The sequence below is a fragment of the Triticum aestivum genome, chromosome 5B (genome assembly GCF_018294505.1).
Source record: "Triticum aestivum cultivar Chinese Spring chromosome 5B, IWGSC CS RefSeq v2.1, whole genome shotgun sequence".
Lineage (NCBI taxonomy): Eukaryota > Viridiplantae > Streptophyta > Magnoliopsida > Poales > Poaceae > Triticum > Triticum aestivum.
Genome location: NC_057807.1, coordinates 419,946,548 through 420,018,636, shown reverse-complemented (window position 1 = coordinate 420,018,636; position 72,089 = coordinate 419,946,548).

The following is a 72,089-nucleotide window of genomic DNA, read 5'->3' as shown; positions in this document are numbered from 1 at the left end:
ATAAATTTAGAATGAGTTCATTACAGTACCTAAGTGGTGGTTTTATTTTCTTATACTAACGGAGCTTACGAGTTTTGTTTTGAGTTTTGTGTGGTTGAAGTTTTCAAGTTTTGGGTAAAGATTCGATGGACTATGAAATAAGGAGTGGAAAGAGCCTAAGCTTGGGGATGCCCAAGGCACCCCAAGGTAATATTCAAGGACAACCAAGCAACTAAGCTTGGGGATGCCCCGGAAGGCATCCCCTCTTTCGTCTTCGTTCATCGGTAACTTTACTTGGAGCTATATTTTTATTCACCACATGATATGTGTTTTGCTTGGAGCGTCAATTTATTTTGTTAGTTTTTGCTTGCTGTTAGTTAGAATAATGTTTTGCATCTTTAGTTTCAATAAAAAAAGTCAAGGATAGCCTTTGCCATGCTTATTTTGCGTGTATACATGTTGCTGTTTGAAAACAGAAAGTTTACCGCTGTTGCAAAAATTCCCTAGAAAAGTCATAGCATGGTCTAACGTTGAATCTTTTTGCATATTGAGCTCTGATAAATTTATTACAGTGGGAATTTTAGTTCATAATTTTTGGAGTCAGGGAAGTATTTATACTCTTGCATTCTTTACAGACTGTACTGTTTTGGCAGATTGCTGTTATGTTTGCGTTGTTTGCATATGTTTGCTTGTTTAATGATTCTATTTGAGGATATGAGTATTAAATATGCAGAGGCATTTAGTATGCAATGTTTAATAATAATGTTAGTGATTTGTTACAGTAGAATATGATAAGGTTTTGCATTGGTTTATACTAACCTATCTCACGAGTTCTTGTTGAGTATGTTGTGAATGAAGCTTTTGATAAAAAGAGAGACCATGATATGAGAGGAATTAAGGAGACACAAAAGTTCAAGCTTGGGGATGCCCAAGGCACCCCAAGATATTATTTCAAGAAGTCTCAAGCATCTAAGCTTGGGGATGCCCCGGTAGGCATCCCACCTTTCTTCTTCAACAACTATCGGTTAGTATCGGTTGAGCTTAAGTTTTTGCTTCTTCACATGAGTTGTGCTATCCTTGCAATGTAGTTTTCTTTAGCTTTGCTTGCTGCTTGAATACATTACCGAGATCTGAAATTCTTTATTGAGAGAGAGCCTTACATGATTTGGAATTTGTTAGAATACTCTATGTGCTTCACTTATATCTTTTGAGCTTGATAGTTTTGCTCTAGTACTTCACTTAGATCTTTTAGAGCACGGTGGTGGATTTGTTTTAAAGAAACTATTTGATCTCTCATGCTTCACTTAGATTATTTTGAGAGTCATTAATATCATGGTAGTTTGCTTAATGTTAATATACTTGGTATTCAAGATATGTGAAACTTTCTTTTGAGTGCGTTGAATACTAAGATAAGTTTGATGCTTGATAATTGTTTTGAGATATGGAGGTGATAATATCATAGTCGTGCTAGTTGGGTGATTATGAATTTGAGAAATACTTGTGTTGAAGTCTGCAAATCCCGTAGCATGCACGTATGGTTAAAGTTATGTAACAAATTTGAAACATGAAGTGTACCTGGCTTGTGCATCCTTATGAGTGGCGGTCGGGGACGAGCGATGGTCTTTTCCTACCAATCTATCCCCCTAGGAGCATGCGCGTAGTACTTGATTTTTGATGACTTCTAAATTTTTGCAATAACTATATGAGTTCTTTTGACTAATGTTGAGTCCATGGATTGTACGCACTTTTACCTTTCCGCCTTTGCTAGCCTCTTCGGTACCGTGCATTGCCCTTTCTCACCTTGAGAGTTGGCGCAAACTTCGCCGGTGCATCCAAACCTCGTGATACGATACGCTCTTTCACACATAAACCTCCTTATATCTTCCTCAAAACAGCCACCATACCTACCTATTATGGCATTTCCATAGCCATTCCGAGATATATTGCCATGCAACTTTCCACCATCATCATCATCATGACATACATTACTTTTGTCATATTGCCATTGCATTATCATGTAGTTGACATCGTATTTGTGGCAAAGCCACCATGCATTATTTTTCATACATGTCACTCTTGATTCACTGCACCATCCCAGTACACCGCCGGAGGCATTCATATAGAGCCATATCTTGTTCTAAGTTTCGAGTTGTAATCCTTGTGTTGTAATCAATAGAAGTGTGATGATCATCATTATTAGAGCATTGCCCCAAAAAAAGAGAAAGGCCAAAAAAAAGGAAAGGCCCCCCCCCCAAAAAGAAAATAATAAAAAAGAAATAAAAAGGGCAATGCTACTATCTCTTTTTCCACACTTGTGCTTCAAAGTAGCACCTTGTTCTTCATGTAGTGAGTCTCATATATTGTGCTTCAAAGTAGCACCATGCTTTTAATGTAGAGAGTCTCATGTGTTATCACTTTCATATACTAGTGGGAATTTTTCATTATAGAACTTGGCTAGTATATTCCTACGATGGGCTTCCTCAAATGCCCTAGGTCTTCATGAGCAAGCAAGTTGGATGCACACCCACTAGTTTTCTTTTGTTGAGCATCCATAGCTATAGTGCATCCGTTGCATGGCAATCCCTACTCCTCATGTTGACATCAATTGATGGGCATCTCCATAGCCCGTTGATTAGCCTCGTCAACATGAGACTTTCTCTTTTTTCTCTTCTCCAAACAATCCCCATCATCATATTCTATTCCACCCATAGTGCTATATCCATGGCTCACGCTCATGTATTGCGTGAAGGTTGAAAAAGTTTGAGATTATTTAAGTATGAAACAATTGCTTGGCTTGTCATCGGGGGTATAGAAGTTGGGAACATCTTTGTGTGACGAAAATGAAGCATAGCCTAACTATATGATTTTGTAGGGATGAACTTTCTTTTGCCATGTTATTTTGAGAAGACATGATTGCTTTCATTAGTATGCTTGAAGTATTATTATTTCTTTGTCAATATGAACTTTTGTCTTGAATCTTTCGGATCTGAATATTCATATCACAATTAAGAAGATTTACATTGAAATTATGCCAAAGTATCACTCCGCATCAAAAATTCTTTTTTATCATTTACCTACTCGAGGACGAGTAGGAATTAAGCTTGGGGATGCTTGATACGTCTCCAACGTATCTATAATTTTTGATTGCTCCATGCTACTTTATCTACTGTTTTGGACTATATTGGGCTTTATTTTCCACTTTTATATTATTTTTGGGACTAACCTATTAACCGGAGGCCCAGCCTAGAATTGATGTTTTTTGCCTTTTTCAGTGTTTCGGAGAAACATAATATCAAACGAAGTCCAAACGGAATGAAACCTTCGGGAATGTGATTTTCTCATCAGATAAGATCCAGGAGACTTGGACCCTCTGTCAAGAAAGCCACGAGGCGGTCCCGAGGGTGGAGGGCGCGCCCTCCCCCCTAGGCGCGCCCCTTGCCTCGTGGGGCCCCCGTAGCTCCACCGACGTTCCCCCTGCACCCATATATACCTACGTACCCTAAAACTTCCAGAACAGAAGATAGATCGAGAGTTCCGCCGCCGCAAGCCTCTGTAGCCACCAAAAACCAATCGGTACCCCGTTCCGGCACCCTGCCAGAGAGGGATCCCATCACCGAAGGCCATCTTCATCATCCCGGCGCTATCCATGACGAGGAGGGAGTAGTTCACCCTCGGGGCTGAGGGTATGTACCAGTAGCTATGTGTTTGATCTCTCTCTCTCTCGTGTTCTCTCTCGTGTTCTCTCTCGTGTTCTTCTATGGCACAATCTTGATGTATCCCGAGCTTTGCTATTGTAGTTGGATCTTATGATGTTTCTCCCCCTCTACTCTCTTGTGATGAATTGGGTTTCCCCTTTTGAAGTTATCTTATCGGTTTGAGTCTTTTATGAACACTTGATGTATGTCTTGCGTGGGATAACCGTGGTGACAATGGGTTATTCTATTGATCCACTTGATGTATGTTTTGGTGATCAACTTGCGGGTTTTGTGACACTTTGGAACCTATGCATAGGGGTTGGCACACGTTCTTGACTCTCCGGTAGTAGCTTTGGGGCACTCTTTGAAGTAATTTTATGTTGGTTGGATGAATCTGAGATTGTGTGATGCATATCGTATAATCATGCCCACGGATACTTGAGGTGACAATGGAGTATCTAGGTGACATTAGGGTTTTGGTTGATTTGTATCTTAAGGTGTTATTCTAGTACGAACTCTTTTATAGATTGATCCGAAAGAATAGCTTTGTGGTGGTTTCGTACCCGACCATAATCTCTATGTTTGTTCTCCGCTATTAGTGTCTTTGGAGTGACTCTTTGTCGCATGTTGAGGGCTTGTCATATGTTCTATCTATGTTATTATTATAGAGAGAACTTGCACTAGTGAAAGTATGAACCCTAGGCCTTGTTTCCTATCATTGCAAAACCGTTTACGCTCACTTTTACCGCTTGCTACCTTGCTGTTTTTATTATTTCAGATTACAAAAACCCATATCTACTATCTATTTTGCACCTGTATCTTCATCTCTTCGCCGAACTAGTGCACCTATACAATTTACCATTGTAGAGAGAACTGCCATGATGTTGTTTTATTTGTAGAAAAGAAAAGTTCTCAGAATGTCCTGGAAATCCACGGAGGCACTTTTCCGAATTAATAAGAGTTTTTGGCAAAAGAATCAAGGTCAGGGGCCCACGGGCTGTCCACGAGACAGGGGGGCGCACCCCCCTAGGGGCGCGCCCTCCTATCTCATGGGCCCCCCGGACCTCCTTCGACCTCAACTCCAACTCCATATATACCGTCTCAGGGAGAAAAAAATCAGGGAGAAAGTTTTATCACGTTTCACGACACGGAGCCGCCGCCTAGCCCTAATCTCTCTCGGGAGGGCTGATCTGGAGTCCGTTCGGGGCTCCGGAGAGGGGGATTCGTCACCGTCGTCATCATCAACCATCCTCCATCACCAATTTCATGATGCTCACCGCCGTGCGTGAGTAATTCCATCGTAGGCTTGCTGGACGGTGATGGGTTGGATGAGATTTACCATGTAATCAAGTTAGTTTTGTTAGGGTTTGATCCCTAGTATCCACTATGTTCTGAGATTGATGTTGCTATGACTTTGCTATGCTTAATGCTTGTCACTAGGGCCCGAGTGCCATGATTTCAGATCTGAACCTGTTATGTTTTCATGAATATATGTGTGTTCTTGATCCTATCTTGCAAGTCTATAGTCACCTATTATGTGTTATGATCCTATAACCCCGAAGTGACAATAATCGGGATACTTCCCGGTGATGACCGCAGTTTGAGGAGTTCATGTATTCACTATGTGTTAATGCTTTGGTCCGCTTCTCTATTAAAAGGAGGCCTTAATATCCCTTAGTTTCCACTAGGACCCCGCTGCCACGGGAGGGTAGGACAAAAGATGTCATGCAAGTTCTTTTCCATAAGCACGTATGACTATTTACGGAATACATGCCTACATTACATTGATGAATTGGAGCTAGTTCTATATCACCCTATGTTATAACTATTGCATGAGGAATCGCATCCGGCATAATTATCCATCACTGATCCATTGCCTACGAGCTTTTCACATATTTTTCTTCGCTTATTTACTTTTCCGTTGCTTCTGTTACAACTACTACAAAAACCCAAAACATTTACCTTTACTGTTGCTACTGTTAACATTACTATCATACCACTCTTGCTACTAAATACTTTGCTGCAGATACTAAGTTATCCAGGTGTGGTCGAATTGACAACTCAACTGCTAATACTCAAGAATATTCTTTGGCTCCCCTTGTGTCGAATCAATAAATTTGGGTTGTACTTCACCCTCGAAAGCTGTTGCGATCCCCTACACTTGTGGGTTATTAAGACTAATTTCTGGCGCCATTGCCGGGGAGCATAGCTCTATTCTCTGAGTCACTTGGGATTTATATCTGTTGATCACTATGAAGAACTTGAAAGACGATCGAACTACTATTTTGCCCTCAACTACGAGGGGAGGTAAGGAACTGCCATCTAGCTCTGCACTAGATTCTCCTTCCGTTATTAGTAGGCTTGCGACACCTAAACCCGCTACTGCTATGAATTCTGATATGTCGCATGTTATTGATGATGCCACTTCTGCTATGCATGAAGAAACTACTTCTGTGCGTGATACTACTTTGCCATTAGGTGAATTTTTAGATGAACAACTTGCTAGAGTTAAGGGGAATGAAAATATTGAAGATGCTATTGATGATAGTGATGATGAGCGTTCCCCCAATGATTAGGTTTTACCTGTTGTTCCTGAGGGTTATGTTATGAATGAAAAAGCTGCTATGGAAATTCTTGCTTGCAATGATAGATCTGACCTTAAGAAATTATTAGCTAAATGGAAGCAGCAGTCTCTTAATGCTAGAATGAAACCCGATCCTACTTTTGCTACTTCACCTATCTGTGTTACTGATAAGGATTATGAATTCTCTGTTGATTCTGAGATTATTACTTTGGTTGAATCTGATCCTTTTTATGGCCTTGAATCTGAAACTGTTGTGGCACATCTTACCAAGTTGAATGATATAGCCACCCTATTTACTCATGATGAGAAATCTCGCTATTTATATATCCTTAAGATATTTCCGTTCTCATTAAAGGGTGATGCTAAGACTTGGTATAATTCTCTTGCTCCTGGTTGTGTGCGTAGTCCCCAGGATATGATTTATTACTTCTCTGCTAAATATTTCCCTGCTCATAAGAAACAAGCTGCCTTGCGGGAAATATATAATTTTGTGCAAATCAAAGAAGAGAGTCTCCCAAAAGCTAGGGGAGGCTTCTCCGCTTGCTTTATGCTTTTCCTGATCATTCTCTTAAGAAAAATGAAATACTTGATAGTATCTTTTATAATGGACTAACCGATGCTTCCAAGGACCACTTGGATAGTTGTGGTGGTTGTGTTTTTAGGGAAAGAACAGTCGACGAAGCTGAAATACTATTGAATAATATGTTGGCTAATGAAAATAATTGGACTCTTCCCGAGCCAGTTCCTGAAGTAATTCCTGAACCAATTGAGCCAACTCCTGGGCCTATTCCTAAACCCACTCCGAAGAAGAGAGGTGTTTTATTTCTCAGTCCTGAAGATATGCAAGAGGCAAAGAAATCAATGAAAGAAAAGGTATTAAAGCTGAAGATGTTATGAATTTACCTCCTATTGAAGAAATACATGGTCTTAATTTACCACCTGAAGAACCACATTGTCTTGATAATCCGACACAGGTAGTAAAGGTAAATTCTCTCTATAGATATGATAAAGTTGAAATACCCTCTACTAAATTTCATAGCCCATGCTTAGATGAATTTGATGACTTTATGGCTAGACAAGAAAGTTTTAATGCTTATGTTGGTAGAGAGTTAAAGAATAATGTTTTCGAGATAGGACGCGTAGGTGATAATCTGGCTAGAGTTAAAGATGAACTTCACCGCGTTAGCAAATATGCTTCTATGGTTGCTACTCAAGCCGAGCAAGTACTCAAAGCTCAAAATGATTTGCTTGATGAATTGAATAATAAAAATGACTTTGTTGTTAGAGTGGCTACTAGAACTGGTAGAACGACTCAGGAACCTTTGTATCCTGAAGGCCACCCTAAGAGAATCGAGCAAGATTCTCAGAGAAATAATTTAGAGGCACCTAGTTCTTCTAAGAAGAAGAAAAAGAAAGACGATAGAACTTCACATGCTTCTAGTGAACCTACTGTAAACACACCTGAGAATCCCAATGATATTTCTATTTCTGATGCTGAAACACAATCAGGTGATGAACATGAACCTAGTGATAATGTTAATGATAATGTTCATGTTGATGCTCAACCTAGCAAAGACAATGATGTAGAGATTGAACCTGCTATTGATCTTGATAACCCATAATCAAAGAATCAACGTTATGATAAGAGAGATTTTGTTGCTAGGAAGCACGGTAAAGAAAGAGAACCATGGGTTCAGAAACCCATGCCCTTTCCTCCTAAACCATCCAAGTCGAAGGATGATGAGGATTTTGAGCGCTTTGCTGAAATGATTAGACCTATTTTCTTACGTATGCGCTTAACTGATATGCTGAAAGCAAATCCTTATGCTAAATATATGAAGGATATCATCACAAATAAAAGAAAGATACCGGAAGCTGAAATTTCCACCATGCTTGCTAATTACACTTTTAAGGGTGGAATACCAAATAAACTTGGAGATCCGGGTGTTCCAACTATACCATGCTCCATTAAAAGAAATTATGTTAGAACTGCTTTATGTGATCTTGGAGCCGGTGTTAGTGTTATGCCTCTCTCTTTATATCGTAGACTTGAATTGAATAAGTTGACACCTACTGAAATATCTTTGCAAATGGCTGATAAATCAACTGCTATACATGTCGGTATTTGTGAGGATGTGCCTGTTGTGGTTGCAAATGTTACTATCTGAACGGACTTTGTTATTCTTGATATTCCCGAGGACGATAGTATGTCTATTATCCTTGGTAGACCTTTTCTTAATACTGCAGGGGCTGTTATTGATTGCAACAAAGGAAATGTCACTTTTCATGTTAATGGTAGTGAGCATACGGTACACTTTTCGAGGAAACAATCTCAAGTTCATAGCATCAATTCTATTGAAAAAGTTCCAACTATCATTTTTGGAGGTTTTGAATTTCCTCTTCCTACTGTCAAGAAAAAGTATGATATTCTTATTGTTGGGGATTTTCATATCTCCATTGAGGTAACTTATTATTATTTGAAATTTCTCCGGTTCCGTGTTATTCGGAATGAGTTTGTTAACAAGACTTGATCAACCTTGTTAGTGGATTCATTTTGATGATCACGAGATGGATGAAACTAGAAGGCACAACCTTCTGTACCCTCTTTTTACTTTCTGTTATTTAGAACAAATAAGGCAAAAATAGTATTATCTGTCTGTTTTCTGATTTATCCGTGCAATAAAAAAATAGTCCGAAAATAAAAGTGCTCCAAATGCCCTGCAAATTTAGTATGATTTTTTCTGGAATATTTGAGGATTTTAGGCACTGAAAACACTACAGGAGGGCCAAGCACGAGGCCACGAGAGAGGATCCCCCCCTATAGGGCGCGCCCCCTGTCTCGTGGGCCCCTGGTAGCTCCCCTCCACTTATGCCAGCACCCACACACTCCATCTTCTACCCAAAAAAATCCCCATCCAGTTCATGCCCGAGTTCTAGCTTGTTTTGCTGCGATTTTTGATCTCTTAGCTCAAAGCTCCATTCTCAAAACTGCTTTGGGAGATTATTGCTTGGTATGTGACTCCTCCGTTGGTCCAATTAGTTTTTGTTCTAGTGCTTTATTCATTGCAAATCCTTGCTGCTTAGGTGACCATGTTCTTGAGCTTGCATGTTAAATTTTTGAGGTCCCAAGCAATTCCAATGCATGATATAGGCTCTAGGCACTTGTAGGAGTAGTTGCTATCAATCTTGTTTACTTTTATCCATTTTTATTTTCAAGTTACTAAAATTTCAGAAATTTTCAGAAAAAGAAATATTCTTAGAAGAATGTACCAAGGTGGTTCCTTGGCAAAGAAAGGGCCAAGAATTGCTATACGTGAACAAGATGTCAATTTGCCAAGGGACGCAAATGTACGGGCTTGCGAGTGGCCATCCGATGATTTTATGGTTGAAGCAGGCTTCAAGGAGGAATTTGGCGCGTATGTGCGTAATGCCGAGCTGGAGGACTTCTTACAAGATAAGTGTCCTCAATATTATCAATTGACTGATTCCTTTGTGCGGAGGTTCAAATATATTTCTTCACGTATTTGATATTTATGATACATCTTAGACCATGGATTTAGAGGATTTTACAACTGCTTGCAAACTCCCGCAGTGGGGTAATATTAATGATCCTCCCAAATCTGAAGTTAGAAATTTTCTTGCTAGTATTACTGTGGGAGAATCTAGGGACATAACACAAGCTACCATAGGGAGCATTCATTTTCCTGCTATACATTACTTTGCTCTCTTTATTGGTAAATGCATTAACGGTAAGGACGAAGTAAGTCACTTGTGTGCCCCTGATCTTTGTATCCTCAAGAGTGCTGTGTCTGGTTATAGAGGTTATAACTTGGGGCCAATAGTTGCACGTAGGTTGCATAATAATAGTAAAAAGGGAAATTTCTTTAGAGGAATTTATGCAACCCGTGTGGCAAATTTTCTTAATATAGCTCCACGAGAGGGGGATATGATTGTACTGTTGGAAATATGCCCTAGAGGCAATAATAAAATGATTATTATTATATTTCCTTGTTCATGATAATTGTCTATTATTCATGCTATAATTGTGTTATCCGGAAATCATAATATATGTGTGAATACATAGACCATAACATGTCCCTAGTAAGCCTCTAGTTGACTAGCTCGTTGATCAACAGATAGTCATGGTTTCCTGACTATGGACATTGGATGTCATTGATAACGGGATCACATCATTAGGAGAATGATGTGAGAATGATGTGATGGACAAGACCCAATCCTAAGCATAGCACAAGATCGTGTAGTTCGTTTACTAGAGCTTTTCCAATGTCAAGTATCATTTCCTTAGACCATGAGATCGTGTAACTCCCGGATGCCGTAGGAGTGCTTTGGGTGTACCAAACGTCACAACGTAACTGGGTGGCTATAAAGGTATACTACAGGTATCCCCGAAAGTATCTGTTGGGTTGACACGGATCGAGACTGGGATTTGTCACTCCGTATGACGGAGAGGTATCTCTGGGCCCACTCGGTAATGCAACATCATAATGAGCTCAATGTGACAAACTATTTGTTCACGGGATCATGCATTATGGTACGAGTAAAGTGACTTGCCGGTAACGAGATTGAACGAGGTATTGGGATACCGACGATCGAATCTCGGGCAAGTAACGTACCGATTGACAAAGGGAATTGTATACAGGATTACTTGAATCCTCGACATCGTGGTTCATCCGATGAGATCATCGAGGAGCATGTGGGAGCCAACATGGGTATCCAGATCCCGCTGTTGGTTATTGACCGGAGAGTCGTCTCGGTCATGTCTGCGTGTCTCCCGAACCCGTAGGTCTACACACTTAAGGTTCGGTGATGCTAGGGTTGTAGAGATATTAGTATGCGGTACTTTGAAAGTTGTTCGGAGTCCCGGATGAGATCCCGGACGTCACGAGGAGTTCCGGAATGGTCCGGAGGTGAAGAATTGCATATAGGAAGTCCAGTTTTGGCCACCGGGAAAGTTTCGGGGGTCACCGGTATTGTACCGGGACCACCGGAAGGGTCCCGGGGGTCCACCGGGTGGGGCCACCTATCCCGGAGGGCCCCATGGGCTGAAGTGGGAGGGGAACCAGCCCCTGGTGGGCTGGTGCGCCCTCCTTGGGCCTCCCCCGCGCCTAGGGTTGGAAACCCTAGGGGTGGGGGGGGGGCGCCCCGCTTGGCTTGGGGGGCAAGTTCCCCCCCTTGCCCCCCTTGATATGGGATCTATAGGGGGCCGGCGTCCCCCAGGGCCCCTATATAAATAGGGGGGAGGGCTGCGCACCCCTGCTCCTGGCGCCTCCCTCTCCCTCCGTACCACCTCTCCCTCTCGTTGAGCTTGGCGAAGCCCTGCCCAGATCGCCGCTGCTTCCACCACCACACCATTGTGCTGCTGGATCTCCATCAACCTCTCCCTTCCCCTTGCTGGATCAAGAAGGAGGAGACATCTTCCCCAACCGTACGTGTGTTGAACGCGGAGGTGTCGTCCGTTCGGCGCTAGGATCTTCGGTGATTTGGATCACGACGAGTACGACTCCCTCAACCCCGTTCTCTTGAACGCTTCCGCGTGTGATCTACAAGGGTATGTAGATGCACTCCTCTCTCTCGTTGCTAGATGACTCCATAGATTGATCTTGGTGAAGCGTAGAAATTTTTTATTTTCTGCAATGTTCCCCAACAGTGGTATCAGAGCCAGGTTTATGCGTAGTTTCTATCCATGAGTAGAACATTGTCTTGTTGTGGGCGTAGATGTTGTCAATTTTCTTGCCACTACTAGTCTTATATTGTTTCGGTGACATCGTGGGATGAAGCGGCCCAGACCGACCTTACACGTACGCTTACGTGAGACAGGTTCCATCGATTGACATGCACTAGTTGCATAAGGTGGCTAGCGGGTGTCTGTCTCTCCCACTTTAGTCGGATCGGATTCGATGAAAAGGGTCCTTATGAAGGGTAAATAGAAATTGGCATATCATGTTGTGGTTTTATGTAGGTAAGAAATGTTCTTGCTAGAACCCTATTGCAGCCACGTAAAAAACTTGCAACAACAATTAGAGGATGTTTAACTTGTTTTTGCAGCATATGCCTTGTGATGTGATATGGCCAAAAGGATGTGATGAATGAAATATATGTGATGTATGAGATTGATCATGTTCTTGTAATAGGAATCACGACTTGCATGTTGATGAGTATGACAACCGGCAGGAGCCATAGGAGTTGTCTTTATTTTTTGTATGACCTGCGTGTCATTGAATAACACCATGTAAATTACTTTACTTTATTGCTAAACCATTAGCCATAGAAGTAGAAGTAATCGTTGGCGTGACAACTTAATGAAGACACGTTGATGGAGATCATGATGATGGAGATCATGGTGTCATGCCGGTGACGATGATGATCATGGCGCCCCGAAGATGGAGATCAAAAGGAGCAAAATGATATTGGCCATATCATGTCACTATTTGATTGCATGTGATGTTTATCACGTTTTTGCATCTTATTTGCTTAGAACGACGGTAGTAAATAAGATGATCCCTCATAATAATTTCAAGAAAGTGTTTCCCCTAACTGTGCGCCATTGTGAAAGTTCGTTGTTTCGAAGCACCACGTGATGATCGGGTGTGATAGATTCTAACGTTCACATACAATGGGTGTAAGACAGATTTACACATGCAAAACACTTAGGTTGACTTGACGAGCCTAGCATGTATAGACATGGCCTCGAAACACAAGAGACCGAAAGGTCGAACATGAGTCGTATGGAAGATACGATCAACATGGAGATGTTCACCGATGATGACTAGTCCGTCTCACATGATGATCGGACACGGTCTAGTTGAGTCGGATCATGTATCACTTAGATGACTAGAGGGATGTCTAATCTGAGTGGGAGTTCATTAAATAATTTGATTAGATGAACTTAATTATCATGAACTTCGTCTAAAAATCTTTGCAGAATGTCTTGTAGATCAAATGGCCAACGGTCATGTCAACCTCAACTTCAACGCGTTCCTAGAGAAAACCAAGCTGAAAGATGATGGCAGCAACTATACGGACTGGGTCCGGAACCTGAGGATCATCCTCATAGCTGCCACGAAAGCATATGTCCTAGAAGGACCGCTAGGTGAAGCACCCATCCCAGAGAACCAAGACGTTATGAACGCTTGGCAATCGCGTGCTGATGATTACTCCCTCGTTCAGTGCGGCATGCTTTACAACTTAGAACCGGGGCTCCAAAAGCATTTTGAGCAACACGGAGCATATGAGATGTTCGAAGAGCTGAAAATGGTTTTCCAAGCTCATGCCCGGGTCGAGAGATATGAAGTCTCCGACAAGTTCTACAGTTGTAAGATGGAGGAAAATAGTTCTGTCAGTGAGCACATACTCAAGATGTCTGGGTTGCACAACTGCTTGTCCCAGCTGGACATTAACCTCCCGGACGAGGCGGTCATTGACAGAATCCTTCAGTCGCTCCCACCTAGCTACAAGCGCTTTGTGATGAACTACAATATGCAGGGGATGGTGAAAACTATTCCTGAAGTATTTTCAATGCTGAAATCAGCGGAGGTGGAAATCAAAAAGGAACATCAAGCGTTGATGGTCAACAAAACCACTAGTTTCAAGAAAGGCAAGGACAAGAAGAACTTCAAGAAGGACGCCAAAGGAGTTGCCGCGCCCGGTAAGCCAGTTGCCGAGAAGAAGCCAAAGAATGGACCCAAACCTGAGACTGAGTGCTTTTATTGCAAGGGAAAGGGACACTGGAAGCGGAACTGCCCCAAATACTTAGCGGACAAGAAGTCCGGCAACACTAAAGGTATATGTGATATGCATGTAATTGATGTGTACCTTACCAGTACTCATAGTAACTCCTGGGTATTTGATACCGATGCGGTTGCTCATATTTGTAACTCAAAACAGGAGCTGCGGAATAAGAGGAGACTGGCGAAGGACGAGGTGACGATGCGCGTCGGGAATGGTTCAAAGGTCGATGTGATCGCCGTCGGCACGTTACCTCTACATTTACCTACGGGATTAGTTTTAAACCTCAATAATTGTTATTTAGTGCCAGCTTTGAGCATGAACATTGTATCTGGATCTCGTTTAATACGAGATGGCTACTCATTTAAATCTGAGAATAATGGTTGTTCTATTTATATGAGAGATATGTTTTATGGTCATGCCCCACTGGTCAATGGTTTATTCTTAATGAATCTCGAACGTGATGTTACACATATTCATAGTGTGAATACCAAAAGATGTAAGGTTGATAATGATAGTCCCACATACTTGTGGCACTGCCGCCTTGGTCACATTGGTGTCAAGCGCATGAAGAAGCTCCATGCTGATGGACCTTTAGAGTCTCTAGATTATGAATCATTCGACACATGAGAACCATGCCTCATGGGCAAAATGACCAAGACTCCGTTCTCCGGAACAATGGAGCGAGCAACCAACTTATTGGAAATCATACATACTGATGTGTGCGGTCCACTGAGCGTTGAGGTTTGCGGAGGCTATTGTTATGTTCTCACTCTCACTGATGACTTGAGTAGATATGGGTATGTCTACTTGATGAAACACAAGTCTGAGACCTTTGAAAAGTTCAAGGAATTTCAGAATGAGGTAGAGAATCAACGTGACCGAAAGATAAAGTTCTTACGATCAGATCGTGGGGGAGAATATTTAAGTCACGAATTTTGGTACGCACTTAAGGAAATGTGGAATCGTTTCACAACTCACGCCGCCTGGAACACCTCAGCGTAATGGTGTGTCCGAACATCGTAATCGCACTCTATTGGATATGGTGTGATCTATGATGTCACTCACTGATTTACCGCTATCATTTTGGGGATACGCTCTAGATACAGCTACATTCACTTTAAATAGGGCACCGTCTAAATCCGTTGAGACGACACCGTATGAATTATGGTTTGGGAAGAAACCTAAGCTGTCATTTCTAAAAGTTTGGGGATTCGATGCTTATGTCAAGAAACTTCAACCTGAAAAGCTCGAACCCAAGTCGGAAAAATGCGTCTTCATAGGATACCCTAAGGAAACCATTGGGTATACCTTCTACCTCAGATCCGAAGGCAAGATCTTTGTTGCCAAGAAGGGTCCTTTCTGGAGAAAGAGTTTCTCTCGAAAGAAGTAAGTGGGAGGAAAGTGGAACTTGATGAAGTACTACCTCTTGAACCGGAAAGTAGCGCAGCTCAGGAAGATGTTCCTGTGGTGCCTGCACCGACTAGAGAGGAAATTAATGATGATGATCAAGGTACTTCGGATCAAGTTGCTACTGAACTTTGTAGGCCCACGAGGACACGTTCAACACCAGAGTGGTATGGCAACCCTGTCCTGGAAATCATGTTGTTAGACAACGGTGAACCTTCAAACTATGAAGAAGCAATGGCGGGCCCAAATTCCAACAAATGGCTTGAAGCCATGCAATCCGATATAGGATCCATGTATGAAAACAAAGTGTGGACTTTGACATACTTGCCCGATGATCGGCGAGCGATAGAAAACAAATGGATCTTTAAGAAGAAGACAGACGCGGATGGAAATGTTACCATCTATAAAGCTTGACTTGTCACTAAGGGTTATCAACAAGTTCAAGGGGTTGACTACGATGAGACTTTCTCTCCCGTAGCGAAGCTGAAGTCCATCCGAATCATGTTAGCAATTGCCGCATACTATGATTATGAGATATGGCAAATGGACGTCAAAACAGCATTCCTTAACGGCTATCTTAAGGAAGAACTGTATATGATGCAGCCGGAAGGTTTTGTCGATCCTAAGAATGCTAACAAGGTATGCAAGCTCCAACGCTCCATCTATGGGCTGGTGCAAGCATCTCGGAGTTGGAACATTCGCTTTAATGAAATGATCAAAGCGTTTGGGTTTATGCAGACTTATGGAGAAGCCTGCGTTTACAAAAAGGTGAGTGGGAGCTCTATAGCATTTCTCATATTATATGTGGATGACATACTTTTGATGGGAAATGATATAGAACTTTTGGAAAACATTAAGGCCTACTTGAATAAGTGTTTTTCAATGAAGGACCTTGGAGAAGCTGCTTACATATTAGGCATCAAGATCTATAGAGATAGATCGAGACGGCTCATAGGTCTTTCACAAAGCACATACCTTGATAAGATATTGAAGAAGTTCAATATGGATCAGTCCAAGAAGGGGTTCTTGCCTGTGTTGCAAGGTGTGAAATTGAGCTCGGCTCAATGTCCGACCACGGCAGAAGATAGAGAAAAGATGAGTGTCATCCCCTATGCCTCGGCCATAGGGTCTATCATGTATGCCATGCTATGTACCAGACCTGATGTAAACCTTCCCGTAAGTTTGGTAGGAAGGTACCAAAGTAATCCCGACATGGAACACTGGACATCGGTTAAGAATATCCTGAAGTACCTGAAAAGGACTAAGGATATGTTTCTCATATATGGAGGTGACGAAGAGCTCATCGTAAAGGGTTACGTCGACGCTAGCTTCGACACAGATCTAGATGACTCTAAGTCACAAACCGGATACATGTATATTTTGAATGGTGGGGCAGTAAGCTGGTGCAGCTGCAAGCAAAGCATCATGGCGGGATCTACATATGAAGCGGAGTACATGGCAGCCTCGGAGGCAGCGCATGAAGCAATCTGGATGAAGGAGTTCATCACCGACCTAGGAGTCATACCCAATGCGTCGGGGCCAATCACTCTCTTCTGTGACAACACTGGAGCTATTGCCCTTGCCAAGGAGCCCAGGTTTCACAAGAAGACCAGGCACATCAAGCGTCGCTTCAACTCCATTCGTGAAAATGTTCAAGATGGAGACATAGATATTTGCAAAGTGCATACGGATCTGAATGTCGCAGATCCGTTGACTAAACCTCTTCCGCGAGCAAAACATGATCAACACCAGAACTCTATGGGTGTTCGATTCATCACAATGTAACTAGATTATTGACTCTAGTGCAAGTGGGAGACTGTTGGAAATATGCCCTAGAGGCAATAATAAAATGATTATTATTATATTTCCTTGTTCATGATAATTGTCTATTATTCATACTATAATTGTGTTATCTAGAAATCATAATACATGTGTGAATACATAGACCATAACATGTCCCCAGTAAGCCTCTAGTTGACTAGCTCATTGATCAATAGATAGTCATGGTTTCCTGACTATGGACATTGGATTTCATTGATAACGGGATCACATCATTAGGAGAATGATGTGATGGACAAGACCCAATCCTAAGCATAGCACAAGATCGTGTAGTTCGTTTACTAGAGCTTTTCCAATGTCAAGTATCATTTCCTTAGACCATGAGATCGTGTAACTCCCGGATGCCGTAGGAGTGCTTTGGGTGTACCAAACGTCACAACGTAACTGGGTGGCTATAAAGGTATACTACAGGTATCCCCGAAAGTATCTGTTGGGTTGACACGGATCGAGACTGGGATTTGTCACTCCGTATGACGGAGAGGTATCTCTGGGCCCACTCGGTAATGCATCATCATAATGAGCTCAATGTGACAAAGTGTTTGTTCACGGGATCATGCATTACGGTACGAGTAAAGTGACTTGCCGGTAACGAGATTGAACGAGGTATTGGGATACCGACGATCGAATCTCGGGCAAGTAACGTACCGATTGACAAAGGGAATTGTATACGGGATTACTTGAATCCTCGACATCGTGGTTCATCCGATGAGATCATCGAGGAGCATGTGGGAGCCAACATGGTTATCCAGATCCCGCTGTTGGTTATTGACCGGAGAGTCGTCTCGGTCATGTCTGCGTGTCTCCCGAACCCGTAGGTCTACACACTTAAGGTTCGGTGACGCTAGGGTTGTAGAGATATTAGTATGCAGTAACCCAAAAGTTGTTCAGAGTCCCGGATGAGATCCTGGACGTCACGAGGAGTTCCGAAATGGTCCGGAGGTGAAGAATTGTATATAGGAAGTCCAGTTTCGGCCACCGGGAAAGTTTCGGGGGTCACCGGTATTGTACCGGGACCACCGGAAGGGTCCCGGGGGTCCACCGGGTGGGGCCACCTATCCCGGAGGGCCCCATGGGCTGAAGTGGGAGGGGAACCAGCCCCTGGTGGGCCGGTGCACCCCCCTTGGGACTCCCCTGCGCCTAGGGTTGGAAACCCTAGGGGTGGGGGGACCCCACTTGGCTTGGGGGCAAGTTCCCCCCCCCCCTTGGCTGCCCCCCCCTTGAGATGGGATCTCTAGGGGGCCAGCACCCCCCAGGGCCCCTATATAAAGAGGGGGAGGGAGGGCTGCGCACCCCTGCTCCTGGCGCCTCCTTCTCCCTCCGTACCACCTCTCCCTCTCGTTGAGCTTGGCGAAGCCCTGCCGAGATCGTCGCTGCTTCCACCACCACACCGTTGTGCTGCTGGATCTCCATCAACCTCTCCCTTCCCCTTGCTGGATCAAGAAGGATGAGACGTCTTCCCCAACCGTACGTGTGTTGAACGTGGAGGTGCCGTCCGTTCGGTGCTAGGATCTTCGGTGATTTGGATCACGACGAGTACGACTCCCTCAACCCCATTCTCTTGAACGCTTCCGCGCGTGATCTACAAGGGTATGTAGATGCACTCCTCTCTCTCGTTGCTAGATGACTCCATAGATTGATCTTGGTGAAGCGTAGAAATTTTTTATTTTCTGCAATGTTCCCCAACATGTACCTCCTGCTTATTTAGATAAAGAAGCTATGTTTGATCATCATTTTCTTGAGAGGAATGAACAATTCCTCCATTATTCACTAATCTATGATAGACGCAACATCGTCCCTTTTACTCTTCCTGCTCCCCACCTTTTTGATTATCAGGCAAGAGGAAGATATGTTGTCACCAGGGAAGAAGCAGCTGAATACGAGAGGGGAATGGAGGCAGCTCGCCAACACACTGCTGCTCAGGAGACGGTCGGCTCTGCATCTCAGTACTACCCCAGTTTCACTTATGGATATCAGCCAGGCGGTCCTTGGTATTATACCAACTTAGGCCAAAATCCTAAGCTTAGGGGAGTACGTATTTCTCACTGACTTTACATTCATGTTCACACATTAGTCGTCGGTACTCATACTCTTTCATTGTATTATCCTTGTTAGTTTAAATTTCTTTTTCTAGCTTTCTTCTTGTGTGTTTGTTAAACCTTAAGAAAAACCAAAAAAATTAGTTAGTTTAATTTCCTTGCTTGTAGTAGAAATTAAAATGATAACCCAAAAATATTTCTCGTTCTTCTTTTTCTTGTTGGGAGCTTTCCCGTGTAAATAGTTTTATTTTCTTTTCTTTCTTTTGGGGGTCGAGAAGACCATATTGAAAATTCTTAGTGGCTCTTATATGCATGATTGATTATTTATATTTAGAGCCCATTTTACTTGTCTTCTCTCTTGAGTTGAATGCTTGCAGATTCGAGCTTAGTCCAATGCACGTGCACTCTTATTATTATACACTTCACTCGGTCGTGCGAGTGAAAGGCAATAATGATGATATATGATGGACTTATTGGGATGAGAAAAGCTGGTATGAACTCGACCTCTTTTGTTTTTGTAAATATGATGAGTTCATCATTCCTAAGTCAGCTATTATGAGTAAACATATTTGCAATGACATTTAGAGATTATAGTTGCTCGTGCCATGCTTGATTAGCTATGAGTTATAATGGATTACCTTGCATACCAACATGCTATTTAGAATGATTATGATGTGATATGATGGGATGGTATCCTCCTTTGAATGAATTGAGTGACTCGACTTGGCACATGTTCACGCATCTAGTTGAAACAAATCAACATAGCCTTCACGATATTTATGTTCATGGTGGACTATATCCTACTCATGCTTGTATCCGGTGTGAATTAATTTTAGTGCATGCTTACGACTGTTGTCGCTCTCTCAGTTGGTCGCTTCCCAGTCTTTTGCTAGCCTTCACCTGTACTAAGCAGGAATACTGCTTGTGCATCCAAAATCCCTAAACCCCAAAGTTGTTCCATATGAGTCCACTATACCTTCCTATATGCGGTATCTACTTGTCGTTCCAAGTAAATTTGTATGTGCCAAACTCCAAACTTTCAAATAAAATTCTATTTTGTATGCTCGAGCAGCTCATGTTACAACTAGGGCTGCCTATATCTTCCATGCTAGGTGGGTTATTCTCACGAGGAGTGGACTCCGCTCCTCATGCACGAGAAAGGGCCGGTAACCGGGATGCCCAGTCCCATGATCCAAAAAGATCAAAGCAAATCAAATTAATTAAACAAAACTCCCCCAGGGTTGTTGTATGTTGGAGGCACTCGTTGTTTCGAGCAAGCCATGGATTGATGCTTGTTGGTGGTTGGGGGAGTATAAACTTTTACCATTCTGTTTGGGAACTGCCTATAATGCATGTAGTATGGAAGATACAGCCATCTCATAGTTGTTGCGTTGACAGTGAAAGTATGACGCTCAAAATGTTATTCAATCTCTATTTTAAAATCGAGCTCTGGCACCTCTACAGATCCCTGCTTCCCTCTGCGAAGGGCCTATCTATTTACTTTTTATGTTGAGTCATCACCCTTCTTATTAAAAGCACCTGCTGGAGAGCACACTGTCATTTGCATTCATTATTATTGGTTTATATTGGGTATGACTTGACTGGATCTCTTTTACCATGAATTACAATGTTTAGTCAGTCCTTGATCTTTAAAGGTGCTCTGCATTTATGTTTTGCGTTCTCAGAAAGGGCTAGCGAGATACCATTTTGTTATATCATGTTATGATTATTTTGAGAAAGTGTTGTCGTCCGAGTTTTATTATTATGACTCGCTAGTTGATTATGCTATTGATATGAGTAATTGTGAGACCTATGTGTTATTGTGAGTATGGTTAGTTCATAATATTTGCTGAAACTTGAATGCTGGCTTTTCATGTTTACAACAACAGAGTTTGTAAAAGTTTTTCTTTATCACTTTCAGTTTATCAACTGAATTGCTTGAGGACAAGCAAAGGTTTAAGCTTTGGGGAGTTGATACGTCTCCAACGTATCTACTTTTCCAAACACTTTTGCCCTTGTTTTGCACTCTAACTTGCATGATTTGAATGAAACTAACCCGGACTGACGCTGTTTTCAGCAGAACTGCCATGATGTTGTTTTATGTGTAGAAAAGAAAAGTTCTCGGAATGTCCTGGAAATCCACAGAGGCACTTTTTAGAAGTAATAAGAATTTTTGGCGAAAGAATCAAGGTCAGGGGGCCCACGGGCTGTCCACGAGACAAGGGGGCGCGCCCTCCTATCTCATGGGCCCCCCGGACCTCCTCCGACCTCAACTCCAACTCCATATATACCGTCTCGGGGAGAAAAAAACCAGGGAGAAAGTTTCATCGCATTTCACGACACGGATCCGCCGCCAAGCCCTAATCTCTCTCGGGAGGGCTGATCTGGAGTCCGTTCGGCGCTCCGGAGAGGGGGATTCATCGCCGTCGTCATCATCAACCATCCTCCATCACCAATTTCATGATGCTCACCGCCGTGCGTGAGTAATTCCATCGTAGGCTTGCTGGACGGTGATGGGTTGGATGAGATTTACCATGTAATCAAGTTAGTTTTGTTAGGGTTTGATCCCTAGTATCCACTATGTTCTGAGATTGATGTTGCTATGACTTTTCTATGCTTAATGCTTGTCACTAGGGACCAAGTGCCATGATTTCAGATCTGAACCTATTATGTTTTCATGAATCTATGTGTGTTCTTGATCCTATCTTGCAAGTCTATAGTCACCTATTATGTGTTATGATCCGACAACCCCGAAGTGACAATAATCGGGATACTTCTCAGTGATGACCGTAGTTTGAGGAGTTCATGTATTCACTATGTGGTAATACTTTGGTCCGGTTCTCGATTAAAAGGAGGCCTTAATATCCCTTAGTTTCCACTAGGACCCCGCTGCCACAGGAGGGTAGGATAAAAGATGTCATGCAAGTTCTTTTCCATAAGCACGTATGACTATTTACGAAATACATGCCTACATTACATTGATGAATTGGAGCTAGTTCTATATCACCCTATGTTATAACTATTGCATGAGGAATCACATCCGGCATAATTATCCATCACTGATCCATTGCCTATGAGCTTTTCACATATTGTTCTTTGCTTATTTACTTTTCCGTTGCTTCTGTTACAACTACTACGAAAACCCAAAAACATTTACCTTATTGTTGCTACTATTACCATTACTATCATACCACTCTCGCTACTAAATACTTTGCTGCAGATACTAAGTTATCTAGGTGTGCTTGAATTGACAACTCAACTGCTAATACTCAAGAATATTCTTTGGCTCCCCTTGTGTTGAATCAATAAATTTGGGTTGTACTTCACCCTCGAAAGCTGTTGCGATCCCCTACACTTGTGGGTTATCAGCGGACACATCCAAACGTGTTCGGCGCACACCTATGTGTAAAAGCTCAGATAAACCTAAGCTTGTTTAGCAGCCCTACCCCCACAGATCGCCCCATAAGAAGATTGTACATGTTTTCCCGTATACATAAATATACACTCAAAATTCCTTGGGTAGCATTGGCGGCACCCTGCACGTAAGAAGTCTATAGTTCGTCTTAACCCTATTTGGACTCAAGAAGCTACAGCTCATGGTTCATCAAAACCAACAAACTATACCCACGGCCGTACCAGATTCTCTCACCTGGTTCTTTCTTTTTTACAGATAGGCCATCATGATATACCCTTCAAGGACACTGCACAACAAAGACAAAGGCATAGACGTGCAGCAGGGCCCCGTTTCAAGGTTTCTATTTAGATTAAGACCTTGTGTAAACCTTTTTTCTTATTATTATCTCTTGTTGTTTCATACCCTCTTGGCACATAAAACGCCCAGGAAAGATATCGGCAGTATTCGCGAACTTACGATTCACCGTACTAAAATGGATGTTATAGAAGCAGCCAGTAGTGTGCTTTGAGAACTATGTTCTCACCACAGGCGGTCTCTCCTCACGCCGGGTTGTAGCACGTGCCTTGAATTCAGGGTTCATTACCGGGGGCTGTACCCAGCCCGGTATATATTGAAAAGTCTGAATACCTTCGGGAGTGTTCAGCGTCGCGAGTTTTGGCCTTATATGCATCAACTCCGAATCATGTCTTTGGTCAACATTTGGGTTTGCCCGGATCCTGTGCTTGCTACCTTATGTTTTGTTCTATCGGCTATGGTGGCAAAGGGAGAACTACTATGATTGTGCCCTGGTTCATCCGAACAAGCACCTCGGTAGAGAAAGCCGAAAACTCACTGTCATGATAAGGCGAGAGCTGGTCAACCACTCGATGAGTTAGCGGAATCATTGCGATTCCTCCACATTAACAAAGGACCGGTTTCCCGGTCACGTATGTAAACACACCATATTCAGATAAATGCGGACATATCAGGGGCTATATAGTATCCCCACCGTCAAACTCCTATGGCTAAGTGAAAGTGTTAAAGCTCTATAGTCCGATTGCCTAGTTCGCTGCACTAAACACCTCCTTAACGGACCAAGACGTTGGGTCAAGTGCGATCAAGTGCTTTTCTGAACACCCCCGCGTTATATGCGAGGGGGCTGAAGTCGACGACTGCAAACTTTCAGGTTCTATACATATATACATAAACGGCCGCATAGGAGGCACTAAAATACTTTGCGGGCAAAAGTATAAACACAACCTTCATTATCATAAGCATTGTTTTTACAATTCGGATACATGTTACTCGAACATAATATTCTTCGAGCATTGACCCTCTATCAAGCGGGCACCCTCTAAGACTTCTTCAAAATATTGATCTGGTGTGTCCTGACCCCCGGGTGGACCCCATGTTGCAATATCGGTGGCCTTCATCTTCGCCCAATACGTCTTCACACGGGCAAGGGCCATCCGTGCACCTTCTATGCACGTTGACCGCTTGACAACATCGATATGTGACACCACACAAACAAGTTGCTGCACTAAAACAAAATAACTATTTGCAGTTGGTCCCCCAGGCCACAGCCGGTCCACGACAGCCTTCATGGCAAGTCCGGATATCCTATGGAGCTCGGACCATTCGGCCATCTGCTCATTCAACAGCAGCAGACGCCTTGGCATGCTAAACTGCAACCAGAAAAGCCGTTCCGCTTCATGGCCTTCTTGGTCCTGGAAAAACTGTGTCGCATCAGAAGCACTCTTAGACAAATCCAAATATGCATCTGGAGAACTCCACATTTGATCAAGCAGGGCATACTTCGGATCGCCGAACTTAGTTCGTAATAAAAAGGGTATGACGCCCTCGATTCAATCGTACACTAATCATACACGCAAATGTGTACGATCAAGATCAAGGACTCACGGGAAGATATCACAACAGAACTCTAGACACAAATTAAAATAATACAAGCTTTATATTACAAGACAGGGGCCTCGAGGGCTCGAATACATAAGCTCGATTACACAAGAGTCAGCGGAAGCAACAATATCTGAGTACATACATAGGTTGGACAAGTTGCCTTAAGAAGACTAGCACAAAAGCAACAACGATCGAAAAGGCAAGGCCTCCTGCCTGGGAGCCTCCTAACTACTCCTGGTCATCGGCGGTCTCCATGTAGTAGTAGGCATCAACGGTAGCATCTGGCTCCTGGTCTCCAACATCTGGTTGCATCAACCGGAAAGAAGAAGAAAGGGGGAAAAAGGGGAGCAAAGCCAAAGTACTCGCAAGCAAGGATCTACACTACGTATGCATCGGTATCAATGAAATGGGTTGTATATGTGGACTGGGCTGCAGAAATGCCAGAATAGAGAGAAGGCCTAGTCCTATCGAAGACTAACATCTTCTGGAAAACCACCATCTTGCAGCAATCAGGAGGGAGTAGAGTAGCATAGAGTAAAGTAGTAGTAGTGTTATCAACCTCGGCCGGAGATCCTTTCTCGACACCCTGCAAGAAAGCAATCCCAGAGCCATACTATCCAGTTATCATCACAATCCAATTCTCATCACCATCCAGTTCTCATCATAAGTATCCAGTTCTAGTTGTATCGATCGGGATACAACTCCGAGTGTCCGTTACCGTAGGATAGGCTATTGATAGATGTTTTCTTCCCTGCAGGGGTGCACCAACTTACCCACCACGCTCGATTAACTCCGGCCGGACACACTTTCCTGGGTCATGCCCGGCCTCGGCCAAACAATACGCCACAACCCGACCTAGGCTTAATAGAGAGGCCAGCACGCCGGACTAAACCTATGCCCCCAGGGATCATGGGCCATCACCCCGGGAACTCCTGCACGTTGCGAACGCGGCCGGTGAGCAGACCTAGCTACCTCCTTAAAAAGGTAGGTGCTTACCAGTCCAACCCGGCGCGCGCCGCTCAGTCGCTGACGTCTATTAAGCTTCGGCTGATGCACACGACGCAGAACGCCCATACTATGCCCACGTGATTGTTAGTGCTATCAGGCCAGAGGCCCCTCGGATCAAATATCCAAATCGTAGTGGATTAGGAACGCGCGGTAAGAAACAGAGACTCACGAAATATGTGACCCCGTTGCCCCGTCTCGAGGACTTGCGGCAAGGGCTAAGAATGCCCGGCCGCGCGTCGTAATTATCTCGCGGGCACCCTCGAGGTCAACCCATCTCCACATCACTCGCGGGTACCCCTCAGGGTCGACCCGCCCTTCCAAGTAACAGTTGTAAAGTCATAGTAATCATATTATCTGTGTGTCTAAACATCAAGGGGAAAACCCGAGGAATCACCCCCGGTGAACTCCACTCGATGTAATCATCAAGGTGAATGTAAGAGGGACCACCCTCGAGGTTCACACTTGAGGGGTTGCACGACAGAGTCGGATCGGAAGTGGTTAAGGCAGAATCACCCTCGATGACCACGACCGAATAGCTACACTACAGGGTTAACATCAGAAGTGCTATAGAGGTCTCACCCTCGACACTCAATAGTAACTCTGCAGAGTCGAGCAACGAAGGGGCGTGATGTGACGTGAGGTGTCGGGTCCTGGTCTTCGATCCCGTTGATCGGGTCATCAATGATGAAGCAGGGGCAACAAGGACAAGGTGGGGGTCACTGATGGATCACTAACCAACCTATACTAAGCAGTTTAGGATAAGCAGGTAAGGTACAATAGCAGATACAAAAGCAGGCTATGCATCAGAATAGGAGCAATCAATAACAGTAGCAAAATCTAATGCAAGCATGAAAGAATGAAATGGGCGATATCGGGATGATCAAATGGGGGGCTTGCCTGGTTGCTCTGGCAAGGAGGGATCATCGGTGACATAGTCGATCACAGGGGCAGCATCGGTCTCGGGGTCTACTAGAGAGAAGAGGGAGAAGAAACAGTAAATATAAAGCAAACATAGCATCACAAAGCATAACATGGCAATATGCTGTGCCGGGTGTGACCTGACGTATGGCTACACGATATAGGAGAATGGAGAATTCAACCGGGAATGTTTTCCCGGTTCCGGACCTATGTCAGACAGATGACCGGAGGGGGAATGTTCCATGTTCAAATAGTTAGAGGCATCTGACAGGTAAACGGACCGTGTATTCGGATTCGTCTCGTTTTTCTGAGCAACTTTCATGTAGAAAACATTTTCATCCGAGTTACAGTTTAATTTCTATTAAATTTCTAAGTTTTATTAATATTCTGGAATTAAAACTAATTCGAAAATAAAGATTAAATTGCTACGTGCACACACAAAGTGTACACAGCAAAGAAGCATAGAGGCTGATAGGTGGGGTCATGTTGACTGCCCAGACTGCAGTCAACTGAGACTATTGACTAGTCAAAGGGACAAGGGGACCCACATGTCATTAACTGGGATAACCCAATCAGCAGTTTGACTGGTTAATGAGTTGACTGGGGGCCACTTATCAGTGAATAGACTCAAATAGACTTTAGTTAAGTTACATTAATTAGCAGTGGGGGCCACTAGTCATAGGGCCATCTAACTAATGAAACTAATAATAAAACAAAGTTAATCCCCAATTAGTCTGGTCGCCCCCAATCTTACAGTGGCCAGAGGCCACGGCTGGGAGCACGCACAGCCGCACGAACTGGTGCACCGGCGGCCGGTGCCCAGCACACGGGGCGGAAGGGGAGCAGGGCACAGCCCTGGCCAGCAGGCGTGGTCGGCCGCCGGCGATGTGGGCGCTGGCCTGCGCGAGGGCAACTGGGTCGCGACCAGTAGCGGCGCGCAACCACGGCGCGCGGTGTCAGCCGCAGGCGGTGGAAGGCGGAGGCGGGCGTGGCGCGCGCTGGGCAGCCAAGGCCGTGGCCCGACGCGGCCAGAGGCCCGCAAGCACGGCTAGGGGCACGTCAATGGAGCAGCGAACAGGGGCGTGCGGGTGCGCGAAGCCGAGCTCCCGGTCATGGCGGCCAATGCGTGGGCGGCCAAACGACGATGAATTTGAGGGGAAAGAAAAGGGGAACGGAGAGAGGAGCTCACATCGAGCCTGTAGGTGAGCAAAGTGGGCTCGGGGAGGTTCCGATGAGGTCGAATCGAAGACGGCAAGCAGCGGGGCGAAGGTTGAAGATGACCTTGATCCGGTCGATGTGGGGGCTCCCGGCTTGACCTCGTGGCCGCAGACGGCATAGTGGACGGCGGTGGTCCTCCTGGACTCGCCTGTGTGGAGAGGGGCGTGCAATGGCCGCGACAACGACGGGGAGGAACTCGGTCACGCGGAGCTTACACGTCTGAGGTCGAGCAGAAGGGGATGAGGAAGACAGGGGATTGAGGGGGGGACGGATGTGGGCGGTCTAGGGTTTGCTGCAGGGGGCTTGGGATTGGCCTTATCTCCTCCGGAGCTCGGGTGGATGCCCGACGTGTGTGCATCGCCGGCCATGGTGCCGGTGGATGGGCGACACGCCCTCCCTGTGTACAGGAGAAAGGAGATGTGGAGTAGGTGGGCTGGGCCATATGTCAGAGGCCGAGTAGGCCCTTACTCTTTCCTGGTTTTTTGTTTTTTTAACAGAGACAACTAGGGAAAGGTTTGGGCTACCATAATACTTTGACAAATTTTGGGACTAGGCCACTTAAATTCTTTGTAGTGTTTGGCATTGCCACAAAAAGTTTGAGGGGCAATCGAACCCATTTGGATTTTGCACAAATAAAATAGCATTTTGAAATGCCGAAATGGCACTATTTTAATTGCTACAGTCCATCTTGGCTTGGAGGTGATGTTGTTTTCCTTAACAATCATTTGTTATGGAATTTTTGACGAATGATGAACATTTTAGTTTTCATGTCTGACAAATATGATTTCTTTTACTTTAGATTGGATTTGAATTTGACTTTGATTTTTCATCAAGAGATAATTAGCTCAGTAAGCATGTCGACCTGGCACCATTAATAGGTGATTACTGTAGCATGACACTGGGGGTGTTACAAATCTCCTCCACTACAAGAAATCTCGTCCCGAGATTTAAGTGGTGAAGTAAAGAGTAACTTCGGGAGAACTGACCCATATAGGGTTAATTGTCTGGTGAACAATGCAGGGAATGTGACAGAAGTATCTCTCGAGTTGAAATTTAAGAAAGACGTCGAGAGCAAAGTATGAAGGTACAATAGGAAGTTTCAACTGAATGAACAACAATTGATACTTGAACAGAGTGTGAGAAAGGGGGTTCAGAGCATCGTGAATAGATCGTCTCTCGGAAGGTGGCTCGTGACATGATATGAAGCCAAGTGTAAAGAATATTTCGGCATCAAGGTTGTACAGGAGGGTCAGGTTTCGATCCTGTGGAACCGTGGGTTATGGGCCCACCATGTGGGTTAAAAGAAGGGAAGGCGCTATTCATTTTGCACGGTCATGATAGCAAGGCATGTCAGAGGGTAGCCTGCCAGTTATGTCAGCAACAATATCGGTACCAAGGGCGAGGGACGAAGAGAACCGTTTTCCTGCTCGTTGAACGAGGCGGCCCAATTGGCAAGGTTCACGTCCATCGGTGGTTACCGGAATGTCATCAACAATAGTAACAGGGTCTGACTGACAAGGTTGTACATCGAGGCGTTTTATAAGCAGGGAATTATTTCTGCTTATAATATATAGATCACAAGAAGGTTAAACAAACCAATGGAAAGGAAAATGAAATTATCGGATTAATCAGACCAATGGAAAAGAAAATGTGTTTACACACCAGAATTGGGAGTATATCATTCCCAAGGGGAAGAGGAGCAGGATATACATGATATGACAGCAAGTCCAAAAGCATTTAGATAAAGGGGGCGAAGGAAGAAACATGATATTACCCATACAATGGTGTTTGGATAATAGATCAAGAAACATTCCACAGCGTGCTTCCAATGTTCTTGCTGATATTCAGAATACCTCAGTCATGCTTCGAGGTAGCATTAACATGGTGTTCCAAGTAGGGGTTGGAGTTCAAGATCACAAGAAATACACAATGAACAATTGCAGGAATAGCAAGGAGTCCAAGGCATAGCCAAGACATGATCAAACATGTGTTGGAAAGAAGACAAGGGGGTTGTCAATGATAACTCAAATCATTGAAGGTCAAGGATGGTATTTCTCACCACGAATTCAATTGTCATCTCAACGGAAGTCAAAATTTTGATGCTAATCATGACACATTTGTAGAGAGGCTCTATGAAGATGCCATCGAGCAGAAAATGAAGGATGAAGTGAAAGGCTATGAGATCCACGGATTCGATACAAGCTCAAAGTCAAGCTTGTTGTTCGAGGTGAAATGATAAGATGAGGAAGATCGACGTAAGCTTAGCTTGTCGTCGAAAGTTGCTCCGGGCATAAGGACTAGGTAGCACAGTTAAAAGTTGACACGATAAAAATATAGCCGATCAGGCTAGGAACGATGTGATGGGGTATAGAACTTCGCAATATCAGGTACTAGGTGTAATACCGGAAGGTAAATCGGAGTAGAGGTTGGATGGGGGGGATGATTTGCAGAGGATAAGTATTTTAACTTATCCGGTAAATGGAATCAAGGAGGAAATATGGTCGGAACCACGATTGCAAGGGATCAGTTCATAGATACAAGATGAGCTTGTATGAAAGAAATAATTATTTTTATGAGCAGCTTCCATGATGAGTTCTACATCGGGTCCATGGGCATGAACACAAGGGTTCAAGGTCGACTCCACTTCTTCAATGCCTAACCTTTCATTCACTCCTCGTTTTTCAAAGAAATTGTAGTGCAGAGGATTTATCTGGCGAAGTACTAGAAGAGTAAGACTCACATCTCTTTTGAGTTCACACGGATTAGGGAAGGCATAGGTTCAACCCGTAGGGGTATCTTAGGAACATATACCACTAACTTCAGGATTAAAATATACCAGCTCGAAAGCAGAGCATGGTTGACAAAAGCAGATGATAGACTTTACCAAAGGCATTATGTGTCAGCGCAAAACTCACAAGTTTAATGAATATGAAGGACATTGTCGGATAATAATCCAACCAAGGATATGGCGGTCCATAAAAGATCTGATGTGAGTATCGATACTCACTCGAAAGAAGAAAGAATGCCAAGGCATCGGGTTATAAATGTAACTGGATAACTTCAAAGCTTGAATACAAAGGAATTACAATTTTAAGTCGAAGGATCAGAAGCAGAGGCTCTGATCAAAAGATGATTAAGTTGAATAGACTTAGAGGTGCACCCAACCAAAACTTGATTGGGCAAGAACCAGCTCATAACCGGAGCGATGTCGGAGACGGAAAGAAAATTTCCAAGGATTAATTGGTGATTGCGAGTATTTTCTCACACGTTGAATCCCTAGGCACAGAAGGACAACCACAAGGAATTTTAAAGAATATTGCTAGACATATGGAACTAATCATAGTGCAAGCAGGCAAGGAGAATCAAGAGCAATAGGCTGCAGAGGATTTTCGGAAGATCACATAGTATTTCGAAGAATTTTGTGAATCACACAAACAACTGAGGATGGACGGATACTCGGTGAGTGCAAGGAATTATTCGAAGCGGGGTGTATTCATGGGGCAAAGAACTGCAAGGCAGTAAGCTCAAAGGATTCTCGAAACAATAGAGAATTTTGGGGCATCTTGTAATAAAAAGAGCATCGAGGAATGATTGTATGGACATCAAGTGTATGTAGTTATCCATGGGGATTTATCGTTGGTAGGGAAATGCAACAGCGAAGGGCACAAGGGTCTCGGGACTCGTCGAGGAGTATCTTCAGAGTCTTCTGATGAAACAGTCGATCATCTGTGGTGAAGGGGCTATCTGGGATGAAGTGGTTACGAGAACCTAATGCCAGAGTTAGTAAAATCTTTAACTCGAATAGAAGAGAGATCAGAATCCGAGAGTATAGACGAGGAATAAAAGATACTAATACCACCCAATGGCGACATGGGCCCGTAAGCCACATAGCCAAGTTAGTAAAACAATTTTGGACGACTAGACTCAACTTCGGCCACGGAGTTGGAAAGGGGGCTACCTACAGGCAGTCGGCTCTGATACCAACTTGTGATGCCCTCGATTCAATCATACACTAATCATACACGCAAATGTCTATGATCAAGATCAAGGACTCACGGGAAGATATCACAACACAACTCTAGACACAAATTAAAATAATACAAGCTTTATATTACAAGACAGGGGCCTCGAGGGCTCGAATACATAAGCTCGATTACACAAGAGTCAGCGGAAGCAACAATATCTGAGTACAGACATAGGTTAGACAAGTTGCCTTAAGAAGACTAGCACAAAAGCAACAACGATCGAAAAGGCAAGGCCTCCTGCATGGGAGCCTCCTAACTACTCCTGGTCATCGGCGGTCTCCGTGTAGTAGTAGGCATCGACGATAGCATCTGGCTCCTGGGCTCCGACATATGATTGCATCAACCGGAAAGAAGAAGAAAGGGGGAAAAGGGGGAGCAAAGCAACCGTGAGTACTCATCCAAAGTACTCGCAAGCAAGGATCTACACTACATATGCATCGGTATCAATTAAATGGGTTGTATATGTGGACTGGGCTGCAGAAATGCCAGAATAGAGAGAAGGCCTAGTCCTATCGAAGACTAGCATCTTCTGGAAAACCACCATCTTGCAGCAATCAGGAGGGAGTAGAGTAGCATAGAGTAAAGTAGTAGTAGTGTTATCAACCTCGGCCGGAGATCCTTTCTCGACACCCTGCAAGAAAGCAATCCCAGAGCCATACTATCCAGTTATCATCACAATCCAATTCTCATCACCATCCAGTTCTCATCATAAGTATCCAGTTCTAGTTGTATCAATCGGGATACAACTCCGAGTGTCCGTTACCGTAGGACAGGCTATCGATAGATGTTTTCTTCCCTGCAGGGGTGCACCAACTTACCCACCACGCTCGATTAACTCCGGCCGGACACACTTTCCTGGGTCATGCCCGGCCTCGGCCAAACAATACGCCGCAACCCGACCTAGGCTTAATAGAGAGGCCAGCACGCCGGACTAAACCTATGCCCCCAGGGGTCATGGGCCATCTCCCCGGGAACTCATGCATGTTGCGAACGCGGCCGGTGAGCAGACCTAGCTACCTCCTTAAAAAGGTAGGTGCTTACCAGTCCAACCCGGCGTGCGCCGCTCAGTCGCTGACGTATATTAAGCTTCGGCTGATGCACACGACGCAGAACGCCCATACTATGCCCACGTGATGGTTAGTGCTATCAGGCCAGAGGCCCCTCGGATCAAATATCCAAATCGTAGTGGATTAGGAACGCGCGGTAACAAACAGAGACTCACGAAAGATGTGACCCCGTTGCCCTGTCTCGAGGACTTGCGGCAAGGGCTAAGAATGCCCGGCCACGCCTTGTAATTATCTCACGGGCACCCTCCAGGTCAACCCATCTCCACATCACTCGCGGGTACCCCTCAGGGTCGACCCGCCATTCCAAGTAACAGTTGTAAAGTCATAGTAATCATAGTATCTATGTGTCTAAGCATCAAGGGGAAAACCCGAGGAATCACCCCCGGTGAACTCCACTCGATGTAATCATCAAGGTGAACGTAAGAGGGACCACCCTCGAGGTTCACACTTGAGGGGTTGCACGACAGAGTCGTATCGGAAGTGGTTAAGGCGGAATCACCCTCGATGACCACGACCGAATAGCTACACTACAGGGTTAACATCAGAAGTGCTGTAGAGGTCTCACCCTCGGCACTCAATAGTAACTCTGCAGAGTCGAGCAACGAAGGGGCGTGATGTGACGTGAGGTGTCGGGTCCTGGTCTTCGATCCCGTTGATCGGGTCTTCCATGATGAAGTAGGGGCAACAAGGACAAGGTGGGGGTCACTGATGGATCACTAACCAACCTATACTAAGCAGTTTAGGATAAGCAGGCAAGGTACAATAGCAGATACAAAAGCAGGCTATGCATCAGAATAGGAGCAATCAATAACAGTAGCAAAATCTAATGCAAGCATGAAAGAATGGAATGGGAGATATCGGGATGATCAAAGGGGGGGCTTGCCTGGTTGCTCTGGCAAGGAGGGGTCGTCGGTGACGTAGTCGATCACACGGGCAGCATCGGTCTCGGGGTCTACCGGAGAGAAGAGGGGGAAGAAACAGTGAATATAAAGCAAACATAGCATCACAAAGCATAACATGGCAATATGCTGTGCCGGGTGTGACCTAACGTATGGCTACACGATATAGGAGAAGGGAGAATTCAACCGGGAATGTTTTCCCGGTTCCGGACCTATGTCAGACAGATGACCGGAGGGGGAATGTTCCATGTTCAGATAGTTAGAGGCATCTGACAGGTAAACGGACCGTGCATACGGATTCGTCTCGTTTTTCTGAGCAACTTTCATGTAGAAAACATTTTCATCCGAGTTACGGTTTAATTTCTATTAAATTTCTAAGTTTTATTAATATTCTGGAATTAAAACTAATTCGAAAATAAAGATTAAATTGCTACGTGCACACACAAAGTATACACAGCAAAGAAGCATAGAGGCTGACAGGTGGGGTCCTGTTGACTGCCCAGACTGCAGTCAACTGAGACTGTTGACTAGTCAAAGGGACAAGGGGACCCGCATGTCATTAACTGGGATAACCCAATCAGCAGTTTGACTGGTCAATGGGTTGACTGGGGCCACTTGTCAGTGACTAGACTCAGATAGACTTTAGTTAAGTTACATTAATTAGCAGTGGGGGCCACTAGTCATAGGGCCATCTAACTAATGAAACTAATAATAAAACAAAGTTAATCCCCAATTAGTCTGGTCGCCCCCAATCTTACAGTGGCCAGAGGCCACGGCTGGGAGCACGCACAGCCGCACGCACTGGTGCGCCGGCGGCCGGTGCCCAGCACACGGGGCGGAAAGGGAGCAGGGCACGGCCCAGGCGTGGTCGACCGCCAGCGATGTGGGCGCTGGCCCGCGCGAGGGCGGCTGGGTCGCGACCAGCAGCGGCGCGTGACCACGGCGCGCGGCGTCAGCCGCAGGCGGTGGAAGGCGGAGGCGGGCGTGGCGCGCGCTGGGCGGCCAAAGCCGTGGCCCGACGCGGCCAGAGGCCCGCAAGCGCGGCTAGGGGCGCGTCAATGGAGCAGCGAACAGGGGCGTGCGGGTGCGGGTGCGCGAAGACGAGCTCCCGGTCATGGCGGCCAATGCCTGGGGCGGCCAAACGACGATGAATTTGAGGGGAAAGAAAAGGGGAACGGAGAGAGGAGCTCACATCGAGCCTGTAGGTGAGCAAAGTGGGCTCGGGGAGGTTCCGATGAGGCCGAATCGAAGACGGCAAGCAGCGGGGCGGAGGTTGAAGATGACCTCGATCCGGTCGATGTGGGGGCTCCCGGCTTGACCTCGTGGCCGCAGACGGCATAGTGGACGGCGGCGGTCCTCCTGGACTCGCCTGTGTGGAGAGGGGCGTGCAATGGCCGCGGCAACAACGGGGAGGAACTCGGTCACGCAGAGCTTACACGTCTGAGATCGAGCAGAAGGGGATGAGGAAGACAGGGGATCGAGGGGGGGACGGATGTGGGCGGTCTAGGGTTTCGCTGCAGGGGGCTTGGGATCGGCCTTATCTCCTCCGGAGCTCGGGTGGATGCCCGACGTGTGTGCATCGCCGGCCATGGTGCCGGTGGATGGGCGACACGCCCTCCCTGTGTACAGGAGAAAGGAGATGTGGAGTAGGTGGGCTGGGCCATATGTCAGAGGCCGAGTAGGCCCTTACTCTTTTCTGGTTTTCTGTTTTTTTAGACAGAGACAACTAGGGAAAGGTTTGGGCTACCATAATACTTTGACAAATTTTGGGACTAGGCCACTTAAATTCTTTGTAGTGTTTGGCATTGCCACAAAAAGTTTGAGGGGCAACCGAACCCATTTGGATTTTGCACAAATAAAATAGCATTTTGAAATGCCGAAATGGCACTATTTTAATTGCTACATTCCATCTTGGCTTGGAGGTGATGTTGTTTTCCTTAACAATCATTTGTTATGGAATTTTTGATGAATGATGAACATTTTAGTTTTCATGTCTGACAAATATGATTTATTTTACTTTAGATTGGATTTGAATTTGACTTTGATTTTTCATCAAGAGATAATTAGCTCAGTAAGCATGGTGACCTGGCACCATTAATAGGTGATTACTGTAGCATGACACTGGGGGTGTTACAAAGGGCTTCCCAGCCGCGATCTCCCCGGCCTGCCGGATCTCCTCCCGTGCTGCTCTGGCCTTTGACCGGGTTTCCTTTGCCGCTTGTAAGGCCTTCTCAAGGTCAGCCGTTTTTTCGTTGGTCTCTTTCTCGAGAAGTGTATATTGGCTAGCGGCATCCCTTAGCTCAAGCGCCATGTTGGATATTCTCTCCTCACTCAGGCGATGAGCTGCCTGTTCGGCTTTTAATTCACTAACTGCCTTCTCGACAGCCGCGTTGCTTATCCTAGATTGCTCCTTGGCATCAGGCAAGCTCAGCCCGAAGGGTCTCCACGGCGGCAGCACCATCTGCAGTCAAGCATACTATGAATTCTAGCATCATGCTCCTATTTATACTCACTGACCGCCCAAAAGACATACTTGCGCCTCGTCAAGCCGCTTGTTCACGAGCGTGATGTCATCATCCGCTACATCAAGTTGCCGCTTCAGTTCGGCAAATTGGGCAGCCCGGGCAGTGCTCGGGGCTGCAGCCGCATGTGTAGAAATTAGCAAAATTATTACCTGAGCATATTTATCTTTTGATCCTCTGATCGCCCCATTCTGAGGGCAACCAGAGTCTCAGGGGCTACTATCTATACATAGCGCACATTGCGTTTACGGTACAAAAAAAGAGGCTACATTACGTACCTCAAAGCCTCTTAGCAGGCTCGTAAAGGCTTCATTCAATCCGCTTTTTGCGGACGAAATTCTCTCAATCACCGTACCCATTAAGGTACGATGTTCCTCTGAGATAGGCGCTTGCCGCAGAATACCCGTCCATATGTCCGGCTATATATCGAATTGTCCGAGACTTTTGTTGTTGGTCTCTCTAGGAGCTGAACACCCCGGACCTCGGGCGGCCGAAGAGGTCATCTTCTAGCCTTGTGCTCCTTTGCGGACCGGGAGAGATCCTCCGGGATGACACCTCAGGGTTGTCCGCCTTATGGGGTGGGGAAGTATGAGGCGGCGTTTCGCTCTCCATCATCTCCGGAAGAAGATCCCCCGAGGACGAAGATTGTTGAGGGAGGCTATAGGTCGAACTGCAAAACTTATGTTTCAGATATTACCCTCGCAGAGAAGAAAAGAATGGGGTATGCTTATCAAAGCACCTTTGTTCACTTACGGTTCGGCTAAAGGCTGGCCCCCTTGTAGGCATTGTGCGGCAATATCGCCTCCCGAATCCGAGCCCTCGGATAGGGATTTCTTCCCTCGCTTGGAGGCCTCTGCCTTCAGGTCTTTGGGAGCGGCTCTTTTCTTCCCGTGGGGGGAGGGAATGTTAGATTCTCCTCCCCGTTCATCCTCCGACATGAGAGTTCTGATTTCCCCGGATACAGTGCTGATGCACCTCTGATATGAAGGCCACTTTGGGCCTCTTCACTCCTCTCCTTTTCTTCCCTCAACGACACTTGATAAGGTGACGGAGCCAGCATCCTGGTTAACACTGGGTCCGCTGAGTTTTCGGGAAGAGGGGCCGAACACCTTATCCTCTCTGTCTTCTTTACCCAGCCCTGGCCGAGTTTGGTTTTCTCAGTTTTGTTATGGGAAACTTAAACTAAAAACGTGTTCGGAAATTGAGTACTTACCAGGGAATCCAAATGGTTATAGTCGAGGCTTGCGTCCTCGGTGGTGTCCGGACACCTTTTTCGCGACCCGAAGAATAATTCATACATCCCTTCAAGCATTGTGCCGACGGAGCGCTGAATGGTTCATGGTCCTTCCGGATTGAACACCCACATACAGAGAGGTTGGCGCTGGCATGGCAAGACCCGACGGACTAACATAACTTGGATTACCTTGATGGGTTCGATGTCCTTCTTAATAAGGTCTCGAATGTGGCTTTGTAGTATTTGAACTTCATCTAGCAATCCCCAATCCAGCCCCTTATTGATCCACGATGCAAGATGTGGCGAAGGGCCGGATCGGAAGGTGGGTGAAGCCACCCACTTGGTACCACAGGGCTCCGTGATATAAAACCACTCCCATTGCCATAGGCCGGAAGTTGCGGTGAAGGAACCCTTTGGCCAGACAATGTCGGCCAATTTGCTTATCAAAGCACCTCCGCACTCTGCGTGTCTCCTGTCTATTATCTTCGGCCTTACATCAAAGGTCTTGAGCCATAAGCCGAAGTGTGGGGAGATACGGAGGAAAGCCTCACATATGATAATGAATGATGAGATGTGAAGGAGTGAGTCTAGAGCTAGATCATGGAAATCTAGTCCGTAGTAAAACATGAGCCCTCGAACGAAGGGATGAAGGGAGAAACCTAGCCCCCGGAGGAAGTGAGGGATAAATGCGACCCTCTCATTAGGTCTAGGAGTAGGGATAACCTTCCCTTGTGCAGGAAGCCTATGAAGGATCTCCGCGGTCAAATACCTTGCCTCCCTGAGGTTCGTGATATCCTCATCGGTGATAGAGGAATCCGTCCACCAGCCTTGAAGGCTGGATCCGGACATGGCCTGATGTTCGAAGTGATTGGTTAGACCTTGGGTGTTGGAACTCGAGGTGGGAGGAGGAGGGAGTATCCTAGAGGGGAAAGGCGGGTCTTGGTCTCCTTATAAAGATGGCGAATATCAAACGTCCCCTACGTGGCCTTTAAACATGCCTATTCCCAAGGAATCATACCAACGGGACGATTGGGTTACCCACGCCCGTGTTGATGAGAATCTCGCAATAAGGGGACATGATCTCTGCTTTGACAAGACGTGCCAATAAAACCGCCTCGTGAAGCATGGAGCAGCGGGTTGGAAAAACGATTCAAAATAATGGCCGGACGATGACGTAATGTCATGTTGCAAAAGTTGTCAGCGGATTGGACTCGTGAAAACATTATGCTCTCCATGGTGGTATATGGAATTTGTTTTGCAGAGCCGGACACGATTCTTATGTTCAAGATCTACTTTGGAGTATTCGGAGAAGGAACCCACCTTGCAATGCCGAAGTCAATCTGCGTGCCAGACTCATCGTCATTGAAGCCTGGTTCAGGGGCTACTAAGGGAGTCCCGAATTAAGGGGTCCTCGGACAGCCGGACTATATGCATATGCCGGACTGTTGGGATATGAAGATACAAGATAGAAGACTTCATCCCGTGTCCGTAGGGGACTCTCCTTTGCGTGGAAGGCAAGCTTGGCGGTTAGGATATGAAGATTCCTTTCTCTGTAACCAACTCTGTGTAACCCTAGCCCCCCTCCGGTGTCTATATAAACTGGAGGGTTTAGTCCGTAGGATAGGGAACAATCATAATCATAGGCTAGCTTCTAGGGTTTAGCCTCTACGATCTCATGGTAGATCAACTCTTGTAATACTCATATCATCAAGATCAATCAAGCAGGAAGTAGGGTATTACCTCCATCGAGAGGGCCCGAACTTGGGTAAACATTATGTCCCCCGTCTCCTGTTACCATTAGCCTTAGACGCATAGTTCGGGACCCCCTACCCAAGATCCGCTGGCTTTGACACCGACAACAGGCTCTATAAGTCAATGAGGCGTTTGATATTTACGATGAAAGTCGGCCCCTAAAAATGTATGTCTTCAGCTGAAGACTTTGGTACTCGTGAAGATTTTGAAAGTGAAGAAAATGGTGTGACCTTGAAGACTTGGATATTCATGTGAGGAATATGAAGCGTGAAGACTTTTATTTTCGTAGTTTCATTTTCTCTTTCTTGAGTCATAGGAAACATCGTACTGTTAAAGGAGGTCAAGGTAATACTAAGGAAACTGATTTCCAAGTGATGCTCATCTCAAAATCCTACACCTACCCAATCCTTTCAAGTGAAGCCATTGGAAATCTCATATCAGTTCGGTCAATTTCTTCAGTGACAGAGATGAAGTTCTTCTGGTCGCTGAGGAATTTGTTCTGACTGAGGAGTTAGGAATTTACTAGTGTGGATTGCCTACACAGTGAGGAACATGATAGCCCTGAGGATTTCGAACCTCAAATATCCAACCATTGTTGTGCTACGTGCTAGCTGTCCCAAAATATCTATCCACCTAATGGTCATATCATTGGAGGGCATTTATGTCTTATCATGTCGGGCTGCTCCCTAGGCTATAAATAGCCGCCACCTACAACCACTAGCTGGTTGGCTGCTACGAGAGAAACTGACACTTGTCATTGAGAGCATCCCATCCTCCGAGGACTTTGAGCGAAAATCATCAAGTGAGGAAAAAATCCAAATCCCAAACCCAAACACCTACGAACCCAAAGTGATTGAGCATCACTGAAGAGATTGTTCCTGTGTGGAACCGATGCTTGTTACCTTTGAGGACTGTGTATCCTCCAGATGGTTATGCGTCATGGTCTAAGCATCCAATAGGAATTGTGGATCACCGAGTGACCAAGTCTGTGAAGGTTTGGAATTCACGTGTGAAGACTTACCACGAGTGTTGAGCGAGGTCTATGTGACTTTAGCTCAAGGAGAATATGGTGAGGACTGTGTGTCCAGGACTATGTGTCCTTGAGTTTAAATACTCAGTCGCTCCAACCAGACGTACAACTATCATGGCAGTTGGAACTGGTCTACCAAATCATTGTCTTCACCAAGCCAACTGGTTCTATTTCCTCAACCCTTTCATTTCCTCATTCATGTGTTGATGAACTTGATCATTACTGTTTGAAGACTTTGACTGAAGAAGTTCTCTATTTCCTCAATCTAATTTCTTCAGTCACATTGTCTTCAGCCTATTTATCCTGTTTTCACACTATCTGTACTTTGTGCTTGTTTTCATTTCATCATGATGACTATGTTGTTGCTCTGTTATGCTTATACCTGAGTACTTATTCCACTGCTAGTGTGTCGTTGCTTAGGAATTTCTTCACCTAGAAATTCCTAAGTAACGAATTTGTAAAAATCACCTATTCACCCCCCCCTCTAGTTGATATAACACACTTTCAATTGGTATCAGAGCAAGGTGCTCCCTTGTTCTGTGTGATTTTGGTTTAACAACCTGGAGTTCTAGTTATGTCGACTGCAGGAATGATCAAGGTCTCAGCTGGGTGTCCTACCTTCGATGGGATGGACTACCCCTACTGGAAGAACAAGATGCGCATGCATCTTGAGGCAATTGATAACGATCTCTGGTATGTTGTGGAAAATGGTGTTCCCTTAGTCACTCCGTCTGTGAATGTTGCTGATGTGAAGAGATTCAAGCAACTCGATTCTCAAGCGAAGAATATCATATGTGGACATCTGAGCAAAGGACAGTATGGCAGAGTGAGTGCTTTGGAAACTGCTAAGCTAACTCGACAACGAAAATGTTCAGCAAACCTATTGGGAAATGCAGTAATTTCAAATTTTTCCTATGATCACGCAAGATCTATCTAGGTGGTTCATAGAAACGAGAGGGGAGAGTGTGTCCACGTACCCTCGTAGACCGAAAGCGGAAGCGTTATGTAACGCGGTTGATGTAGTCGAACATCTTCGCGATCCACCAATCAAGTACCGAATGCACAGCACCTCGCGGTCTGCACACGTTCAGCTCGGTGACATCCCTCGAACTCTAGATCCAGCAAAGGCCGAGGGAGAGTTCCGTCAGCATGACGGCGTGGTGACGGTGATGATGAAGTTACCGATGCAGGGCTTCACCTAAGCACTATGACGATATGACCGAGGTGGAAAACTATGGAGGGGGGCACCGCACACGGCTAAAGATCAACTTGTGTGTCTATGGGGTGCCCCTCTCCCCCGTATATAAAGGAGGGGAGGAGGAGGCCAGCCGGCCACAAGGGGCGTGCCAAGGGGGAGGACTGCTACTCCCAGTAGGAGTAGGTTTCCCCCTTTTCCTAGTCCAAGAAGGAGAAGAAGGGAAAGAGGAGAGAAGAGAAGGAAGGAGAGGGGGGGCGCCCCCTTCCCTTTTCCAATTCGGACTGGGTAAGAGGGGGCGCATGCCACCTCTGGCCGGCCCTCTCTCTTCTCCACTAAGGCCCATTAATCCCCCGAGGGGTTTCGGTAACCCTCTAGTATTTCAGTTTTATCCGAAACTTCTCCGGAACACTTCCGGTGTCCGAATATAGTCATCCAATATATCAATCTTTATGTCTCGACCATTTCCAGACTCCTCGTTATGCCCGTGATCACATCCGGGACTCCGAACAACCTTCGGTACATCATATCACATAAACTCATAATACTAATTGTCATCGAACATTAAGCGTGCGGACCCTACGGGTTTGAGAACTATGTAGCCATGACCGAGACATGTCTCCGGTCAATAATCAATAGTGAAACCTGAATGCTCATATTGGTTCCTACATATTCTATGAAGATCTTTATCGGTTAAACCGCATAACAACATATGTTGTTCCCTTTGTCATCGGTATGTTACTTGCCCGAGATTCGATCGTCGGTATCATCATACCTAGTTCAATCTCATTACTGGAAAGTCCCTTTACTCGTACCATAATACTTCATCCCGCAACTAACTCATTAGTCACAATGCTTGCAAGGCTTATAGTGATGAGTATCATCGAGAGGGCCCAGAGATACCTCTCCAAAATAGGGAGTGACAAATCCTAATCTCAATCTATGCCAACCCAACAAACACCTTCGAAGATACCTGTAGAGCACCTTTATAATCACCCATTTATGTTGTGAAGTTTCGTAGCACACAAAGTGTTCCTCCAGTATTCGGGAGTTGCATAATCTCTCTTAGGAACTTGTATGAGTCATGAAGAAAGCAGTAGCAATGAAACTGTAACGATCATAATGCTAAGCTAACGGATGGGTCATGTCCATCACATCATTCTCCTAATGATGTGATCCCATTCATCAAATGACAACACATGTCTATGGTTAGGAAACTTAACCATCTTTGATTAACGAGCTAGTCTAGTAGAGGCATAATGGGACACTATGTTTTGTCTATGTATTCACACATGTACTAAGTTTCCGGTTAATACAATTCTAGCGTGAATAATAAACATTTATCATGATATAAGCAAATAAATAATAACTTTATTATTGCATCTAGGGCATATTTCCTTCTAAACCTTTGGTCGCCTCACTGACATCTCAAATGAGCTTCAAGCACTCGGTGCCACTGACATCACCGACCATGAGGTGGTGAAGAAATTGTTGAGATCACTTGATTCCTCATTCGATACTATTGCACTGATGATTCAAGAGCGAGTTGATTACACGTCACTAGATCCCGCTAATATCCTCGAGAGGCTAAACACTCATGAGTTCCAGCTTGCTGAGAAGAGAGACCTCTATGGACCGAGCTTTGGAACATCACATGCACTGAAGTCTAAGGCAGTCTCTGAATCTGAAGGTGAAGATTCTGGTAGCAGCCTTGGCGACCCTGAAGAACTGAGCCAGGAGCTAGCAATGCTCGTGAAGAAATTCCAGAAGTTCCCTCACCGTGGTCGCTTTGGAAAGTCTTCAAGGAGTGATGTTTCCTCGTCCCGTGACTACAAAAAGAGAACTTGCCACAAATGCAAGAAACCTGGTCACTACATGTCTGATTGTCCTCTGTGGGAAAAGGAATCAAAGAAGAAGAAGTACGAAGATGACGATTCTGATAACTCAAAGAAGAAGAAGAAATCTTCAAAGTCTTCATCATCAAAATCTTCAAAGTCTTCATCTCACAAGAAGATCAGTTCCAAGAAGGCCCGGACATTCATTGGCAAGGAAATGGACTCTGAAGCTGAATCTGAGGAAAATGTGGAAGAGGAGGTATCTAAGGAGTCAGACTCTGGTGTGGCGAGCTTAGCCCTCGCTGCTGCATACATCAGCAAGTCCATCTTCAACAGTGAAGAAAATGACCTCCCAAACTCCACTGACAAGAGCGTCGATGACTATGCTCCCACCTATTGCTTCATGGCAAAAGGTGCCAAGGTACTCAAACACCCCCCCTGTGAATCTAGTAAGGATGAATCTGATGACAATCTCAAACCTAGCTATTCCAAACTTGCTAAAATTGTTGTTAAACAACAAAAGGCTGCGGAAAAGATTCAAAATCTGCTAGACAAAAGTGATGACCTGTTGGGTGAGGAATTGAATCGAACTAAGACTCCGACTGATAATCTTCAGAGACTTTAGTCTAGGTTTGACAACATTCAAAATCATCATAACACTCTCTTAACTGATCATGAGAAGCTTTTTTATGAATTTTTTCAAAGAAAGCAAGATCTTGAAAGTTAAAAGTGAGTTATGAAGATCTTTAGAACGAAAACGATTCATTGCTTGCTCAATAGATCAGTTCTGCTTAGGAAGAATTTATTCCACCATGTATGAAATGCATTGAGCGTGAATCTGCTAATTCTTCACCTGAATGTTCAAATGCTACTATTGCTGCAAATTCTTCAACTGTCTCTGTGGTCACAAATTCCTCATCTGAGGATACCACAAGTATCACTGATGATAATTCAGGGTTGAAGGAATTGTATGTGACAAGCATATACAAAAGCCTCAAAGGGCATCAGACTCTTTGTGATGTGCTCAAAAAGCAGATCTTGAACAGGAACCCTAGGAAAGAGGGTATTGCCTTTGAGAGGAAACTCAATGTTGATGGGACCTACTGGAAACCTGAGCAGTACCCCAAAACCTCATGGGTTGCTGCAAAAGGACCTTCCATAGATCCATGCACATTATCTGGCTTTACTTGTGAATCTTCATATTCCTCTGATGAGTCATTTGACTCTAACTATAAACTGTTCAAGAATCAGAATGGTGAAGTATTTGCTCGATATGTTAGAACTAACTACAGGAACGGTCCCCGTATGAAGAAAATCTGGGTTCCCAAAAGGTGCCTTGAAAATCTTCAGGTGAATGTCATCATGACACCACCTATGAAGAATAGGAACCCTAGATCAAATTCTTCATATGGATCAAAATCTTCATATGGATCCAAGTCCTCTTATGGACCAAATTCTTCATCTGGATCAAATTCCTCACATGGATCAAAATCCTCATATGAACATCATCGTGCTAACACTTCTGTTTAAACCTCATATCAAAGTCTAAAGGCTATGAATATGTGCATTATTCTTCAAACCATTATGTTCATAAGTCCTCAAAGAATTTCTCTGCTTATTCATATGTTTATCCTAACCCCTCTTCTGTGAAACGAAGTGGACTGGCTTCAATGCCATCTTTTTCTTATGGATCTCACAGAATGATGAACTCTTTGCCACCCCCCCAGATATGGATGGTGAAGAAAAATAACTAATCTCTTATGCAGGGTCAGGTCTCCAGACAAACTTCATCGTCTGAAGAATTTGCTGGAGACCTGAACGTGCTTGAATGGATGCAAGCTAATCATGAAGAAATGAATTACTTATTTCTCACATCCTCATGTTGCTATATCTGTTACCGTTGATGAAATTGATGTCATATTCTTCATTGATGAAGTATATGGGTTTCTAAGTTGCACTAATTCATGTGCAGGATGAACAACCCAAAGCTATTGAGTGGGTCCTCGATAGTGGATGTACAAATCACATGACCAGTGATAGGAACTTATTGATGGACACTGCTTTATGTCCATCTCATCTGAAGCATATCACCTACGCTGACAAAGGCAAAAGTAAGGTATTGGGTCTAGGTAGGGTTGCAATCTCAAAGGATAGACATATGGACAAAGTCATGCTTGTCGAGTCCTTAGGATTCAACCTCATGTCTGTCTCAATGCTTTGTGATCTTGATATGGTTGTCATCTTTGGCAAATATCGTTGCATTGTGCTAATGGAATCTGACAATTCCAAAGTATTCGAAGGCTTTAGGAGAGGAGACTTGTATATTGTTGATTTCTCTGCAGGTCTACAGCCTGCCACATGTCTACTTGCAAAAGCTTCAGAAGGCTGGTTATGGCATCAACGACTTGGTCATGCTGGGATGAGGGATTTGCATACACTCGCGAAGAAGAAGCATGTCATTGGCATCAAGGGTGTCAAATTCCTCAAAGATCATCTTTGTGGGGCTTGTGAGGCTGGAAAGATCACCAGAGCCAAGCATCCCTCGAAGACTATCATGACCACTTCTCAACCCTTTGAATTACTTCATATGGATCTCTTTGGCCCAACTCATTATGCCACGTTCTCTAGTTCTGCATCATTATATGGCTTTGTCATTGTTGATGATTATTCTCGTTATACCTGGGTGCATATCGTCACTTACAAAAATGAAGTGCAGGAAGTCTTCAAACGATTTTCCTCAAGAGCATCTACGAACTTCGGTATGAAGATTAAGCATATCAGGAGTGATAACGGAACCGAGTTCAAGAACACTGGTCTCGATGAATATCTTGATATACTTGGTATTACTCACGAGTTATCGGCTCCCTATACTCCTCGGCAGAATGGCGTCATGGAGCGCAAGAACAGAACTCTTGTTGAGATGGCTTGCACTATGCTTGATGAATATAAGACACCACCGCATTTTTGGTCAGATGCTATTGGTACTGCATGCCACATCATCAACAGTATATCTTCACAAGTTCTTCAAAAAGACCTCATATGAAGTCCTCACTGACAAGAAACCCAATATAAGTTATTTCAAAGTCTTCGGTGCTAAATGCTGGATTAGAGATCATCACCATCATCTAAATTTGCACCGAAAGCACATGAGGGTTTTATGCTTGGTTACGGAAAGGACTCGCACACCTACAAAGTCTTCAACACCTATCATCACAAGGTTGTTGAAATTGTAGATGTGTGGTTCGATGAAACTAATGGCTCGCAAAGAGAGCACCTACCTCCTGTGCTAGATGAAGTGTCACCTAAGGAATCCATCAAGTTCAAGGCTACTGAGGATGTCATTCCTACCGAAGAATCTGCTGAAAAAGTCATTCCGGATCACGAAGACAATCACGCTGGTGCTACTGAAGAAAATGGACCTGAAGAAATTGTTGGGCCTAAGCAAAGTCATCAACTGGCTCATCCTCGCGTCGCAAACAAAGTGCAGATTGAGAAAATCATCAGCGACATCAATGCACCAGGTCCTCTCACGCGCTCAAAAGCTTCACACTTGTCTAACTTTTGTGGGAATTTTGCGTTTGTCTCTATCACAGAGCCCACCAAATTTGGTGTAGCATTCATGGAATCTGAGTGGATTCAAGCCATGCAAGATGAATTGCATCAATTCGAGCTCAATAATGTGTGGGAGCTTGTTAAGCGACCAGACCCACACAAGCACAACATCATCAGTACCAAATGGATATACCGCAACAAACAAGATGAAAATGGCCTTGTGGTGAGGAATAAGGCTCGTCTTGTAGCTCAAGGCTACACACAGGTTGAAGGAATTGATTTTGATGAAACTTTTGCACCTGTTGCTAGACTTGAAGCTATTCACATATTGCTTGTTTATGCTAACCATCATAATATCATCTTACATCAAATGGATGTGAAAAGTGCATTCCTCAATGGTAATCTTGAGGAACAAGTATATGTTGCTCAACCACCAGGTTTTGAGGATCCAAAATTTCCAAATCACGTCTACAGAGTCAACAAGGCTCTCTATGGCCTCAAGCAAGCACCTCGGCGTGGTATGATACATTGAAGGAATTGCTCATGAAGAAAGGCTTCAAACCCGGTTCGCTTGACCCAACTCTTTTCACCAAAGCATATGATGATGAATTATTCGTGTGCTAAATATATGTTGATGATATTATCTTTGGCTGTACTAACCAACGTTACAATGACAAATTTGCCTATATGACGAGTGAGGAATATCAAATGTCTATGATGGGAGAGTTGAAATTCTTTTTAGGTCTTCAAATTCGTCAACAACACAATGGCATATTCATATCTCAGGAGAAATACCTCAAGGATGTGTTGAGGAAATTCGGCATGCAAGATTGCAAAGGTGTCAAAATCCCTATGCGCACAAATGGCTATCTGTGCACCGATGAAAATGTTAAAGACTTTGATCAAAAGGTATACTGCTCCATGATTGGCTCTTTATTATATCTATGTGCATCTAGGCCGGATATTATGCTTAGTCTTTGCATGTGTGCCCGATTTCAAGCTACACCGAAGGAATCACACCATAAAGCTGTGAAGCATATTCTTTGATATCTAGCTCACACTCGAACACTTGGATTATGGTATCCCAAGGGATCTTTGTTTGATCTCGTTGGATATTATGACTTTGATTATGCTAGTGATCGGGTGGACCGCAAGTTAACATCAGACACATGTCATTTCCTTGGACGATCCCTGGTATGTTGGTCCTCGAAGAAACAGAGCTGCGTATCACTCTCTACTACTGAAGCTGAGTACATTGTTGCTAGATCATGCTATTCTCAATTGCTATGGATGATGCAAACCATCAAGGACTATGGCATCAATGTGAAGAATGTGCCACTCTACTACGACAATGAGAGTGCTATCAAGATTGCTCACAACCCAGTTCAGCACTCGAAGACAAAGCACATTCAAATTCGTCATCATTTTCTTCATGACCATGTGTTGAAGGGAGACATCTCCATCAAGCACTCAAATACTGAAGATCGGCTGGCCGATATCTTCACAAAGCCCTTGGATGGGAAAAGATTTAGCAAGTTGCGGTGTGAGCTAAATATCTTAGAATCTTTGAATGTTCTTTGAAAAGGACACACATCCTAACACTTATGCAAAGTTGATGACTTAGATGTGCAACACACGAAGTAACATTTTTCTTCAATCAATGAAGACTAACCCTCCAAGTGTGAAGAAATTAATGAAAAATTTGATTCTCAGAACCCTACGACAATTGTACGCGGTGTCTGAAATCATCATTCTTATACGGTGGGCTACACCACCACCCAAAGTTGAAAATCTTCAATTTGAGTTTTTGCAATTTCTTCAGATTTTCAATTTCCTCAGTCTTTCCATTGTTGTTCTTCATTGCTATATATAGATTACTGAAATTCCTGAGTACTTATTCTGCTGCTAGTGTGTCGTTGCTTAGGAATTTCTTCACTAGAAATTCCTAAGTGACGAATTTGTAAAAATCTCCTATTCACCCCCCTCTAGTCGATATAACACACTTTTAATCTGAAGAAATATATGCAGATTACTGCACTCCTGACGAGGCCACTCATGGCAAGGAGAATAAGAACCAATGCAAAGTGCGCATTCAGCGGATCGAACAAAGATGGGCACGGGAATGGAGGGATTACCGCTATGTAACTCCCAAATACATGAAGAAATTCGCAGTAAATCCTCCATGCCCAAGACCTCCACTGGCACCTGGCCAAGAAGCTGATCCCTCTAGCATAAGAAGAGGTGAGGAATTTCCCAAAGAATGGGCCAAGCGCCAAAGGAAATTGGCAAAAGTAGCAAAGGAAGCAGTGAAGAAATTCAATGAAGATTCTCCTCCTCCTGCTGCTGCTGAAGCGTCTTCTAGTCAGCCTAAAAAGGATATGAAAAATAAATCTGCAGTGAAGCCAACTCCCTCTACAATGCCCTCACGGCCCAGCTCCTCAACGCCCTCACGGCCCAGCTCATGAAAACCCTCACGGTATGCTGCTCAAGCAAAGCCCTCAGCTGCACCTTCAAAGTCCTCAGCACGAGTGCATCGTGCCACGTGCCAACGGACACAGGCTTTTCAATTGCTTTAGGAGCTTCAGCAAGTTCCTCAGCACAGTTGCAGCTGCTGAAGAAAAAGGTCACTGCTGGAGGCGGCACAAGGCCAAGTCCTCATAAGAAGCAGGTCGCCTTTGAAGTTCCGTCATCCGAAGATGAAGCTGATGATGAAGAGCTTGCTCAAATCATTAGAGACAGGCAAAGTCGGGCTGCTAGTGCCAAAGGCAGTGTTGTGCCACTGTTGCTAGATCCGAAGAAGATCCTTGACTACATTGATCTGTGGCACAAAGATCCCAACACTCCCCTTCTAGATCTAAACCTCACAGTAGGCCAGTCATGTGTTGACTGCCTTCATAGCTGAAGAAAAATGGAAGTTTGAAAAGGCCAGATCTAGGAAGAAAGCTCAATACAGAAAGGAGCACTATTTGAAGAAAAATGTGCTGAAGATGACAACTGAACAACTTGTGACTTTATAGTCTGAAATCATGGTGCTTAGTGATGAATTTGACGCCTACAAGGCTGAATGGCTTGGAGCCAAAGTCAGATTCGTCAAACTGGCAAAAGGCCTCACGCCAAATGTTGCTGGTGAAGTGCAACAAGACGTTCCTTAGAGTGAAGCATCCGCTCAGCCCACTGAAGAACATGCCAGCACAGCTGATGAAAATTAGGCCGTTGGAGAATCTGAGAGTACCAGGGCTGATGATAACATTCCAGCGCCTGAAGAATCTGCCAGGGCAACCACTAGTTTTGCGCCTAAAGAACAAGACAGGCCAACTGAAGCATCTGACGTTATACCTGAAGAATTTGAACAAGTCAGGACGACTGCATCAGTTGTGCCTGAAGAAAATGCACCAAATTCCACTGCTCCTCCTGCACCAGCCCCAAGTCCTATCCTTCCTTCTGCAATAGAAGTGAAGAAAACCAAGGCTGTAGAGCGAGCAGCAAAGAAAAGGAAAGCATCTACTGCTTCAGAGTCTTTAGAACCAAAGAAGATGAAGACTTTGACGAGCTCGTTTGAAAATCCTATAGATGATGTTCCTGTTTCAAGCATGCCATCAAAGGAGATTGTTCCCTTTGGTGAGGATTATGAAATTCTCAATGACTCTGATGAGGATGATCCTTCTGCTGCTTCGACAAAGCAGTTGGATGAAGAAATTGAAGCTGGACATGCAATTTCAACTCCACTGGTATCATTGCCCATGCCTCAGTTCATAGCTGAAGAGGTAGGCGTTGAGGAAATTGATGAAGATGTCGAAGATGTGGATATTGGGTGTTCCACTCCTATCACGAATGATGACTTCTGGGAAATTCATCGCCCCAATTCACCACTATTCACTCCTCTGCAACAAATTCCTCAGTCCCCGGTTCAGACAGAAGAAATTCATATGGGCTCTGAAGAACATCTAGCTTCACTTCACTCCATCCCAGAAGAAATTCCAGCCACTAGCGCTGATGAAATTGAGAAGAAGACGGCAGAAGAAACTGCTCCAGAGGTTCCTCAGCCTATTGTTCTAGAGGCTGCACTTGAAGTGGTTGGGAAGGCTTCAACTCTAAATCTTCAGCCCAAGCCACAGGATCCTCTCTCCAAGAAATATAAGTTCAAGGCTGATGACTTCTTTGCTGAGCACCGGTTCTTCTCTGATTTCAATCTGTTTGATGCTGCTCATCTTCGCCGCAAGCGCTTCTGGACCGCCTCACAAATGAACTTCTACTCCTCATTGCTTTTTGACAAGGAGAAAGTGTTTTACCATGATCATCTTCCTCATGTGGACATGGAGTCGCTTCCATGCTTTACTCCAGTCCTCAGTGTTCTTCACGAGGCAGGGCTGCTCAACTTTTGACATCTGCGACTAGAATGAAGAGCTAATTCTTCACGAGGCAGGCAATGTTGATGATGTCAATTCATGTGTCTTGGACTAGATGACTGACAATACGCATCACAAACTCCGGCCTCTGAATTACTTCATGTCGTCCGAGTCAGTCCACCCCTGAAGGAGCCCTGAAGCTTTATGAAGAACCTGAACTCTCAAACCATCTGATGCAAGTGCTAATGAAGCCTTTAAAGGCTGGCCAAGCGCCAAGGACAAATTTCCTTGTCAAGGAATTGTTGTATGTGCCAAGGACGGTCTATCACATCTTGGCCAAAACCCTCAGTCCAATCAAGGGCCACAACTCTGAAGAAGAAGAGGTTGTTGGCATCATGAAGAATCAATATCATGCATGGTATTCCAATCAACTATCATGATTTCTTCATGAGGACTTTGGCCAATGCTGCTTTGTCGCCATTTGAATTGAAACCTTATGCTCCCTAGATCATGAAATTCATCAGATCAAAGACTTCAATTCACTATAAGGCCGATTTTCAAAATCGTCTAAGCTATTTGCCCCCAATCGAAGTCCTCAAAAGGACTATTTCCTTAGCTGATGAGAAGGGCAAGGCTGCTGTGATTGATGAAGGCACTCGTCCTTTGGACTGACTGTTTAGAAAGGCAGCATCCTACTCCACCAATGATGACTCTGCCACACACGATACTGCTCCAAATGCTTCAAAGCATACTCCTCAGGCAACTATTCCGCGTGTGATGACTGGTCGTGAGCTGCTTCTAAGTCTTCATCAGAAGGTTGATAGAAATCACAAGTGGGTCAAGCGTCAGTTTGGAGCTATTCTTCACAACATGCAGTCACTCAAAATACTGTGAAGAAGAATCACTATTATATGCATCACGTCTTCGACCGCACCTGGGCTATTCATTCACATGTCTACACCAATGATGAACTCAAGAAGATGGACTTCCAATAGGACTTTGACTGGTCTCAGCCACCTTCGAAGAAATTCAAGAAGGTCAAAGTTCCTCCGCTGGTCTTCAGCTCATATTCTTCATCGCGCGAGATGGATGAAGCTGAAGATTTGGACGACACTACAGCAGGCCCTAGTACAACGGATGACCCCAACAACGTTGGTGCTCCTCCATCGACATCACCAAGAAATTCTTCAGGGGCGTTAGTCCTCACTTTTCGTCCCTTTTGGTCATTTGATGACAAAGGGGGAGAAATTTGAGTTAGTCTTCAAGCGGGCCTATATATATGGGCGTTTTTTGCTAAGTTACAACTCTTGTTCTTCTAAGGTGTTTGATTCGCTGAGTTGTAAACTTAAGTCCGATGGTGACCTGATACTTTTGCTCTGTTTTTCTGCATGCTATTTCCTCATATAAGTTAATGCACGCATGCTGAATTACATTAGTCACCATATTTCATCATGCATTTCAATTCTTCATTTGATATGTTAAATGCGTGGATGAATTACAAGATATAGGGGGAGATCTCCATGATATTACTCTACAATGTACATTGCTCTTTGAAAGCAAATTCCTCACATATGCACATCCTCAGGGGGAGTTCTTCTATATCTTGCAATCAAATTCCTCAATATTGAGCACTTTCAATTAATATGTTTATCCTCATTGAAAACTTAACCTATTTGTCATCAATCACCAAAAAGGGGGAGATTGTAAGTGCATCTAGTGCCCCTTAGTGATTTTGGTGTATTGAAGACTTATAGGTTAAGGGACTAATATGTTTGTGAGTGTACACAGGCTCTATAAGTCGATGAGGAGTTTGATATTTATGGTGAAAGTCGACCCCTAAAAATGTATGTCTTCAGCTGAAGACTCTGGTTCTCTTGAAGATTTTGAAAGTGAAGAAATTGGTGTGACATTGAAGACTCGGATATTCATGCGACGATTATGAAGCGTGAAGAATTTTGTTTTCATAGTTTCATTTTCTCTTTCTTGAGTCATAGGAAACACCATACTGTTAATGGGGGTCGAGGTAATACTAAGGAAACTGATTTCCAAGTGATGCTCATCTCAAAATCCTACACCTACCCAATCCTTTCAAGTGAAGCCATTGGAAATGTCATTTCAGTTCAGTCAATTTCTTCAGTGACAGAGACGAAGATCTTCTGGTCACTCAGGAATTTGTTCTGACTGAGGAGTTAGGAATTCGCCTGTGCGAATTGCCTACACAGTGAGGAACATGATAGCCCTAAGGAATTTGAACCTCAGATATCCGACCGTTGTTGTGCTACGCGCCAGCTGTCCCAAAATATCTATCCACCTAACGGTCATATCATTGAAGGGCGTCTATGTCTTATCATGTTGGACTGCTCCCTAGGCTATAAATAGCCGCCCCCTACAACCACTATATGGTTGGCTGCTCCGAGAGAAACTGTCACTTGTCATTGAGAGCATCCCATCCTCCGAGGACTTTGAGCGAAAATCATCAGGTGAGGAGAACCCATACCCAAACCCAAACACCTACAAACCCAAAGTGATTGAGCATCACTGAAGAGATTATTCATGTGTGGAACCGACACTTGTTACCTTTGAGGATTGTGTATCCTCCAGACGGTTAGGTGTCACGGTCTGAGCATCCAAGAGGAATTGTGGATCACCGAATGACCAAGTCTGTGAAGGTTTGGAAGTCACCTTTGAAGACTTACCACGAGTGTTGAGCGAGGTCTGTGTGACTTTAGCTCAAGGAGAATACGGTGAGGACTATGTGTCCGGGACTGTGTGCCCTTGAGTTTAAATACTCAGCCGCTCCAACCAGGCATACAACTGTCACATCAGTTGGAACTGGTCTACCAAATCATTGTCTTCACCAAGCCAACTGGTTCTATTTCCTCAACCCTCTCATTTCCTCATTCATGTGTTGATGAACCTGATCATTACAGTTTGAAGACTTTGACTGAAGACTTTCTCAATTTCCTCAACCCAATTTCTTCAGTCACATTGTCTTCAGCCTGTTAATCATGTGTTTGCGCTACTTGTGCTCTATGTTTGTTCTTCATTTCATCATGATGACTATGATGTTACTCTGTTACACTTACACTTGAGTACTTATTCTGCTGCTAGTTGTTCGTGACTTAGGAATTTCCTCACCCTAAAATTCCTCAGTGACGAATTTGTAAAAATCGCCTATTCACCCCCCTCTAGTCGACTTAACGCACTTTCATGGGCCAAGCGCCAAAGGAAATTGGCAAAAGTAGAAAAGGATGAAATAAAGAAATTCAATGAAGATTCTCCTCCTACTGCTGTTGCTGCTGAAGCGTTTGCTAGTCAGCCTAAAAAGGCTATGAAAAATAAATCTGCAGTGAAGCAAACTCCCTCTACAATGCCCTCACGGCCCAGCTCCTCAATGCCCTCACGGCCCAGCTCATCAAAACCCTCAGGGTATGCTGCTCAAGAAAAGCCCTCAGCTGCACCTTCAAAGTCCTCAGCACCAGTGCATCTTGCCACGTGCCAGTGGACACATGCTTTTCAATTGATTTAGGAGCTTCAACAAGTTCCTCAGCACAGTCGCAGCTACTGAAGAAAAAGGTCAATGCTGGAGGCGGCACAAGGCCAAGTCCTCATAAGAAGCAGGTCACCTTTGAAGTTCCGTCATCTAAAGACGAAGCTGATGATGAAGAGCTTGCTCAAATCATTAGAGACAGGCAAAGTCGGGCCGCTAGTGCCCAAGGCAGTGTTGTGCCACTGTTGTTGGATCCGAAGAAGATCCTCAACTACATTGATCTGTGGCACAAAGATCCCAACACTCCCCTTCCAGATCTGAACCTCACACCAGGCCAAAGTCACGTGTTGACTGCCTTCGTAGCTGAAGAAAAATGGAAGAGCTAATTCTTCAGTTCTACGCCACTCTGCATCTGACAGGCAATGTTGATGATGTCAATTCATGGATCTTGGACTGGATGACTGACAATACGCATCACAAAGCTCCGGCCTCTGAATTACTTCCTACCGTCCTAGTCAGTCCACCCCCTGAAGGAGCCCTGAAGCTTTATGAAGAACCTGAACTCTCAAACCATCTGATGCAAGTGCTAATGAAGCCTTTGAAGGCTGGCCAAGCGCCAAGGACAAATTTCCTCGTCAAGGAATATTGTATGTGCCAAGACGGTCTATTGCATCTTGGCCAAAACCCTCAGTCCAATCAAGGGCCACAACTCTAAAGAAGAAGAGGTTGTTGGCATCATGAAGAATCAATATCATGCATGGTATTCCAATCAACTATCGTGATTTCTTCATGAGGACTTTGGCTAATGCTACTTTATCGCCATTTGAATTGAAGCCTTACGCTCCCTGAACCATGAAATTCATCAGATCAAGGACTTCAATTCACTATAAAGCCGATTTTCAAAATCATCTCAGCTATTTGCCCCCAATCGAAGTCCTCAAAAGGACTATTTCCTCAGTTGATGAGAAGGGCAAGGATGTTGTGATTGATGAAGGCACGTGTCCTTTGTACAGATAGTTTAGAAAGGCAGCATCCTACTCCACCAATGATGACTCTGCCACACACGATACTGCTCCAAATGCTTCAAAGCATACTCCTTAGGCAACTGCTCTGCATGTGATGACTGGTCATGAGCTGCTTCTAAGTCTTCATCAGAAGGTTGACAGAAATCACAAGTGGGTCAAGCGTCGGTTTGGTGCTATTCTTCACAACATGACAGTCACTAAAAATACTGTGAAGAAGAATCACTATTATCTGCATCAAGTCTTCGACCGCACCTGGGCTATTCTTTCACATGTCTACACCGATGATGAACTCAAGAAGATAGACTTCCAACAGGACTTTGACTGGTCTCAGCCACCTTCGAAGAAATTCAAGAAGGTCAAAGTTCCTCCGCTGGTCATCACCTCACATTCTTCATCGCGCGAGATGGATGAAGCTAAAGATTTGGACGACACTGAAGCAGGCCCTACTACAACGGACGACCCAAACAACATTGGCGCTCCTCCATCGACATCATGAAGAAATTCTTCAATGGCGTTAGTCCTCACTTTTTGTCCCTTTTGGTCATTTGATGACAAAGGGGGAGAAATTTGAGTTAGTCTTCAAGCGGGACTATATATATGGGCGTTTTTGCTAAGTTATAACTCTTGTTCTTTTGAGGTGTTTGATTCGCTGAGTTGTAAACTTAAGTCCAATGGTGACCTGATACTTTTGCTCTATTTTTCTGCATGCTATTTCCTCATACAAGTTAATGCACGCATGCTGAATTACATCAGTCACCATATTTCATCATGCATTTCAATTCTTCATTCGATATGTTAAATGCGTGGATGAATTACAAGATATAGGGGGAGATCTCCATGATATTACTCTACAATGTGCATTGCTCTTTGAAAGCAAATTCCTCACATATGCACATCCTCAGGGGGAGTTCTTCTATATCTTGCAATCAAATTCCTCAATATTGAGCACTTTCAATTAATATGTTTATCCCCGTTGAAAACTTAACCTATTTGTCATCAATCACCAAAAAGGGGGAGATTGTAAGTGCATCTAGTGCCCCTTAGTGATTTTGGTGTATTGAAGACTTATAGGTTAAGGGACTAATATGTTTGTGAGTGTACACATGCTCTATAAGTCGATGAGGAGTTTGATATTTATGATGAAAGTCGACCCCTAAAAATGTATGTCTTCAGCTGAAGACTCTGGTTCTCTTGAAGATTTTGAAAATGAAGAAATTGGTGTGACGTTGAAGACTTGGATATTCATGCGAGGATTATGAAGCGTGAAGAATTTTGTTTTCGTAGTTTCATTTTCACTTTCTTGAGTCATAGGAAACACCGTACTGTTAAGGGGGTCGAGGTAATACTAAGGAAACTGATTTCCAAGTGATGTTCATCTCAAAATCCTACACCTACTCAATCCTTTCGAGTGAAGCCATTGGAAATCTCATTTCAGTTCAGTCAATTTCTTCAGTGACAGAGACGAAGATCTTCTGGTCACTAAGGAATTTTTTCTGACTTATGAGTTAGGAATTCGCCTTTGCGGATTGCCTACACAGTGAGGAAAATGATAGCCCTGAGGAATTCGAACCTCAAATATCCGACCGTTGTTGTGCTACGCCCCAGCTGTCCCAAAATATCTATCCACCTAATGGTCATATCATTGAAGGGCATTTATGTCTTATCATGTCGGGCTGCTCCCTAGGCTATAAATAGCCGCCCCCTACAACCACTAGTTGGTTGGCTGCTTCGAGAGAAACTGACACTTGTCATTGAGAGCATCCCATCCTCCGAGGACTTTGAGTGAAAATCATCAAGTGAGGAAAACCCAAACCGAAACCCAAACACCTACAAACACAAAGTGATTGAGCATCACTGAAGAGATTGTTCCTGTGTGGAACCGATGGTTGTTACCTTTGAGGATTGTGTATCCTCCAGGCGGTTAGGCATCATGTGGCACCCCGGCTCAGAGAAACCGGAACGCCCCATATTCCAGCCAAGAGATCGAGGAGAAGTCTTTTGGAATATGGCGGTGCTTAGCATAGAACAAATCAGCTCTTATTACAAAGGATAAATATGATGTTACAAATGTCCACATCAGCATGGCGACACTACGCCTGCGATACTACACTTGCTCTATGCTAGCAGCGGAACAACTCGAAGCAGCGGAAATCCTCTAGCAGCGGAACAACGACGAAGGTGGTGAACTCCACTCTGTAGGGACTCTGGCTAGAACGCTTATCCTAGCTCGCACGAACGGAAACCACGACAAGCAAGCAATCAAATCCGGCATGACCTGCAAACTGGCATGACACGCCAGGTCAGTACATTGAATGTACTTGCAAGCTCACAATAACCAGAAGCATTCAAGACAGACAACAGCATTGCAATTATAGGTTAAACAGGAATTATCATGAGATCATCAGAATAACATGGCATGAACAACATAAACATGATACAACTAGAACAATATGAGCATGACATGACGATACTAGCATGCAACATGATGACACTACATGCACCACTTATTCCGCTCGGGTTACCTGGTAACCGTCACATGCATCACTTACCACCCTCGGACATCACACGATCACCTCATGATCAAATCAAGCTTGGTATAAACAATACCATAGCAATCATTAAATGACCACAAGGAGCTTGATCTTTACCCATGATTCTCGCACAACATCATGAATATCCAACAACTCGGTATCCTCGTTACCACGGTGATCTTTCCAGCGATCACAACCACGACCAACATTATACCGTGATCCTTACGGCGATCACAACCACGACCACTATTTGGCCTCAAACCATGATCCTTACGGCGATCACAACCATGACCAATATTTGGCCTCAAACCATGATCCTTACGGCGATCACAACCACGACCAACACTTGGTCTCAACCGGTGATCTTTCTTGCAATCACAACCAACTTATCTCATCATCGAACCGGGGTTGTTATTAAGCACATTATTCTTATTACTGTTGACTCACAGTGTGACCGACATGAACTGGGCCCTTATACGCAGGCGCGGCTATCGATAGATTTAATATACACTCTGCAGAGGTTAGTACACTGTACCCACACTATGGAACCCATGGCCTCGCACTCCCATTCGGGTGGACCAACGGCGTTCCGACAAAACTGTCCTACTGCCATGACACTCTCCCAGCCACTCCGACTCACTCCCCACTGGGCTAAGTCATGGGTGTCCCCGTGTCTACCAAAGACACAACGACCACCGTCATGGCCCAGACATAAACGATCCCACACGGGGACCCGCCGGCTATAACAACTACGGGCACACAAGGTTATGTCTGCTTACAAGGCCATGGTACCACACACCCATAACCTTCCCTCGTTGGAGGCACCGGCGAGAGGCATGACAAGAGTCCCAGTTAGGGCTGTCCCATAACGACAAGCGTGGTTGCACTGGTCAGCTCGATTCAGCGGCACCATGACTTAGCCAACAGTTGTTCAAGTTCAATTTAATCCGGTTAAACTTGAATACAAATATGCTGAGCCATGATAAAATAACATGATGCAAATTACAATGCATGAACATGATATCAACATGATCATGAGGGTATCCCATAACTATCCACCATATAAACAATGAATCATTTCCACTGAGCATGGCATACTGACTAGCATGAACATCACCAGTACATACTTCTCCGAAACATAGCATGACCACTAGCATCAACAATAAATATCATGCAAGAACATATCAACAATGCCATCTGTCGGTGTCAAAACCGGCGGATCTCGGGTAGGGGGTCCCGATCTGTGCGTCTTAGGCTGACGGTAACTGGAAGCAAGGGACACAATGTTTACCCAGGTTCGGGCCCTCTCAATGGAGGTAAAACCCTACTTCCTACTTGATTAATATTGAAGATATGAGTAGTACAAGAGTAGATCTACCACGAGATTGTAGAGGCTAAACCCTAAGAGCTAGCCTATGATGGTATGATTGTAATTATGATCGGCCTTCTAACGACCATCCTCTACGGTTTATATAGACACCGGAGAGGGCTAGGGTTTACATGGAGTCGGTTACAAGGAAGGAAATATAATATCCGGATCGCCAAGCTTGTCTTCCACGCAAAGGAGAGTCCCATCCGGACACGGGCCGAAGTCTTGAGTCTTGTATCTTCACGTTTTGATAGTCCGGACGATGTATATAGTGCAGTTGTCCAGATACCCCCTAATCCAGGACTCCCTCAGTAGCCCCTGAACCAGGCTTCAATGATGATGAGTCCGGCGCGCAGTCTTGTCTTCGGCATTGCAAGGCGGGTTCCTTCTCCGAATACTCCAAGGTTATTATCGAACACGTAGACCGTGTCCGGATCTGCAAAATGATCTTCTCATACCGCCGTAGAGAGAACATAGTATAAATTTGTTCTGGTGGCAAACTTTGTACGTCGTTCTCCTGCATCGTGGCCTGGTCCAACACGAACCGGCGCTTCCTGCTCCACCTCGACTTGTGTCGCGAGGCGGTTTTATTAGCACGTCCTGCCAAAGCAGAGATTGTGTTCCTCTTATTACGGGATCTTTCATCAATATGGGCGTGTGTGACCCCATGGCGACCATTGGTATGACTCCGTGTATTTTAGATAAGTCTCAAGCGGTCATGCTGAGGACTCTTGATATTCATCCTCTTTATGAGGGGGCCGAGGCCTATACCTCTTTTCCACCTCTCCTGCTCCTTCTCGCACCTCGAGCTCCAGCGCTCAAAACCTAAGCCTCAACACCCCAAATCCTCCAGTATGTCCGGATCTGACGCAAAAGGCCAGTGGGTGGCTTCCTCGATCCAGGAGGAGGATATTACTAAGCTTAGGGAGGTCGGATACCTGACCGCCGATATCCAGCACAGGCTTCCTACTCCAGGGCAAGTTATCCCCACGCCGGAGCCCAATGAGAGCGTCGTGTTCGTTCCTCACTTTCTCCGAGGCCTAGGCCTCACCCTCGACCCCTTTGTGAGGGGGATCATGTTCTACTACGGCTTGGATTTCCATGATCTGGCTCCAGACACCATCCTCCACATCTCGTTGTTTATTATTGTGTGCGAGGCTTTTCTCCATGTCAACCCACACTTCGGCTTATGGCTCAAGACCTTCAATGTGAAGCCGAAGATGATCGAGGGGCGACATGCAGAGTGCGGAGGTGCCATAATAAGCAAGAACGTCGATGCCCCATGGCCAGAGGGCTCTTTTCCGGAAGTATCCGATGTGTGGCAACGGAGGTGGTTTTATGTTACAGTTCCCAGAGGCACAAAGTGGGTAGCCGCCCTCGAGTTCCGCTGGGGCCCTCCATCACAGTTAGCATCTTGGACCGATGTAGGACAGAATTATGGGCCTGCTGGCGATGTACCAGAACTGCAGAATTGTATCCGGGGGCTCATAGAGAGAGACATAAATCTTGTCAGCATAATGCAAGTGATGCTAATCCGGCGGAAGCTGTCGTGCAAATGTCGGCCTCTCCGGATGTGGGAGTTCAATCCGGAGGGTCCGCGGACTATTAAGCACTTCTTCGGCCTGAAGCTCGAAGGAATGTGTAAATTATTCTTTGGACCACAAGTAAAGTGTCCGGACACCACCGAGGATGCGGGCCTAAGCTGCAATCGCCTAGACGCCCAAGTAAGTAACCTTAAAGCCGGACACCTCGTTTATATTTATCATAATTGTAATTCTGAAAATCCCTCCGTGGCCAGGAATGGCTCAACAATGCGGAGAGAATCAGGTGTCCGGCGCCACTTCCTGAAGGCTCACCTAGTCCAACCATTGCAAAGATGCTTGGCCGGGCGCTCAGCAAAATCTCCTCAAGGAAAGGCGAAGGAGAGGGCAGCAAACCGCACTACACGTCCAGACCGGAGGAATCGCTACCTCTACTATGGAGGATAGCCGGGAAGGGGAGGTTAAAGCTTCCTCCCCACGCAGGAGAAGAGGGCGGCCCCCAAAGACTTGGAGGCGGAGACGCCCAAGCAAGGGAAGAAGGTATCACCAGGGGGCTCTGCCGCGACGGGCACCCTTACCGCATCGTGCCCACCGACGGGCCAGCTATCCACCGAGCCGTAAGTTATTCAGTAATTCGAAGGTATGGCGTTACTCCGAGATCCATAACCGAGACTTTGTCTTTTGTAGTCCGGCGAGCAACTCTTCTCAACAGAGTTCGTCTTCGGGGGACCTTCGTCCGGAGATGATGGAGAGTGAGACTCCACCCACCTCTCCGCCTCATGAAGCGGGCGACACGGAGGTGTCGTCAAGGAGGAGTCCAGATCTACCAAAGGCGGAAGCGAACACGTCAGTCACCCTGGGCCCGGAGCATTTGGCTCCCACGGGGGGCAATGGGAAGGGTCCGGCACAGTTTGATGTCCGGCCGGACGTACTGACAGGCTTTCTAGAGAGAGCCGCGCTCTCGGAGGAACACCGCTCTTTAATGAGCATGGTGCACATGAAGATTTCATCCGCTACCAGCGGTTTAAATGAGGCATTTACAAGCCTGCTCAAAGGCTTTGAGGTATGCAGTGAAAAATGCACCTTTTTTATGAAGCACGCGCTAGGTGTGCTCCCTATGGACAGTAGCCCCTGAGACTCTGGTTGCCCGCCATAGGCGGCAAATGGGGGATCATATACTAATGGCTGCGCTGTATATATGTGCAGGTATGCAATGATCCGGCAGCCGACCAGTCTATTGAAGTTGCCGAACTGATAAGGCAGATCGGATCTATTGATGCCGATATCACGCTGGTGAACAAACGGCTTGAAGAATCCCAGGGTACATACTCTGCTTCCCTTATTATATTGTATAAGAAGATGTGAGAATGGCATAATGTTAATGCCCTGTGTGTGCACTGCAGATGGTGCTGCTGCCGTGGAGGCCCTAAGGGCCGAGCTCGCTCAAGCCAAGGAACAAGCTCGGGCTAGCAATGCGGCTGCCCTAAAGGCGGCCGAAGAGTTGAGAGCCGAACAGGCTGCTCATCGCTGAAGCGAGGAGAAGATAGCCGAAATGGCTGGAGAGTTGAAAAATGCCACCGACCGGTATGTGCTCCTTGAAAAGGAGAGTAAGGCTAGTTTGGTCGAGCTGGAAAAGGCGCTTAATGCCGCCAAGGAGATGCAGACCGAGATCCAGGGCATGCGGGAGGAGCTCCAACGGGCCGACAAAATCGTGGCTGGGGGCTCCTACCTACAGCGGACGAAGTTTTTGGATCCAAAGTATGCTCCCCTGGCTGGGCGTTTGGAGTCCTCAGACGCATATGCGGACTTGACAAATAGTACAGCTGACGCCACCAAGTTCTTCGAGGATCAAGGTGATAAGGAAGTGGAGAAGCTTTTCTAGTCGCAGTTCAATGCTTCCAATCGCCCGCTACCGTTGAATGAGAAGGTGGCTGTTGTGGCGGAGCTTCATAGGTTGTCCGGGCTTGCAATGCGGTCTGTAACAGACCATCTCTGGCCGAAGCGGCCCAAGCCGGACAGTTATTTTGGTTTGGTGCAACAATTCCTTGGGGCCGTGACTCGGATCGACGCCATGAGGAGGTTGGCGTGCATAGAGGGTGTGCGGATGGCTCTTGTCCGTGTAAAATCCTATTGGACGGATATGGAGGCCACCATTATAGCGACCCAAGATCCGGCGGGGGGCCAATATCCGGCCGAGCACTACTTGGCGCAGGTCACAGAGGGTGCTCGCCTAATAGAGGCGCAGTGCTCAAAGAATATTTTGTTCGAGTGATAAGTCGAATCATTGTAAAAACAATGTTTTATTTTGAATATGAGGCTATATTTATATTTTTTTGCCTGGAAATATGATTGTGTCCCCTATATGGCCATTCTTATATGTATAAGTAGTTTTAAAGATAGCAGTCGTTGGCTTCAGCCCCCACGCATACAATGCGGGGGTGTTCACGAAGAATATGCTTAATCACACTTGATCCAACGTCTTGGTACATTGAGGAGGTGATCGCACGTCGAACTAGACAACCAGACTATATAGCTGTAACACTTCCGCTTAGCCATGGGAATATAATGGTGGGGCTACTATGTAGCCCCTGGTACCTTCGCGGGCATCCGAATACGGGCGCGTGTGTACATGGCCGTAAAACTGTAAGTGCATCTAGTGCCCCTTAGTGATTTTGGTGTATTGAAGACTTATAGGTTAAGGGACTAATGCGTTTGTGAGTGTACACATGTCTATAAGTCTATGAGGAGTTTGATATTTACAGAGAAAGTCGACCCCTAAAAATGAAGTTCTTCAACTGAAGACTTTGATATTCTGAAGACTTTCTGAAGACTTTGGAAGTGAAGAAATTGGTGTGACCTTGAAGACTTGGTATTCATTTCTGGAACATGAAGCGTGAAGACTTTTGTTTTCGTAGTTTCATTTTCTCTTTCTTGAGTCATAGGAAACACCGTACTGTTAAAGGGGGTCGAGGAAATACTAAGGAAAAATTTCCATGTGATGCTCAACTCAAAATCCTACACCTACCAATTTCTTCGAGTGAAGCCTTTGGAAATCTCATACAATTTAGTCACTTTCTTCGGTAACAGAGACGAAGTTCTTCTGGTCACTGATGAATTTGTTCTGACTGAGGAGTTAGGAATTCGCCAGTGCGAATTACCTACACAGTGAGGAACATGATAGCCCTGAGGAATTTGAGAGTCAAATTTCCGACCGTTGTTGTGCTGCGCGCCAGCTGTCCCAAAATATCTTATCCACCTAACGGTCATATCATTGAAGGGCATTTATGTCTTATCATGTCGGGCTGCTCCCTAGGCTATAAATAGCCGCCCCCTACAACCACTAGCTGGTTGGCTGCTCCAAGAGAACTTGACACTTGTCATTTGAGAGCAACCCATCCTCCGAGGACTTTGAGCGAAAATCATCAAGTGAGGAAAATCCCAAACCCAAACACCTGCAAACCCCAAAGTGATTGAGCATCACTGAAGAAATTGATCCTGCGTGGATCCGACGCTTGTTACCTTTGAAGACTGTGCTTCTTCTAGACGGTTAGGCGTCAAGGTCTAGAGCATCCAAGAGGAATTGTGGATCGCCGAGTGACCAAGTCTGTGAAGGTTTGGAAGTCGCCTGAAGACTTACCACGAGTGATTGGACGAGGTCTGCGTGACCTTAGTTCAAGGAGAATACGGTGAGGACTGGGTGTCCTGAGCTGCATGCTCAGCGACTGGGTGTCCTGAGCTGCATGCTCAGCGACTGGGTGTCCGGGACTGCGTGTCCTCGAGTTTAAATACTCAGCCGCTCCAACCAGACGTACAACTGAGACAACAGTTGGAACTGGTCTACCAAATCATTGTCTTCACCAACCTAACTGGTTCTATTTCCTCAACCCTTTCATTTCCTCATTACTGTGTTGAGTGTTTGTTCATATCTGTGTTTGAAGACTTTGACTGAAGACTTTCTCAATTTCCTCAGTTCAATTTCTTCAGTCTGTTTGTCTTCATCTTGTGTTATCCTGTGATTATGCTTTCTGTACTCTGTGCTAGTCTTCATTTCATCATGATGACTATGCGTGCCCTCTGTTATGCTTACTTCTGAGTACTTATTCCGCTGCTAATAGTTCTTCGCTAAGGAATTTCCTCACTGGAATATTCCTCAGTGAAGAATTCATAAAAATCGCCTATTCACCTCCCCTCTAGTCGACATAACGCACTTTCAATTGGTATCAGAGCGAGGTACTCCCTTGTTCTGTGTGATTTTGGTTTAACCGCCTGGAGTTTAGTTATGTCGACCACAGGTATGAAGAAAGTGACATGCCCTATCTTTGACGGTCGTGACTATCCCAAGTGGAAGGCCATGATGAGGAAGCGCCTCATGGCAAGGGACAGCAAGCTGTGGACCGTCACTGAGATTGGTCTTACTGATCTATGCAAGTCGGCGAATGAATATGATATTCGCAAATACACTCAACTTGACTGCATGGCGAAGGATATCATTTGTTCCTGCCTACCCAGAGATCAAATCAGGCACATTATGCATCTTTGCAATGCAAAGCTTATCTGGGACCGAATCTCTGATGTCTATGAAGGTCATCGAACCCGTCATGATCCCTGGTTTGAGGACTTCAAGGAATCTCTCAAAACAATGACTTTCGAGCCAGAATCATCATCGTCTGCATCATGTCTCATGGCAAAGGGTGACGAGGTAACCGAATGTTCCTCATCTGAATTTAGTGGTTGTGAATCTGATGATGATGAATCTGATGATGATATTGAACCTTGCTATACCAAACTTGTTTGCATTGCCACCAAACAACAACATGCCTTGGAAAAGGTTCAAAACATGCTAGCTAAGAGTGATGATATGTTATGTGAAGAAATGGATCGCACTAAAGCCCTAACTGAAAATCTTCAGAGAATTCAGTCTAGGCTTGATAACCTTCAAAGTCATCATAACACTCTCTTATCTGATCATGAGAAACTTTCTTATGAATTTCTTCAAAGAAAGCAAGATCTTGAGAAGCTAAGAGTGAGTTATGAAGATCTTCAGAAGGAGCGCGATTCATTACTTGCTCAACAAATCAGCGCTTCTCAGGAAGAATTTATTCCTCCATGCTTAAAGTGCATTGAATGTGAATCTGCTAATTCTTCACCTGAATGTTCAAATGCTTTAAATGTTACAAATTCTTCACCTGCCTCTGCTATCACAAATTCCTCATCTGAGGACAATGCTAGTATCACTGACGATGCAGGGCTGAAGGAACTGTACACTACAGGCATGTACAAAAGCCTCAAAGGGCATCAGATTCTTTGTGATGTGCTCAAAAAGCAGATCCTCAACAGAAACCCTAGGAAAGAGGGTATTGCCTTTGAGAGGAAACTCAATGCTGATGGAACATATTGGAAGCCTGAGCAGTACCCCAAAACCTCATGGGTTGCTGCAAAGGGACCTCCAGTTGATCCATCCATGTTATCTGGCTTTACATGTGAATCTCTTCATTCTTCTGATGAGTCATTTGACTCCAACTATAAACTGTTCAAAAATCAGAATGGTGAAGTATTTGCTAGATATGTTGGGACTAACTGCAGGAACGGTTCCCCTATGAAGAACATCTGGGTTCCCAAAAGTTATGTTGAAAGTCTTCAGGTGAATGTCCTCATGACACCACCTGTGAAGAATGGGAACCCTAGAACAAACTCTTCATATGGACCTAATTCTTCATATGGATCCAAGTCCTCATATGGATCAAATTCCTCAAATGGATCAAAGTCCTCATATGATCATCATCGTGCTAACAACTCTGTTTCGCAGGGTAGAGCTAAGGGCTACGAATATGCACATTATTCTTCAAATCATTATGTTCATAAGTCCTCGAAGAATTTCTCTGCTTACTCATATGCTTACCCTAACCCCTCTTATGTGAAACGAAATGGTTTGGCTTCTATGCCACCATTCTCCTATGGTGCTCGCAGAGTGATGAACTCTTTGCCACCCCTTCAGATGTGGGTGGTGAAGAAAAAGAACTAATCTCTTCTGCAGGGTCAGGTCTCCAGACATGCCTTAACGTCTGAAGAATTTGCTGGGGACCTGACAAAATGCCTGAAAGGACGCAGGCTAACCATGATGAAATGAATCTTCATTTCACACGTCCTCCTACTGCTATATCTGTTTACCGCTTGATGAAATTCATCTGATGAACTTGATATCATATTCTTCACTGATGAAGCATATGAGATTGTAAGTTACACTAATTCATCTGCAGGATGATCAACCCAAAACCACTGAATGGGTCCTCGATAGTGGATGTACAAATCACATGACTGGTGACAAGAATCTTTTGATGGATGCTCCCTTATCACCGTCACATCTGAAGCATATCATCTTTGCTGACAAAGGCAAAAGTCAGGTATTGGGTCTTGGTAAGGTTGCCATCTCTAAGGATAAACACATGGACAAAGTCATGCTTGTTGAGTCCTTAGGATACAACCTCATGTCAGTCTCAATGCTTTGTGATCTTGATATGGTTGTTGTCTTTGGCAAGTATCGCTGTGTTGTGATTATGGAAGCTGACAATTCCAAAGTCTTCGAAGGCTTTAGGAGAGGAGATTTGTATATTGTTGATTTCTCTACAGGACCACAACCAGCCGTGTGCCTACTTGCAAAAGCTTCAGAAGGTTGGCTATGGCATCGACGACTTGGTCACGCAGGCATGAGGAATTTGCACACGCTTGCGAAGAAGAAGCATGTCATTGGCATTGAGAATGTAAAATTCCTCAAGGATCACTTATGCGGAGCCTGTGAAGCTGGAAAAATGACCAAGGCCAAGCATCCAGCGAAGACTATCATGACCACTACTCGTCCATTCGAATTGCTTCACATGGACCTCTTCGGACCTAATCATTACTCAGCAGTCACTAATGCTGCTTCTCTATATGGTTTTGTTATTGTTGATGATTACTCTCGATATACATGGGTGCACATTGTTACTTACAAACATGAAGTGCAGGAAGTCTTCAAACAATTTTCCTCGAGGGCTTCAACCAACTTCGGTGTGAAGATCAAGCACATCAGAAGTGACAATGGAACTGAGTTCAAGAATTCCGGTCTTGATGACTATCTTGATGAACTTGGTATTACTCATGAATTATCTGCTCCTTATACTCCTCAGCAAAATGGCGTCGTGGAGCGCAAGAACAGAACTCTTGTTGAAATGGCTCGCACTATGCTTGATGAATACAAAACGCCTGATCGTTTTTGGATTGATGCAATTGATACTGCGTGCCACATCATCAACAGAGTATATCTTCACAAATTCTTCAAGAAGACGGCCTATGAACTCCTCACTGACAAGAAACCCAATGTGAGTTATTTCAAAGTCTTCAGTGCTAGATGTTGGATTGGAGATCCTCACCACAATTCTAAATTTGCACCGAAAGCACATGAAGGTTTTATGCTTGGTTACGGAAAGGACTCACACACCTACAGAGTCTTCAACATTGTCCTTCACAAGATTTTTGAAACTGTAGATGTGCGGTTCGATGAAACTAATGGCTCGCAAAGAGAGCACCTACCTTCTGTGTTAGATGAACCAGCACCTGAGGATTCTATCAAGTTCAAGGCAACTGAAGATGTCATTCCTACTGAAGAATTTGCTGAAGAATTCATTCCAGTATGCGAAGAACATCGAGCTGACGCACCTGAAGGCAATGGTGCTGAGGAAAATGATCAAATACCTCGACGTCAACCAGCTCATCCTCGCATTGCAAAAGAAGTACAAGTTGACAAGATCATCGATGACATTGAAGCTCCAGGTCCTCTCACACGCTCAAAAGCTTCACATTTATCTAACTTTTGTGGGCACTATGCTTTTGTCTCTATCACAGAGCCCACTAAGGTAAATGAAGCATTTTTGGAGCCGGAGTGGATTCAGGCTATGCAAGAAGAATTACATCAGTTCGAGCTCAACAATGTCTGGGAACTGGTCAAACGTCCAGATCCTCACAAGCATAATATCATTGGCACAAAGTGGATCTACCACAACAAGCAAGATGAAAATGGCCTTGTGGTAAGGAATAAGGCACGATTGGTAGCTCAAGGCTACACACAGGTTGAAGGAATTGATTTTGATGAAACTTTTGCACCTATTGCTAGACTTGAGGCTATTCGCATATTACTTGCTTATGCTAATCATCATGATATCATCTTATATCAAATGGATGTGAAAAGTGCATTCCTCAATGGTAAGCTTGAGGAAGAAGTATATGTTGCTCAACCCCCAGGTTTTGAAGATCCAAAGAATCCTGACAAAGTCTTCAAACTTAATAAGGCCCTCTATGGCCTCAAGCAAGCCCCTCGGGCGTGGTATGATACATTGAAGGAATTCTTCGTGAAGAATGGCTTCACACCCGGTTCACTCGACCCTACTCTCTTTACTAAATCTTATGATGGTGAACTGTTTGTGTGCCAAATATATGTTGATGATATTATCTTTGGCTGTACTGACCAACGTTATAGTGATGAATTTGCCTATATGATGAGTGAAGAATATCAAATGTCTATGATGGGAGAGTTGAAATTCTTCTTAGGTCTTCAAATTCGTCAACAACGCAATGGTATATTCATATCTCAGGAGAAATACCTCAAAGATGTACTGAGGAAATTCGGCATGCAAGATTGCAAAGGCGTCAAAATTCCTATGCCCACAAAAGGCCAACTATGCACTGATGAAAATGGTATTGACTTCGACCACAAGGTATACCACTCCATGATTGGTTCTTTATTGTATTTATGTGCATCTAGGCCAGATATAATGCTTAGTGTTTGCATGTGTGCCCGATTTCAAGCTGCACCGAAGGAATCACACCATAAGGCTGTGAAGCATATTCTTCGATATCTAGCTCACACACCAACACTAGGATTATGGTACCCCAAGGGCTCTGTCTTTGATCTCATTGGATATTCTGACTCTGACTATGCTGGTGATCGTGTGGACCGCAAGTCAACTTCCGGCACTTGTCATTTCCTCGGACGATCTTTGGTCTGTTGGTCCTTGAAGAAACAGAACTGCGTATCACTGTCTACTGCGGAAGCTGAATACATTGCTGCTAGCTCTTGCTGTGCTCAACTGCTTTGGATGAAGCAAATGCTCAAGGACTATGGCGTCAACGTGAAGAATGTGCCTCTCCTCTGCGACAATGAGAGTGCCATCAAGATTGCTCACAACCCAGTTCAGCACTCGAAGACAAAGCACATTCAGATTCATCATCATTTTCTTCATGATCATGTGTTGAAGGGCGACATCTCCATCGAGCACATGACGACTGAAGAACAGCTAGCTGATATCTTCACTAAGCCCTTGGATGAGAAGAGATTTAGCAAGTTGCGGTGTGAACTAAATATCTTAGAATCTTCGAATGTTCTTTGAAAAGGACACACATCCTAACACTTATGCAGAATTGATGACTTAGATGTGCAACACATGAAGAAACATTTTTCTTCAATCAATGAAGAGTAACACTCTAAGTGTGAAGAAATTAATGAAGAATTTGATTCTCAGAACCCTACGACAATTGTACGCGGTGTCTGAAATCATCATTCTTATACGGTGGGTCACGCCACCACAAAAAAGTTGAAAATCTTCAATTTGAGTTTTTCATCAGTTTTTGAAATTCTTCAGTTTTTCAAATTCTTCAACTTTGCAAAATCTTCACTGTTCCCTTCATTTTTCTTCATTGTATATATATATGTATATAAGTTTATGTCCTCTACAGCATTCACTTATAGCTATTTCTTCAAGTTGTTTTTTTCTGCTAAGTGAATGTGATCGGACCCTTCCCCCTCTATGCTATACACAAACCAATCTATTCACAAATTCTTCATGTGCGTCAAACTCGTTCAAAATATTCACTGTGTCCTTGTCAGCTGAAGAAATTGTGAACGAAACTTTAAAACAAATCTTATCCAAATTTTTGGTTTTGCCGCTCAAACTGTTCCGCATCCCACGATGCATTATTCTATTCACCCACGATCGTACACGATCTCCACTACATAGAATGTGGGTGATACATGTCGCGTGAAGGAGAAAGGGCAGGGGCACGTTCGTCCTAAATCTTCGGGCGAACAGTTTTTCACCGTGTCTATAAATACCCCTGTCTCCTTCCTCACTTCATTTACTCCGCTCGATCTCTCTCTCCCGCTCGAGCTCCTCAAACCCTAGCGCCACCGCTACTCCATCATCGCCGGTGAGGAAGAGCTTCGCTGCCTCGACCTCGTCGCCGCCGTACTCACGCCGACCGCAGAATTCTTCACTCCGCCGCCACCGTAGCTGTCTTCCTCCGCCGAGTTAGGGCAAGGAAGATCTAACCGGACGAACTTCCCATCTATTCTTCTCAGTTCGTCGTGTTCTTCACTTCAGGTAATTAAAAGTTACTTTTATTACTCACTTTGATTCTCAAACTTTCCTGAAAATCTTCAAAGGTGTTTATTCTTCAAATCTTCACATATATGAACACCTCAAACAAACTATGCTCTTGATTCTTTTCTCTAAGCAATGATTTTCCTCAAGATTCCTCAATTGTGTGGATCCTCGATCTATACAACTCTGGAACCTAAAACAAAGATCGCTTAGTGAAATCCTTCAAGGCTCATCTGGTCAAATTCCTCAAAACTTGTTCTTTTCGAAAAACCTTCTCAGAACGCATATAACCTCTCCAAATTCCTTGCACCTGTACTCTGTTCACAGGTACTCATGTCTGCTGCTGAATCACTAGGTTCTCATCAACTTAACTCATTTGCAGCGTTCCTCGAAGAAAAACTGCATACTTCTTCAGAGAACTCATTTGTTCAAATTCCTCAACTGAAGAATATGGCAGACGGTAAGAAGCCGCAGAAAGGAGGAAAGAAACCTGAGGTTATGACTGCGTTTGAAATCCCTGAGG